Raw genomic sequence first — 72089 nt, forward strand, 5'->3', positions numbered from 1 at the left:
TCTGCGAGACCTTTTGAAAATCGTATTAGCCACGCGAAATATACTTGATGGGCTACAGCTCTTCGGTGAACCTACGCCGAATGGAGTATCCTTCTCCACTGGACTCGATCATGGGCCAATCGCTTCCAGTCGCCCTGCATATTGAGCGCCCTCAGGTCCTCTTCAACTGCAAAAAGCCATCATGAACGCGTTCTTCTACGAAGCCTGCGACCTCTGCGCGAAATATACCTTTGAATAAACATATTTTGCCCCAGCGAAATCCATGGACGAAAAACCGATGATAACGGGCAGATTCCGTTGGAAAAACGGCTTTCTCTGATGGTAATGGTACATCTGTAAGTTTTTATCCCTTTCAAATTAAACTCAATTTCCAATTCTGATCGTTTTCAGACGCATCTCCTCTATCATACTTATAAGTATATATCAAGTGAGACTGAATTTGGAAATAAATCCAGAATCCCAGAGCTGAATGATTCAATTCTTGCTGCATCCGTCCGGGTTTGTCTTTTGCCTCCAGAGTAAATCAAAGCCGACGAAGTGTTAATTTCTCGCATTCATAGAAACGGCGCAAAATGCAAAATGCCAGCCAGCTTTGGGGAATGTTTCATGACGCACACATCTCGGACGACCGATACTCGATAAGCAAATAATAATAAGGAAAAAAATAATAAGGAAATAATAAAATAAAGACATTTTGTTTTACTCCTATAATTAAAAAAAAATCTTATTCAAAATGTAAACAAAATGGAAGAAAAGGTTAACAGAATAAAAAAAGAAAAAGAAGAAGGAATGGGGGTATTCACATCTAGAAGATATCTAGAAGATTTGTGGTACTCGAGTCTAGGAGATATCGAGGTAACATCTACGAGACTAGACCTGTCAAATACAATCGGTTCTAACCGGTTTGATAATTTATTCATCGAGGTAGAAACGGTTGTTGCATTTGAGGCGGATTTGAGGTGTGACAGTTTCTAGACATCGAACAAAAATATCTAGGAGACTCACTTTTTTGTCTCAGAGATATCGCGGTAGATGTCTAGTACTCCTTTCCGAGTGGGACTTTAATGCCCTTGTTGAGTGGTTTTGCTTTTCATTTTATGACAACAAAGGGAAGAGGGAGGGAGATGCAAGAGAAAAAAAGTACCTAAAATTAGGTACTTTTTTCTAACCGTGTAAAAATTTGACTGACTTTTTAAAAAACGTGGAACCACTCAAATTTTTAGTTCCACTTTTGATAAAAAGTGAGTAAAATTTCTGTGCGGGAAAAATAGAGACGGCAATATAAAACTACTCACTTTTGAGTAGAAAAAAAATGAGCGTGCACCAGGCCATAGACATCCCTATCTAACTCCCTTAGCCTTAAAATAGCCACCATGTCCCGGGCACAGTGCACTCAGGAAAATCGACACATACTTTATGGCAAAAATCCATGTATTTTGAAATATGCATATCATGAGTCGGCACATACTTAATTGCATATAAATTCACTCATGGATACTATGACCCACATGGATAGTATGTGTGAACACTCATGCAATGCATGTGGGCGCATGGAATATATGTGTCGAAACTATGGAATCCATTTCGCTACCCCCATTGCAAAAATCCATGTGTGAACTCATGAATATGATGCGGAGTTTTTTGTGAGTGTGTGCAGATAGACCGCTGTCAGTTGCATGAGATGTCAACAATCGTCAACAACACCAATGATTGTAGCTTGATAATTAAAAATATCCACAACAATAAAAGAGCAGGATTTATTTTTAAATTCTGCTCAAGCTTTTCACGGTGAAATAAAAGACAAAATGTTGTTCTCCATGTAAAGGCCACCTTACACCTCGGGAATTTGGTCCGCGGATTTTTTCCCCATGTATTTTTACATATGCGATGTTTTCAGGATTTAGACACGGAAAATCAAAATCTCGGCCCCATTTAAAATGCAGGGGGACCAAAATCCGGCGGAAAATTTTCCCGAGGTGTAAGGTGGCCTTAAGTAAAATCAAAATTGATCATGTAGATAAGTTTTGAATCAATTAAACTGATTAGTCATATTTAATGAATATTCCCGATTAAAGGCTACCTTACACCTCGGGAAAATTTTCCGCCGGATTTTGATCCCCGTGCATTTCAAATGGGGCCGGGATTTTGATTTTCCGTGCTCAAAATCCGAAAACATCGCATATGCAAAAATACGTGGGGAAAAAATCCGTGGACCAAATTCCCGAGGTGTGAGGCTACCTTAGGGCCGATGTCCACGTAGCGGTTTTGAACTTGCGTGCACGCGGCGTCAACGCAATTGCGGTACGAAGTACCCAACATCAAATGGAATCATGCACACGCACTTGCGTTAACGCGGCGTCGACACGCGTCTCATTTGCGGCGAGAGCTACCGCAAAGTCACCGCAATTCCCCACAGGAACGCAGCGTGCACGCAAGTATTTTTTTGACATTTCTCTATTCTTTTTCTTTCCAACAAGATTTCTAATGGGAAAATCTGCAGAAGGAATCTGTCAGAGCGAAATCAAAACAAACAAAAATACTTCGCAAATCAGTTCATTTTGGTTTCGCAAATTAGTTTGCAAATAACAAAAGTTTCAAATCTAACTTTAAACTAAAACTAACTTTAAATAATAGTGCTAGTGATAGTTCGGAGCAGCAAGTGTTTCTTTCGTTCCTATGTTAATACCAGTCGTGATCAAAACACCTTTGGAAAGAACTGACAAGCAAACATCCCAGGGTGGCGAATAGAGTTCAAGTCAACGGAAATACATATGTGCGCGATAGTGTATAGTGACGTTGATTGTATTGTATTGTACCAACTTTATCAGATTAAATTAATTTCCGAACAAATGGCGATGTGACAGTTTTGGACTGAATGATGGAGCAGGCAAAATTCAACCAAAAAAGTGCATTTCGCGGAACGGAACTGTATACACCAAGGCAGGCGATAGCAGTTCCGCCATGGGAAAAGTTATAAAATGTAAGTTTGATACCGTATATCTTAGCTTTTCTATTGCTGATGGATGTACATGTTTTTAGGAATGTCAACGGAAGCATGTCGTCAAACAATGTGGATTGCAATTTGAAAAAGAAACGAGACCAGATGATGAGATAGTGGCGAGCCACAGTAAGACCCCTTGATCAGTGCGACTCTTCTAGTGTTGTGGGCAACGGAACTGCGATCGTTCGTGTTGCAATGGAGTAAACATTTATTTAGAGTACCAAATATGTAAGAGCGGCTGCAGTATCAGACCAAAATGTTTAATGACTTTTTTATTAGGGAATAAAATGATTCGTCCCTATTTATTTAGCCAATAAATGAAACTAATGAAAAATCGTACCCCGTATATCAAAAGACAAGACAACTAAATGCTTGGATCCACTATTTTTCAAGATTAATCTCCCCATATGAAGTAATAAATGTTGGAAATAAAGAACATTATGACATTTTAACAATATTTATTTATTATGATTGTAAAAAATATATTGGAATTAAGCAAAGCAATACCAAATTTCTGCTTCTCTGTCTGTATTGAGAACGTATTTTCAAACAATCGGATTGTGTGGCACGATTTCAATTTCACAGATCTACAATTAATTTCGAAAGTTCAAACTTTTCATTTTAGAAGTAATGGGAGACTTTTAAATCGACAGTGAATGATTTTTCTACTCTCTACTAAATAGCATCAATGGAACTTTTTATTTTGGGATAATACTGAGTTACTGTCTCTAGTCTGCCATCATATAGGTATGTTAAAACTCATCACATGTTTTTAATAGCATTACCCATTGATTCTTGTTCGGGGGCAATGAGCTTCATACAAATCAAAATCAAACTTTTATATTTGTAATAAGGGGAATGACGGCTTTGGCAGGTTTTGTTCTTTTATTGTCAGGGTTTTTTTTATGATTGATTATGCTCAAATTTGGCCTAAACATTCTTTGCATATAAAAGAATATTGTGGCCAAATTTCATAAAATTCGATCGACAAAAACCCCCCTGACAATAATAGAACAAAACCTGCCAAAGCCTCCTTTCCCCTACTTTAAATATTTCACGTTTGATGTCTTTATGTGAATCGATAACTCGATTCATATTGGGAGAGAATGGAAAATGACAGACTGACAACAGCTGGCAGACGAATGACATTTGGTGTGACAGATAGGTTTGACGGTAGAAGTTTTGCGGCAAATTACCGCTTGTCGTGTGCATTCCCAGCCTGATTCAACGCCGAGTAACGCTGCGTCAACGCAGCTTGAAAAACCGCTACGTGGACATCGGCCCTTAAGGCTGCCTCACACCTCGGGAAAATTTTCCAGCGGATTTTGAGCCCCGTGTATTTTAAATGGGGCCGGGATTTTGATTTTCCGTGTCCAAATTCCGAAAACATCGCATATGCAAAAATGCATGCACGCTCGTTCGGCTGAACTCAAATTTGGGTCAGTTTAACTCAAAATCGTAAAAACTGGCTCAAGACAAAATTGAGTTATGGCCATCGAACTCAATTTTGAGTAACGGAAGAAGATATTTTATTTTGAGTTGCTTTAACTCAAATTCATAAAATTTGATATATAGGAATTTGAGTTTGTCAAATCGAGAAAAACAATCTTGCCCAGTGGAAAAAGAATTAATTTGGAAAACCGAGCGCATTCATTTATTATCAAATAAATATAAATTGAAATACATTATAAATACAAATACATGCTCCGATTACTATAATAAAATAATAAAAACGTTCCTAAAATGGCTGCTGTGGGCTGCTGAAAGATCGTTAGTTAGGGTTCTAACCGTGGACCTCTTCCTAAACCTCCTTTGAGCCTTTATATCGGATTTGAACAGTATCTGGGTGTCTTAAGATAGCGATCACTGATGCTGATATCTAACGTAGTGTATGAGGGCGCCGCCAAAGTCCCAAAACTACAATCTATAAAATACCGAGAAACTACTTGATAATTTTATTCATATTGAAACAAGAAATGCGGGTTACCTTGTCTGAATAGTTGTACTTCAGTTACTTTGGATTGTTGCTTTATGATTTTAGTTCTGCAACGAAAAAGAGGCAAATATTCAATTTGGTTGAGACTTTAGGTAAACTTACCGAGAAACTTACATGAAGTATTATCAGCGACCGTTGGACTTCTTCAATTTTTCACTGTGAACTCATTTTCTAGTTCTGCTTCGATTTATACAGAATGAGTTAAACTAACTCAAAATAATAATTCTCAGTTACTCAGCGTTTGACGTCTCTGAAGAAGTTATTATTTTGAGTTAAAGCGACTCAAAATTGAGTTCAGCCGGACGAGCGTGTGGGGAAAAAATCCGCGAACCAAATTCCCGAGGTGTGAGGCTACCGCTGGAAAATTTTCCCGAGGTGTGAGGCAGCCTTTAAAGTTGAATATTGAAGAAAGCTGAATTTGGATGTTTTATGATGTTAAGCTTTTTTAGATTTGACGTACGTTGCTCGGCATTGGTATTGGTGTTGGCTACGCTAAACATGAGCTCTTAAGCTATCAGTACACTGTTTGTCATAATGACAAATATTTGTCAAGTCAGCCTGCAGGCATGATATCCATGTCGATTTCTGGTCAGTCTGATAGATATCCGGATAAACTTGACAAATATTTGTCATCATGACAAACAGTGTACTGAGGGCTTTAGCATACACGCTCGTTCGGCTGAACTCAAATTTGGGTCAGTTTAACTCAAAATCGTAAAAACTGGCTCAAGACAAAATTGAGTTATGGCCATCGAACTCAATTTTGAGTAACGGAAGAAGATATTTTATTTTGAGTTGCTTTAACTCAAATTCACAAAATTTGATATATAGGATTTTGAGTTTGTCAAATCGAGAAAAACAATCTTGCTCAGTGGAAAAAGAATTAATTTGGGAACAGATCGCATTCATTTATTATCAAATAAATAAATAAATTGAATACATTATAAATACAAATACATGCTCCGATTACTATAATAAAATAATAAAAACGTTCCTAAAATGGCTGCTGTGGGCTGCTGAAAGATCGTTAGTTAGGGTTCTAACCGTGGACCTCTTCCTAAACCTCCTTTGAGCCTTTATATCGGATTTGAACAGTATCTGGGTGTCTTAAGATAGCGATCACTGATGCTGATATCTAACGTAGTGTATGAGGGCGCCGCCAAAGTCCCAAAACTACAATCTATAAAATACCGAGAAACTACTTGATAATTTTATTCATATTGAAACAAGAAATGCGGGTTACCTTGTCTGAATAGTTGTACTTCAGTTACTTTGGATTGTTGCTTTATGATTTTAGTTCTGCAACGAAAAAGAGCCAAATATTCAATTTGGTTGAGACTTTAGGTAAACTTATCGAGAAACTTACGTGAAGTTTTATCAGCGACCGTTGGACTTCTTCAAATTTTCACTGTGAACTCATTTTCTAGTTCTGCTTCGATTTATACAGAATGAGTCAAACTAACTCAAAATAATAATTCTCAGTTACTCAGCGTTTGACGTCTCTGAAGAAGTTATTATTTTGAGTTAAAGCGACTCAAAATTGAGTTCAGCCGGACGAGCGTGTAGGGCTGGCGTGCACAATCAGCGATGATGACCTTGATGATGACAGACAGACAGCAAAACAAAAAAATATAAAATTTCAACTTTTCACGACCTCGTCACCACTTGCCACCGTTCAGCTTCAGTTTTATAAAAATAATTATTTTGGAAAAGTACTTATAATACCTAGTTTTATAATCGATTTAAGTGAAAATATAAAGTCCACAATCTATCAAATAAATTATGTTCATCAAACCATTTAAAATAAAAAGTAACATCCTGGTAACAGGATCGGAGCGGAAACGACTGAAGCAGCGGGCCGAAGCACAGTTTGCTGCATCGGAATGCTCTGCTCTGGCGGAACTGTTTGGTAACAAGTGCAAGGTGTGCGTCGTCAAAATTGTAACGTATGGCGAAAGCCAAGTTACGATCTACACCAGCGATAAGCGGCCGGTATTCTTCGAACTGGACAGCAAACTAATCCCAACCATTTATACCCTTTGGATGTGTCCGGATATCGTACCGCACTTTACAACCCACCCAGGTGTGCTTCCAAAACTGGCAAACGGCGCCGATCTGATGATTCCGGGAGTGGTACGCCATGGCAATGACATGAAATCCTGGGGAAACTACCGGAAGGACGATATCATGGCCGTCAATTTGACGTCGAACCGAGCGGCGGTGGGGGTTGGCCTGTTGGCCCACTCCAGTGACGATTTGTATATGTGCGGTGGACGTGGGATAGCCGTTCGAATGTTGCACGTGTTCGGTGATAAGATGTGGGGTATGGAACCGTCCGTCTGTCAGCAGGTTCCACTAATGGGAGCAATTCAAGCGGTGCCGAAAGATGACGATTTTCCTCCACTCGGGGCACCAGATCCGAAGCAAGAGAAGAAAGTAGAGCATCTAGCGGAAAAACTAGTGGAGGTGGACGTTAATCGGGAAGAGACCGAAGAGGTGATAACTTCTTGAACATCATTAATGGATGGTTGTTGTAATGTTGGTGTTTATGTTGATTTATATATTTTCAGAATGGCGAACAGGATGGAGAGCCTGAAGAAGAATCTCAGCCCAACCCTGACAAGCTAATAAAAGCTGCATTTCTTAACGCTATTAAATTACAGGGTAAAAAGATTACACTTCCTATTCTGACGAGTACATTCTACCCTCAGTATGTACAGCCAGAATTGCCCGAAGGCATAGAAATGAAACGTAGCTCGTACAAAAAAGTTGGCACATTTCTGAAGATAATGGCAAATGAAGGATTGATTCAAATCAAGGAGGAGAAAAAGGGCATCGAAAAGATTGTGTCGATCAATCTTGAACATCCCGACGTTATGTCGTTCTATCCTTATAAAATAAGCAAACCGGAAGATCCAGAGGCCAGCACGGTCGACCAGAACAATTCAACTCCACTGTTGTTGACAAAAATGGTTGAAATGTATGCAGTAAATGAAGCGACAGAGAAATTGTTCGGCAGTGTAGGAGTTGCATTAGGAAAGTCGCTGGATGCGACACAAGTTCGGAACTACCTCAAAGACTACGTAGGACGGAATAAGCTAATAGAGTCTCAAAGTAAAATGGTCACTCCAGATGAAACTCTGAGGGAAATTTGCGGAGGTGCGGAATCGACGCTCTATTCTCTACCGGAACTGTTTGAGCACGTTCTGCGGAACATGATCAGCACTTTTGAAATGCGCAGTCAGAAGGGGCCGGTCACCAAGGGAGGCAAAAGAGCTATAATCCACTTGACAACTGCCACGCGATCTGGTAATAAAAAGGTTACACTTGTTAGTAATCTAGAAGACTATGGCGTGAACGTTGCCGAGTTTGCCAAAGCCGTTAAGCTGGGTGCGGCTGCCAGTACCAGTATGACGGAAGTGCCTGGCACCAAGGGCGAACAACTACTGGTGCAGGGGAATCACATCAAGTTCGTTTACGATCTGCTGACCGGTACCTATCAAATACCAAAAGCGTGTATCTCCGGGCTGGAGTTTGCTAAGGAGCAGAAAAAGAAGAAGAAAAAGTAAGGTAAGTGCTTAATGGGGAGAATGTGAATGAAATATATTTATTAAAATATTAAATGAGTCAAAATGATGTGCTCAATTCGGATGACATCAAAAAAGTTCTGATCACTTCTGGAAGCGATTCGAACGTCTGAACATCGTAATAAAACTTAATTTGTCCTAATCAATTACCTATTCTAAACTCAGAAAGCCTCACATCTTGGAAATAAATCAAATGCAGCAAAGTTTAGCGGACCAACCAGATCTTTTTAGACCTTTAATTAGCCTTTTTATTTTCAAAATTCATCTGAGTTGCCAGAGTATGATAAATTCGGATGACTTAGTTCAATCTAATGTAAAAAGAAGGTACGCCAATTTTATTGTCAAAATCATTGATTGATATGGAATATAAATTTAGATCATTACTTTCGAGATTTTATAAATGCACGAAAGATTTATTCAAACCCCCTTTTTCAAGCAGACTGTTGGACCAATCCGCGGAGCATAGACTCAAGTTTGCGTCCATCGGCCGCGAACTTTCGAATTCCGTCCGACAATTTATCGGTCGACATCTGATCCTCATTGAGCATCCAGCGGAAAGTGGCTTCATTCATTGTGATCTTCTCCAGATCACTACTCTGAGCGGCCTCCGGATCCAGATAACGCTTGATAGGTTCTTCGCTCTTCTCCAGATCACCAAGCAGTTTTGGGCTGATAGTCAAAAGATCGCAGCCCGCCAAGGCGCGAATCTCTCCCGTGTTACGGAACGACGCTCCCATAACCACCGTTTTGTATCCAAACTTTTTGTAGTAGTTGTAAATTTTAGTAACCGAAACCACGCCTGGGTCCTGTTCCGGTTCGAACGATTTCTTATCGGTGTTGGACACATACCAGTCCAAAATGCGCCCCACGAAAGGAGAAATGAGCGTCACTCCAGCCTCGGCACAGGCGACTGCTTGTGCGAACGAAAACAGCAACGTGAGATTGCAATGAATTCCGTGTTCCTGTTCGAGCTCTCGAGCCGCCTGGATGCCCTCCCAGGTGGAAGCCAACTTGATCAGTACACGGTCTCGCTTGATTCCCTGCTCCTCATACAGTTGAATCAGCTTGAGGGCTTTGGCCACCGAGGCCTTCTTGTTGAACGATATCCGAGCGTCCACCTCAGTGGACACGCGTCCTGGAACCAGCTTCAAAATTTCGCAACCAAACAGGACAAACAGCATATCAGCGGCTTCCGACACCTGTTCGTCTTCGGTGCTGTGGATAGAAAGATCACAATTTGATTAGTTATTGTGACAATACGATAATAGTATCTATGCAACTTACGATCCGTGCTTTAAACCGTACTTGACTGCTTTGTCGATCAAGTGCTGGTACTGTTCCATACCGGCAGCGGATAGGATCAATGATGGGTTGGTCGTGGCATCAGTGGGCTTATAGATTTTCATCGCTGAAGGTTAAAAAGAAGAAGAAAAAACTTGATTAATCAAACTGCATAAAAGGTAATCGCAAAATTTTCATCCAATTATAATTATAATCCAATTATAATACCCTAATTAGGGTAATTCGCCAAATGTTGAACGGCTAATTCTCGCTTAACTTTTCAAAAGGACCTAAGTAACATTTTTTTCATGATTTAATTTGAATACTGCAATCGATAGCTTTCATGTTGTTCTGTTGATTGCACTGTTTAAATTAAATCATGAAAAAAATGTTACTTAGGTCCTCTTGAAAAGTTAAGCGAGAATTTCTTCGCCTATTGTTGAACGCACGTGCATTTCTTATGGGAGTTCAACAATAGGCGACAAAATTAGCCGTTCAACATTTGGCGGTTTCCCCTACATTCTTATATATTTATCGGGGTAGTTAGGATCGAGTTTGGATAACTAATAACAGGGTTGTTACGGAGATTCTGAAATATTTTCCGCGCCGAATCCACGCCATTTCCGCACGACATGAAATCCATTCCGCGCCAAATAAGCGCGATCCAGATCTAAATTCTAAGCAAATACACGTTAAATGTCAATTTTTGTATAACAATTTATTGAACGTCTTGTTCTTTTTTTACAATATTACTGATTCCAAATATGATTTTAAACTGCAACATATGTTTGTATCAAAATGCTAATAGGACTAACAAAACCGCAGTAAGTATTACATCCCTTCTAAATGGCCTTATTCGCTACTAGATATACTGAATCTAAGGGAACAAGAACTAAACAGTCAAAACTATTTGCATAAGCACCGCTTTTTGGACTAGATGATGGCTTTGGCATGTTTTTAAAGGAGGTTCTATTATGGATTGACAAAGAATGGAACCGATTCCTTCGATTGATTCATTTTTTCACCCCCTCTCGATCGTGGATTCCGATCATTTGACATAGATTCCAAAAACGTCCGATCTCTAGTGCTTTGGTGAAAATATCAGCAAGTTGGAGCTCCGTCCCGATTGGTTTCACCTCGATATTTCCTGCAGCTACATGGTCTCGTATAAAGTGATGCTTTATGTCTATATACTTTGCTCGTTTGCTTTCCAGGTTCTTGGCCATCCCAATGCAACCGCGGTTATCTTCAAATATTGTTACAGGTTTAGTGTCTTGAATTCCTAGATCTCTGAGAAGTCCAGATAGCCACAGCGTCTCTGCTACTCCAGAACCGAGTGCCACATACTCAGCCTTACTAGATGATGTTGCTACGGTCGTCTGCTTCTTCTTCTTGCTTGACCAGGAAACAACATTGACAAATACCTGGAATAGGTAATCACTCACATATTTTCGATCTTGTTGATCAGTTGCCCAATCAGCATCGGCATATCCTTTTATTGCTTCCATTTGAGTATTGCGAGTAAACATCAGAAAAGTCTTTTCAGTTCCTTTCAGGTAACGTACCACCTTCCTCAGGGTGGTCCAGTATGAAGAAGATGGCTGCTGCTGAAAAACGTCCTAGGTATCCAACTGAAAAACAGATGTCCGGTCGAGTAGCCATCATAACGTACATCAAATTGACCAGTAATTCACGGTACGGTGCTTCAATTTTTTCCGTCGTCCCTTGGTAAAACTGCAACCCCTTTTCCATTAGAGTTTTAGCCGGGTTAGAATCTTCCATTCAAAATGTCTTCAGAATTTTTCTAATACTTGAGCCTTGTGATAATTCCAAACTTCCTTGTTTTCGGTCATATAGAATTTTCATTCCAAGGAAATATTTAGCTTCACCGCAATCAGTCATTTTGAAATATGTTGATAGCTTGTGTTTGACATCCTCGATTGTCTTGATGTTCTCTCCAATGATTAACAGATCATCAACGTAGAGAATTAAATAGATCACATCATTCCCCCTTTCGTTGATTCAGGTGTACACACAATAATCATGAAAAGATCTCTTGAAACCAAGCTTCAGTAGTACTTAATTGAGCCTCTCATTCCAGCATCGCGGGCTCTGCTTCAATCCGTAGAGTGATTTTTCAAGTTTGCATACCATTCCAGGAGCTGCTTTTACACCATCAGGAATCGCCATAAAGATGTCTTCCTTGAGTTCTCCGTGTAGAAAAGCCGTTTTGACATCCATTTGGTGAATAATGTATCCCTTCTGCAAAGCCACAGCCAGTACGACCCGGATTATCGTTAGTTTAGCTACCGGCGCGTACGTCTCATGGTAGTCAATACCTGGTTTTCTGTAGAAATCCCTTCACGACCAGTCTTGCCTTATGCCGAAGAGCATTACCACCGGCATCTTCTTTTATGCAAAAAATCCACTTTGATTGCAATAGTTTCACACCAGTCGGACACGGAACGATTTTCCATAGCTTGTTAACTTCCTTAGACTGTAGTTCGTCACCAATAGCTACCATCCAAGCATCTCTGTCGTCAAGTTGATGAATCTCGTGGTACGTAGATGGCGAATCTGTAGGTTTGGAATAATCAGCAGCAGCGGATGCATTGTATCCAGTGAAAAAATCTAATAGCTTATCTGGGAGCTTGCGCTCCCGTTCGCTGCGCCTCGTGGTTGACTCTAAACAGTCTTCACGTCTTTCATGCGAAGGGAGCGCGCCAGGGTTTGGTTCATCAAGTATTTCTTCATAAATTTCATCATCAATATTTGAATCTTGTCTGGTTGTATTTTCTATATTTTGGGGTTCAGCTATGGTACTTAATTGTTCCCCCTCTGGCTCATAGACTAAGGAAATTATTAACGGTTGTCTATCAACATCATCACTAGCATATGGAAAATTTTGTTCATCAAATTTCACATCTCTTGCTACGACAATCTTCTTTGACGATCTATCTCACAAGCGATAGTCATTGGGTGCGTACCCAATCATAACGGTTTCACGGCTCTTTGGATCCAATTTCTTCCGTAGTTGATTAGGGATCCAAGCCATGGCCTTGCATCCGAAAATTCTAAGTTTGCTGAGGTCTGGCTTAGTATTTGTCCACTGCTCTACTGGGGTAATGTTTCGGTCTAGTGCACTTGTAGGAGACCGATTGAGGATATACGTCGCCGCCAAGGCCGCTTCTGACCACATTCGCTTTGGCATCTTGGAATCAATAAGCATTGATCTAACTTTTTCAACCAGGGTTCTGTTGAATCGCTCAACAACGCCATTCTGCTGCGGAGAGTATGCCACGGTCGATTGAACTTGAATGCCTCTGTCTTGATAATACCGTTTTTGATCATTAGAGAAATACTCCCGGCCTTGATGGGGGCTTGGTGGCCTTGTGTCACTGCTTCTGCCTCATAAGCAGGAGATTAAGGGTTTGATCCCTGGCCCTTTCCAATTTCCTATTAGATAATTTCGTTAATCATATAACTCAATCTCTTTGCAAATCAAATTCTCATTGCTAGCAAGTATGATTCTAAATATAGAATTGCTATAAAAAGCTGCCTGTTACTTAGTAGCAGCAAATAAAATGTAAAAATAGATTGGTGTTCATTTGTACCCACATACGAATGCTATATACGGTCGCTCTGCTCGTGTAGGCCTCATACAAGTAAGAATGTGTGAGGTTGATGTGCGGGTAGCGATGGTGTGGTAGACGTGTGCGTGGTATTAGAATCCAATAGCATTCAAATTCTAATTGCAAAAAAAGAATCCCATTAGAATTCACTTTAATACTTTCTCATTACTCTAGTACTTCTAATTCTCATTCATATATTCCTATCCCATAGATCGCATCACTTACCAAAGTGAATCCAGATAATATATCCCTTCATACTAACACAATATCCTATCCTAAGACTATCGTGGAGATGCAGAGGTATACTCGGTCTCTAGTAGCAACGAGAGTTGAACTAATAATCCTTCCTTCCCTTGATGACCGTAAGGACGTGGCCGGCGCCGTAATTGACTTAGTAAAATGCATTGAATTTCCGAAATTTGCACATTGAGAATGATAGCTAAACCCAAGCTCCATTCAATTGGTTCCCTGTGCAATTTCGCAAGTTCTAATCAATCACGGAGTAGCAACTACGAATTGTACGGTTATCCTGCTCATGCTCATGCTCATTAGAGAAATACTCCCGGCCTTGATCAACTGTCAGTTTACTAATCTTCGTTTGCCATATTGTTTGAAACAATGAAAGACTTCACACTTACGCTTGATAGGATAGATAATTGCAAAATGCGTCCAATCATCAATGAACGAAACGAAAAATCTGGATCCGTCCCAGGCCAGTGGATCAATCGGCCCACACAAGTCAGAATGATGTACGCTCTAATGGACGCGTGGCTTTCTCTCGGGTGCCATCAAACGGTTCACGACACTGCTTCCCCATCACACACGTATCACAGAATCCAATACGACATACTGTATCTATGAAACCGGTAACCATTTCATGCTTGACAATATTTTCCATCGCTCGTTGACTTGCATGTCCCAAGCGACGATGCCACAACCAGCTTACATCCATCGTGCTGATGTTAGCTTGACCAACATAGGCTACTTCCAGATCTAATTGATACAAGTTACCTTTTAAGTTTAAGTTTAAGTTACCACACCAATGACTTCATCATTAAGCTTAAATTCCGCTCGCTCGATTCCTCCTCGGCCAGTGAACAGGATATTAATTCCAGCTTGAGAAAGTTTCTTGACCGAAAGCAAATTTTCCCTCAGCTCCGGAATGAATATTACGTCCTTCATACGGAATTCAACATTCTTGTTTGACAATCCTGTCAGCTCTCCGACTGATTTGCCGATCAAAGATACACCTTCTTTTGCGACTTCGACCACGAACGGATTCTTCATGTTAAGGCCAGATCTGATCATAATTGATTAAAGATAAACGTGACAAATATTAAAAAATCTGCCAAAATCGCAATTTCTTTTGAAGTAATTAATTATGAAGCTTTGTTGTAGTTATTGATCACAAGACAAACTTGCGTAGATATAAAGGAATTAAACAACGAAGCTCCGTTTTTAAACAAAACTTCTGTAATACAAATAGGGGGAAAGACGGCTTTGGCAGGTTTTGTTCTATTATTGGCAGGGGGGTTTTTGTCGACCAAATTTTATGAAATTTTGCCACAATATTCTTTGATATGCAAAGAATGTTTAGGCCAAATTTGAGCCTAGTCAGTCATAAAAAAAAACCCTGCCAATAATAGAACAAAACCTGCCAAAGCCGTCATTCCGCCTATTTGAATTCATATTAAGAAACAAATATTACAAAATCTAACATAGTTGCTCAAGCTCCGTTGATTTTTAAGTCAGAATCAAGCGTAAATTCCTTCTAAAAATTCCAGAGGAATATTTTTAGAAATTTCAGAAGAAATTTCTTTGAAAATACGGCAGAATAACTTGCGTGAACTCCAACAGAAATTAGTCCTTTATTTCTCCTTCAATTCTTGTAACAAGCTTTTCTAAAAGTTCATGCAGAAATTTTTTGACCATTCTTACTGGAATTTCATTTGAAAACTCATCTTTCGTGCGCAGATTCATCCCAGAAATTTCTGCGGATCATCCTCCGGAAATTCTCCCGGAAATTTTCATGGAAATGTTTGCAGAAATCCAACTGCCCTTGAATCTGCTGAAGTGCAGAAGTCGCTCCAAATCATCTGTGGGAATTCCTCCGAGTATTCTTACAAAAATTCCCCAGGGAAATTATTTTGTAATTCATTTGGGAATTTTGTCGTGAGTTCAAGTAAATTTTCCACAAATAAACTGCGGAAAATCTTCAGAGCTTACTTGCAGAAATCCCTTCATGATTTTATTTTTTTATTTGTTACCAGACTAAGGCCGGAGTGGCCTGTGCAATACATAAAAGTCTTTTCCATTCAGCTCAGTCCATGACTGCACTTCTCCAAACACGCAGTCTTCGGATTGTCCGCAAATCGTCCTTCACCTGATCGATCCACCTTGCCCGCTGTGCACCTCGCCTTCTTTTTCCCGTCGGATCGCTTTCGAGAACCATTTTCACCGGTTTATTGTCCGACATTCTGACATGCTATGCTCGGACCACCGCAGTCTTCCGATTTTCGCAAATTGAACGATGGATGGTTCTCCCAACAGCTGATGCAACTCGTGGTTCATACGCCTCCTCCATGTACCGTCCACCGTCTGCACGCCACCATAGATGGTACGTAGCACTTTCCTTTCGAAAACTCTCTTGTAAAACCGTCTTGTATCCGCCCAATGTTTAGCCGCGGGAAACGACTCGACGCGTGTTGTACACCGTCGAGAGTTTTGAGCGCAGACATACTGCAACGAGGTAGTGGTCGGATTTAATATTCGCACTGCGGTAAGTGCGTACGTTCGTGATATCGGAGAAGAATTTACCGTCGATTAGAACGTGGTCGATTTGGTTTTCCGTTACTTGATTAGATGTTTTCCATGTGGCCTTGTGGATATTCTTGCGGGGGAAGAAAGTGCTTCGGACTACCATTCCGCGGGAGACTGCAAAGTTTATGCATCGTTGGCCGTTGTCGTTCGATACGGTATGCAGACTATCCGGTCCGATGACCAGTCTATACATTTCCTCCCTTCCTACCTGAGCGTTCATGTCACCGATGACGATTTAGACATCCCGCAGCGGGCATCCATCGCATGTCTGCTCCAGCTATGCACAGAACGCTTCTTTCTCGTCGTCGGGTCTCCCTTCGTGTGGACTGTGCACGTTGATGATGCTATAGTTGAAGAATCGGCCTTTTATCCTCAGCTTGCACATCCTTGTGTTGATCGGCTGCCACCCAATCACGCGTTGGCGCATCTTTCCCAGCACTATGAAGCCGGTTCCCAGCTCGTTGGTGGTGCCACAGCTTTGGTAGAATGTAGCCGCTCGATGCCCGCTTTTCCACATTTTCTGTCCTATTCAGCAGATTTCCTGCAGCCCTACGACGTCGAAGTTGCGGGGATGTAATTCATCGTAGATTAACCTGTCGCAACCTGCAAAGCCTAGCGAAACCTCCTGTTTCGTCGGGGGGCCTTCGTGTCAGGTTTGTTTAGCGTCCCACGTCACACCAGGACTTGGGTTTCATTTGTATGGGAGCCCCCTTTCCAGAAGGGGGGTGGGTTTCGAACCACCACAGAAACATACCTTTCCTTCCAAAACCTCCACATGTCAGATTTGATTCCATTTGCTTAATTATTTCTCGAGTTATGAGGAAATTATTGTTTTCCTTTTCCAAAGTGGGGAGGGGTCTTGAACCATCTTAAGAACCTTCCCCGGCCCCAAAAACCTCTGCACACAAATTTTTACGCCGATCGGTTTAGTGATTTCCGAGTCTTTAAGGTTCAGACAGACAGAAATTCATTTTTATGTATATATTATGTACAGGGGTTAGACAAAAAGGTTGAGATACGCAAAATTTTGTCGAAGTTCAAGTCAGCATAACTTTGCGTAGAATGATCCGATTTTGATAAAATTGGGACCATCGGACGCGAAAACTCTTCTAGTATACTATCAAAACTTGAGGTTGGTCCTTGGCCACCGGAGATGTTCCGGGTTTTCCGAGGGTAGGTTCAAGATGCATTTTTTCCACTGCTTGTCATTTTATGTGACGTTTACTTTCATCATATTTTAAGCTTTGTCCAAAAACTAGAACTAATATGCCAAGCAGTGGTGGCTGTCCATCGGGAATCCATCAAAACTATGCAGAGATATAGACATTTCCGTAAAAACGGTCCCGGGAACATGATGAAATGATAACAGACCGAAATAATGCAAATATGAGTATCTTACTTCATGGCTTTGTGAGACGATGAATGCAGAAACATTTCCAAAATGATAGTGTCCACTGCCACCCTTATAGCAGGTTCCAAGGGCCTTCCAGGAGGAGCTGGTTTTGGCACCATCTGGAACCATGCATATATAGGTGTCAAAATTCATGTTTTCCCAAGACGATGAATATAGGATCTTTATTAAAGATACATTTAGAGGACTGTAAGACTCCCTGGCCAATTTGTAACAGGTTCCGGATGTTCTGCGAAGGTGACATTTATTCAGGGTGTATGGCCAATTCCGTACCGTTTTCACGAAAATGACCATATCTCTGCGTATACATAATGGATTTTGGATCTGCAGCTAGCATTGGTCAGCATATAAGTTCTAGTTTCTGGGGAAAATATAAAACATAATGGCAGTGAACGTCATATTTTTAACATGCCCTCGGAAAACCCGGAACATCGCCGTTGGCCAAGGACCTATCTTAGGTTTCGCATAAGGATAGTATACTAGAAGAGTTTCCGCGTCCGATGATCCCAATTTCATCAAAATCTGATTTTTTTACGCAAAGTTATGCTGATTTGAACATCGACAAAATGTTGCCTATCTCAACCTTTTTGTCTAACCCCTGTATATACTAGCAGACCTGAGGGGCTGTCCACAAATCACGTAGACCGAAATTTCACATTTTCAACCCCCCACCCCGTCCCCCCTAGTAGACTTTCGTAGACTTTTCCGAAACCCCTCCCACCCTCTTTTCTAAATTTTACAAAATATCATATGCGATTTTAAAAATACGGAGATCAACCATGTTTTAAGCAAATATTCAAATCAATTTCAATATGTAAATATTACAATAAAATTCGAATTTCAAACATAACAAAATTTAACTGAACAAAATCCAACAAAACAAAAATCAATTTAAAATGTAATCAAATTTAATCCTTTGTCCAAAACCAAATCTCAAAGCCAATTTAATATCTGTTCAACTCGATTCCGCATAGAGATGTGCTCCACCGCCTCCGACACTTTTGCATAACCTTTCAAATAAAGACAAAAAAAAACTTTTGCCTCAAATGTGTAAAGCATCTGAACTATAATTCTCCACGCCGGTTCAAAGTTGTAGAAAACCGAAAAATTTCGAGTGAAATTCCAAGAATGCGAAGTAAATATTCCAATAAGTTTTTCGTAGAAATATCGTCGAATTTCCTGATTGATAACCTTTAAAGTTTCCCGATAATACCCCAAAGAACTTTTCGTTAAAATTTTGATGCTTTACTTATAAATTTCAAGCAATATCTATACTGCCGTGTCAAGCATATCTGTCCCATGTCGAAAAATATGCAACTGAGAAAAATGCGATTGAAGTTGGAAACATATTTTTCAGTTTGTAGCTAAATTGCCCCATGAAACTCAAAAATGATAAAAATCGACATGGGACAGATATGCTTGGGACGGCAGTATAATCATCCGTTGAAATACCAAGAATACCTAAGGTGGCAGCCCCATCATCGCGATGTAGGTAACGCGACCCCGGTAAGGTAGCTTACTGAAGCCTCTCAAATACCACGAAAAATGGAGATAGAAGAAAAAGAGAACGTTATTTTTGGCAACCGACCCGGCAACGAAATAAGGACTATGATCGGAAACTCGGTACCTGGAATGTCAGGACCCTAAATGAACCTGGACGAGTGAGCCTTCTGGCTCGTGAACTGCAGAAGGTTGGAGTGAACGTGGATTCTATTCAAGAAGTCTGATGGCCTAGATCCGGAGAACGTGAATTTCGAGCCGTGGACCCCACGACCAATACTGCATTCAAGTATAACATCTATCACAGCGGCGGTGAAAAGGCAGAGCATGGAGTTGGTTTCGTAGTGATGGACAAGCAGATGAAGCGAGTGATGCGGTGGAAATCCATTAGCGAACGAATCTGTGTGTTGAGGATACGGGGCAAATTCTTCAATTACAGCTTAATCAACGTTTACGCACCGACAAACGATAAATCCGACGACGTGAAGGATACGTTTTATGAATGTCTTGATAAAGCCTATGGAGAGTGCCCAAAGCATGACGTGAAAATTGTTATCGGAGACGCTAACGCTCAGGTCGGTAGAGAGGACTTTTTCCGTCCCATAATCGGTAGGGAGAGCCTTCACTCCACTACCAATGACAACGGCCTACGGCTAGTAAATTTTGCTGCTGCCAGAGGGATGGCCATCAGTAGCACCTACTTTGCACGAAAGAACATCCGAAAGCACACCTGGAGACACCCAAATGGTGAAACTTGCAACCAGATAGACCATGTTCTGGTGGATGGGCGCCATTTCTCGGATGTTATCGATGTGCGGACATTCAGAGGTCCGAACATTGACTCTGATCACTACCTCGTTGTCAGTAAAATTCGATCACGGTTGTCAACTGTATCGAACGAAAGATCACAGCGAACGATGCGTTACAATATCCAGCGATTGTCGGCGGAAGGAGTATCGGCTGGCTGAGTACCGCCAGAAGCTCGACGAACGGATAAGTGCAATCAACGTTAGCGACAACATCAACGATCTATGGGAGTCGATCCATGGAGCGGTGAGCACAACAGCACGAGAAGTGGTAGGCACTGCACAGAGGCGACCCAGGACAGGTTGGTTCGATGTGGAGTGTCAGAGAGTGACAGACGAGAAGAACGTTGCCAGAAGCCAGATGTTGGTGTCGGGTACCCGATCGAATAGAGATCGGTACAAGGAAGCAAGAGCAGCCGAAAAACGAACCCACCGCAGGAAGAAAAACAAGTTATTAGTGAGGCGCAGGAAAAAATGGAGCAGAACGATATGCGGAGGTTTTATGAGTCTGTCAATGGCGTGCGGAGAAAGACAGCGCCATCTCCCGTCATGTGCAACGACTAACAAAGGAAATTGGCTGACAGATAAAACTGAAGTGGCTGCCAGGTGGAAGTAACACTTCGAGACTTTGTTGAATAGTGGAAGTGACGGTGCATCGGTGAACAGAATGAATATTAGCGACGATGGACAAGCTGTGAAGTCGCCTACACTAGATGAGGTTAAAGAGCTGAAAAACAATAAGGCTGCGGGGAAGGACCAGCTCCCGGCTGAACTTCTCAAACATGGCAGTGAGCAGCTTTATGAAGTTCTGCACCATATTATGTCGAAAATATGGGAAGACGAGGAAATTCCTGCTAGCTGGTTGGACGGCCTCATTTGCCCTCTCTTTAAGAAAGGGCACAGACTGGAGTGCGCCAATTACCGAGGAATAACCCTCCTTAATTCGGCGTACAAAATTATGTCCCGTATTCTGTTCAACAGATTCAGACCGCTTGAAGAGTCCTTCGTTAGCGAATACCGGTTTTCGTGAGGGCCGATCAACGACGGATCAAATGTTTACCCTGAGACAAATCCTTGATAAATTCCGGGAGTACAACTTGCAGACACATCATCTGTTTATTGATTTCAAGGCGGCGTACGATTCAGTGAAACGAAATGAATTATGGCAAATTATGCTTGAACATGGTTTTCCGGCGAAACTGATACGGCTGATTCGTATAACGTTGGACGGATCGAAGTCAAGTGTAAGGGTTGCGGATGAAATATCGACGTCATTTGTTACCTTAGATGGATTAAAGCAGGGTGATGCACTCTCGAACCTACTGTTCAATATAGCGCTCGAGGGAGCGATTAGGAGAGCTGGTGTGCAAAGAAGCGGTACCATTATCACAAAATCGCATATGCTCCTGGGATTTGCGGACGATATCGATATTATCGGAATTGATCGCCGTGCCGTGGAAGAGGCTTTTGCGCCTTTTAAGAGAGAGACAGCGAGGATTGGACTCAATACCAGCAAAACGAAGTACATGGTCGCTGGCAATCAACGTGGGTTCATTAGTGGCGGTGGTAGCGAAATAGTGCTGGATGGTGAAAAATTTGAAGTGGTAGAAGAATTTGTGTATCTTGGAACATTAGTGACGTGCGATAATGATGTTACCCGCGAGGTGAAAAGGCGTATTGCAGCTGCAAATAGGGCTTATTTCGGACTTCGTAACCAGCTTAAGTCCCGTAGTCTGCAAACGAAAACAAAACTCGCGCTGTATACAACTCTGATTCTTCCGGTGGCTTTATACGGCCATGAGACATGGACGTTAAAGGAGGCTGATCGGAGAGCTTTCGGAGTGTTTGAGCGTAAGGTGCTGCGGACAATACTCGGCGGTAAACAGGAGAACGGTATCTGGCGGCGTCGCATGAATCACGAATTGTACCAGGTGTATAAAGGGCTGGATATTATTAAGCTTATACAACACGGCAGACTACGGTGGGCTGGTCACGTTGTTCGTATGCCGGAAGAACGTCAAGCGAAGATAATATTTAGTAGAGAACCCGGAAGAGGCCGCAGGCTTCGTGGAAGGCCGCGTACACGATGGCTTTTTGCAGTTGAAGAGGGCCTGAGGGCGCTCAATGTTCAGGGCGGAAGCGATTGGCCCAGGATCGAGTCCAGTGGAGAAGGATACTCCATTCGGCGTAGGTTCATCGAAGAGCTGTAGCCCATCAAGTATCAAGTAAGTAATTCCAAAGAATTTGCATTAGAACTCCCGAATAAATTGCCGTTTCTAATAATTTCCCATGGACATAGTTTTCCAGGGACTTCCTAGACTTCCTTCTTCAGTAGAAATTCTGAAGGGTTTCTCGCGGAAACTTCGGAGAATTCCAAGTTTTAAAGAATGTCTTTTGGAAATTCAAATGACTTTTTTTCATATTCCAAAATGCTTCCTTTGTAAATTCCAAAGAATTTTCCGTTGAAGTCCGATATAATTTCCCGTGAAAATTCTTAAGAATCACTTGTCGTTTCCATAAAATTTCCTGCCGAAAATCAAAAGGTATTCAAGTAGAATCTGCATTAAAATCCAAGTGGAAATAAAAAAAAAAGTCGAAAGTTTTTATAGAACACTTCGGAGAATTTTCCTACTCAACACAGAAGAATTTCCAGGTACATATTTCCAGTTCCATGATAGTTTTAAGCCGTAGTTCAGCAAAAAACCATAAAAATTAAACAAGTGAACTTCCCACAAAGCTGCTGCATAAATCGTTCTCAAAAAAAAATCTACCTGGACTTTCGGTATACCCCCCCGTTCCCCTTCGTAAACTATCGTAGACTTTTTCGACCCCCCCCCCCCCTCAAGAGTCTACGTGGTTTATGGACAGCCCCTTTACAAGTTTCAAAGAATATCTTTTAGGCATTCCAAATACTTTGGAATGGATATTCCAAAATGCTTCCTTTGTAAATTCCAAAACAAAAAAAATCCGTTGAAGTACGACATAATTTCCATAGTTTGCAAATAAGTTCCTGCCGAAAATCAAACGAAATTCTAGTAGAATCAGCAGTAAAATCCAAGTGAAGATTTTAATAAAAAAATGGAAAGTTTTTATAGAATATTTTGGAGAATTTTCCTACTCAACACAGAAGAATTTCCTGGTGAAATCCATGATAGTTTTAAGCCGTAGCTCAGACTTTTACTTAAGTGAAATTCATAAAAATTTTAAGGAGAAATGCAAGAGATTATTTCGGTAAAGTCTTGCAAAAAAACCGGAAAATTCTAAAAAAAAACAAACAAGTGATCTTCGCACGAAGCTGCTGTATAAATCGCTTTTAAAAAACATTAAATTAAAAAGTCTACGTAGACTTTCGGTATACCCCCCTAACTAAGGACTTTGGTTTTGGATTAACTTGCGCTCTCATCGCCCCACCAAACGCTGCAAAATGAAAATGAAAAATATTTAGGCATATTTCTCTGAACTCTTTCTCCGAAATTTTTTCAGTAAAATTCATCATCAAAATATATCATCGAAAAACGTGTTTAAATGATCAAATATAGAATAGTTTATATGAATCATCAATGATCATATTTTGTATATATTGTATACAAGTTAACATTATCCGGATAATAAGTTTTTCGTTAAATGGGTTATCGAGGCGCAATTATCGCAAAATACTTTTATAAGCAGTCAGCAGATAGTCAGCAGTAGGTATATCATAGACTATACATCAAAGGCTATTAATGCTGCATTGCATATCCACTGATTGCGTAGGTTGGATTAAATCAATTTTAGGGCAGCATGCAATGTACGACAAAAATCTCGATACAAATCCTTTCACTTTCGATTTGTGGGACGCACACGTGAGTTTCATTCTGCGTGATCAATATTTACCCAAGCTTAGGTAGGTATTGGGGTATGTATAACCCATTTGATCTTCGAATACCAACTCGAACATGCTTCGAAGTTATCATACTAGAGCCCCCCCTGGTGTATGGTATAGTAAAACTGTAACCTCTAATCTAAAATATGGAATAATAAGCTGCAAAATGAATCATAAATCTAGAGCAACTGGCATCGGGTAAGTTCACGTGAATAAAGTTTGCTGTTGATGTTGTTCTACAATCAATCGTTCTAACGCCTCAAACAAGAGATAACCAATCAAAAATTACTAAATCTTCTACTAAACCTAAGGCAAAGACTCGTGCTTCGGAAGGTGAACATGTATGGAGAAAGACGTAAAAGAGGTAGCTAACACCGCACCGGCTTCACATTACAAACACTCCACTTTCTCTACAACGATGCCCTCACGATGGCAGTTCAAATAAAGGTTCTTATTGCTGTATTGGTTTTCCTTAGGTGAAGGGGAGCCTTCAGCCTATTCGCGATAGAAGTGAACATTATCAACAACGAGGCAAGCGACAACTGCGTTTACACTACAGCATACCAGGTCGGTCACCTTCACGGAACTCATGAATCGAACTACATAATTGTTAAATTTCCGCGAAGGTGCTCTTATTCGAATAATGAATAATGCACCATTGGTATCTAACACCGCAATCACCAAAGCTTACCTTCGAAATCTCCCGTATCAGCCACGATGGTGGTCAATTTCTTCAGCTGTTCCAAACTCGAGACCATCTTGGTTTTCTTGCTCTGCGGTTCAATACTGCTCATGATCGACTGAGGAACCAGACTACTTCCGATGGGGGCTTTCGCGTATAGAACTGAGACAAGTAAATAGTAAATAACTAAACCGCACAAGGATATCTCACTTGTATCGCCGTAACCGGTAGGAGCAGCCAAGCGTAAGTTTTAGCGACCGAACTAAAAGCCGTGCAAAGTCGTAGTGAGAGTGCTGTATCATTGCGGAGAAGGGTCATCGCAAAGAGTGCACATGTATTGCCTTGCCTTTTACTACAGAGGCTATGGAAAATGTGGTATATACGCACAGCCTCGGTTGCATCGGTATTTGCGCTCTCCAGCAAACATCAAAACGTTTAAATTTCCACAATATTTATTCGCTCTTATTAAAACATTTCGGTGGATCGGTGGAACTATAAATATGACTATGGGCGGTTTGGCTTTGAGGAAACAGAAATAGAATTTAAATGAAAGTGCACAGGAAGGATTCGAACACATTTTTGAAGGATTCTCGAGTCATAACTTTTTGGAATTCTTTTTAGACGTAACGGTATCGCCTAGCCCTCACTCGCATATCAGTCCCATACCGTTTTTTCGCATATGAAACTTCAAAAAAATCTAATAAATTGAATCATCATCGTATCTTGCTAAAATTTTGTGGAGTTGTTCATCATTCGATAGATTATCGTGAAGCGATTTAGTTTGATCGAAACATTGTTTAGTTTTGTGCAATCAGCTCATGTAAATTCTTAGTGGGACTGTTATGCGGGTACTTTCAATATGGGACGCACATGACTTGGTATTTTTCAAATGGGACTGTTATGCGAGTGCGGGCAGGTCGTGTAACAAACATGTGCACATAGATTTATTGTGCCTTGCAACAAATGACTACTTTCGTGATCATTTTCCATGGCTCTCATAGATGTGTAAAATTTATTTATCCGCAGTACAAATAGCACGTGCTATCAAAACATTCACCGCTGGAAGCCACCACGTGGCGGCCGAATTATTAAAAATATCAAAGTAGCTTTTTTAGGAGGCAACTATTTGGCACTTATTTTGTCGTAAACTAAATATATTTTAAACTTTTGGCTATATTTTGCGTGTTTTTCTACGTAGCTTCCTTTTAGTAAATAGGAATCATGTGTCTCTTTAACCTCTTTCATTATCACATTTCTGACCATATTTTCGTATTAACACGTACGTCCCCAACCCCCATTTTATGACAAAACTGTAAATTCAAATATTCCGGGGAGTACTGGGGTTACCTCCCAACCAGAAAAAATGGTCACTTGCAGATCGGCTTCGAAATCCATCTTGCGACATGTCAAACTTCATGATTTTGCAAAACAAGTACGCTGGAGTACATTTCGGCGATTTTCGTTCAAATTGTCCACCCCCCGGATACCTCCATGGCCTGGTTCCCTTGGGGAAGTGGCCAATTTTCGTTCAATCTTGGAATCCATCTTGCGACATGTCAAACTTCATGATTTTGCAAAACAAGTACATTGGATTAAATTTAAGCGATTTTAGATCGAACTTACGAATCTCCGGAAAATTCCAGGATCGGGTTCCCTGGGGGAAGTGGCCAATTTTCGTTCAATCCTGGAATCCATCTTGCGACATGTCAAACTTCATGATTTTGCAAAACAAGTTTACTGGAGTAAATTTCGGCGATTTTAGATCGAATTGATCACTCTCCGGGTACTTCCAGGGCCTGGCTCCCTTGGGGAAGTGGCCAATTTTCGTTCAATCTTGGAACCTATCTTGCGACATGTCCATGATTTGGCAAAACAAGTACACTGGAGTACATTTCGGCGATTTTCGATCGAATTGGCCACCCTCCGGATACTTCCAGGGCTTGGTTCCCTTGGGGAAGTGGCTGATATCCGGTAAATCTTGGAATCCATCTTACGACATGTCAAACTTCATGATTTTGCAAAACAAGTACACCGGAGTACATTTGGAAGATTTTCGATCCAATTGGCCACCCTCCGGATACTTCCTGATTCCCTTGGGGAAGTAGTCAATTTTCGTTCAATCTTGGGATGCATCTTGCGACATAACCCGTAACGCTGGGTAGATACCTTTACGTGGTGTGTTACAGGGTATTTGTATTTGTATTTGTATTTATTGATTACATTCAACTGACCGTAGAGGTCTTATTGAACTACTTAAAACTAGACATGACACAACAGAAGGTAAACAAAACACATTATCATAATTGCACATTTAAGGAAGATTTCATTCTAAAGCAAGCTAATTACAAAATAAATAGGTACACACATTATTCCTCTTAATTTCAACAAATAGCAATTTAAATTCGACAAATAACCTTGAACTATGAACTAACAAACAATCAATTTCAATTATACAACATTAAGGTTTCCACGTTGCATTTAAGTCACATATGAATTCCCTAAATTTTATTTCGTTTGGCCAAATCGAGTCTTTTAAAGCTAACGGTTTTAATTTTACGTCTAATTCAATTTTGAATGAAATGTATTCCATTTTTTCAATATCCTTCCATTTCGGTATTAGCATTTTAAACCGTCTAAGACGAATTAAGTACTGTCCATTTAATTCCACCAGTTAATTTTCGTTATCTTTGCAGATACGTATTTCGACCACAACTGTGTGGTCGTCTTCAGTGTCTTGTACTTGACTCGACTTTTATTAATTCGTCTTAGACGGTTTAATACATTCCACTAAACGAGCTTAATATCTTTTTCTGATTAGCATTTTAATTTTATCACATGCCAATAGTGGAATTCCTAGCGAGCGTGATACCAATACTCTCACATCATTTTCGGTCGCACTTCTGTCGATGTTCGATAGAAAAAGTGAGAATTCCTCACTTCTTTTCTCAACTTGATGCGATGGGCTGCTATCAATTTCATCGGAGTTGTCACGGAGATTCGATAAACTAACAGGCGTGGAATGTAGATACGGAGCAAGCGGTTCGGGTTGTTTAACGACGCTTGCAAGTTTTTTTTTTTTTTTTTTTTTTTAACTAATTTTATTTGCTAATTATCTAATACATGCATTCATCTCTTAGACTAGGTGTTCCGTGTTTTCTTAACACTATCATCCTTATTTGCTATGTTACTTTTTAGTTATTATTAATACATTTCAATTGCCTCTGGCAGTTAGAATTTTTCCTCTGGTTGAATTGAACCATGTAGGAATTACAATGTTTTCAACTTAAACTAATCTTAACCTATTTTATACTAAGGGTACAAGGAGTTAATCGTTGCAATAGAAGATTCCAACGATTTTTGTCTAAAATTGGAAATTATTTTGTTGGACATTTGTTGCCATGTCTCAATATTAGAAATTCTATGAAGTTCATTGGTACTATACCACGGAGGCAACTTCAGAATCATTTTCAAAATTTTATTTTGAATCCTCTGAAGTGCCTTCTTTCTGGTATTGCAGCAACTAGTCCATATTGGCACAGCATACAACATGGCAGGTCTAAAAATTTGTTTGTAAATCAAAAGTTCCCAACTAACATTTAATGTCAATGTAAATGTTATTTCAACTCGTTTATACGGCTTCAAGCTGAATATGTGTGCTATACATATGATCAATAACTTCTATTCAATTCCTTTACCAGCAAATCTGGCGAATCTATTCAGCTATTTTTGACGTGCCGGCACAACTACTTTACAGCATGTTACACAATTTTTTCTCAATCTTTACTAAACCATTTAGTAATATAATTCGCTTCTGTTGCGCTTATTCAGATTTTTTGAATCTGTTAAATAAGTTTTATACAGCCACTGAATTCAATTTGATTAAATATTATTTGAGAGGAGAGTAAATTTCGGAGTCTATTTAATGTTTTTTTTTTGTGAAAACTGCAATATCAATTTTGTTGCTACCTAGATTCGAACTCCTGATCTCCTGATTCAATGGCCGCTGCTCTGTCATCACCGTCACTTTGACATATGTAAATAACAAAGAAAATTATGGATGTGCTTCTTCGCATACCCTATAGGTTATTTTGCTAACTCTTTTTTTGGATTCATGCTGTATAAACGTTAGAAAGAGGTCTACATGTGCTTTTAGCACATAAGCTTAAAAATTATGCTTTCATTATTTCAACCATTATTCAAACATTTATCAGCATGTTCTTTTGGGTAACTTTAATGCATCATCAATCGTTGAAATTGTTTTTAGGCAACATTTTCTCGATCTGTATAGATGCTACTCTGCTGCTAATCGTTTAACAGCAGCCGTCAACAGAAATATCGCTTCTAAATGGCTTGTTTTCTTACACTATCTGTTAGCATTAATGACAGCGCTTTGTCAGTTGCTATAAAAGCAGGTGAAAACCTTTGTAGCTGCATTACAAAAATCAATAGCTCATACATGCTGTGCACAGCTTCGGCAACAAAAATCAAATGTAAACATTGCGGTTTTGACGTTCCATACTGATAAGCTATTAAAAGAAGCAGTATAAGGTTTACTTAAACGTTGTGTAATCTTCAAAGATACAGAAGTTGCCTAAAAGCTTCGTTAGTTCATTTATAGCGCCATTACGCTATATTGTTAGTGCTATAACAACAGCGAAAATGTTTTCATTGTGAATGCTACTCACCGTAATATGGGAAGTTGCTAACAAGCAACTCAATTACATACATGAGCTCTTAACCGATGAGCTTTGTTGCTAATTCAGACAGAGCTGTTTTATTGATTACTAGCGAAAGAAACCCAGCTTTGCCCGGGTGTTGAAAATGTCACAATGAACTATTTGCAGCACCGCACTCTAGATCAATTTCCGTGCGTTTGTTTTGTTTTCCTCAACAGCTGACCCAAAATAGTATTCTAATGATTTTTTACATTTCCCCGTTATATTCACCAACTTTTTGTATATACAAACCTTGCGGTTCCCAAAACGAATCGATTAGGGAAAAAATCTTGCAAATCGGTCAACCCGTTCGCGAGTTAAATCGTCAGGAAGGAAATCTCAACTCATTTTTATTATATAGATGAAAGTTGCATAAACGATAAAAGATGAAATATATTCGGTACAAACTGACTAGCTGATAGATATTTGGGTAATAGTCGAGTTGAAGTTTAATGGATTATTTGCGGAGGCTTTTCTTTTATTCAGCATTGGCTGCTTTTATTCAAATATTATACAGCCAAAGGCTAGAAGTTGAAGCTTTTAGCACCAAAATTGTTAGTTGGGTTTGTTCTTAAGACAAAGTTTTGATTTTCTGTTTATAAGTGGATATAGACACTTAATATATTTGTTACATTTGGCTTGAAGGCCTTCAATGTGATTTTTAATTAATTTTTGATCTAGCAGAAGTCCTAAATATTTAGCTTCGCTAGACCAATTAATTGGAACCCCATTCATAGTGACAATATGTCTGCTAGAAGGTTTCAAATAAGAAGCTCTCGGCTTATGTGGGAAAATTATAAGCTGAGTTTTGGAGGCATTCGGGGAAATTTTCCATTTTTGCAAGTAAGTGGAGAAAATATCCAAACTTTTTTGCAATCTACTACAAATGACACGAAGGCTTCGCCCTTTGGCTGAGAGTCCCGTGTCATCTGAAGCAGAGTTTTTTGACACCCTGATGGTAAATCAGGTAAGTCAGAAGTAAAAATGTTATACAATAAGGGCCCCTGTATGTTGCCTTGGGGAACACCAGCTCTTACAGGTAATCTATCAGATTTAGAATTCTGATAGTTTACCTGCAGTGAGCGATCTGATAAATAATTTTGGATCAGTTTAATAATGTACAGAGGAAAATTAAAATTCATCAATTTTACAATCAAACCTTCATGCCAAACACTGTCAAATGCTTTCTCTATATCAAGAAGAGCAACTCCAGTCGAATATCCTTCAGATTTGTTGAGCCGAATTAAGTTCGTAACTCTTAATAACTGATGAGTGGTTGAATGCCCATGGCGAAAACCAAATTGCTCATCAGCAAAAATAGAATTGTCATTAATATGAACCATCATTCTATTTAAAATAATCTTTTCAAACAGTTTGCTTATAGAAGAAAGCAAACTGATTGGGCGATAACTAGAAGCCTCAGCTGGATTTTTGTCCGGCTTCAAAATTGGAACAACTTTGGCGTTTTTCCATTTATCTGGGAAGTATGCCAATTGAAAACATTTGTTGAATAAATTAACCAAAAAGGATAAAGAGCTCTCAGGAAGTTTTTTGATAAGTATGTAAAAAATACCATCATCACCCGGGGCTTTCATATTTTTAAATTTTCTAGTAATAGATCTCACTTCATCCAAATTAGTTCCCAACGAAGGGTCAAAAACATTATCTTGGCTGAGAATGTCTTCGAAGCTTCGTGTAACCTGATCCTCAATTGGACTAGTGAGACCTAGACTAAAATTATGGGCACTCTCGAACTGCTGAGCAAGTTTTTGAGCCTTTTCGCCATTTGTTAATAAAATTTTATTTCCCTCTTTAAGCGCTGGAATTGGCTTTTGAGGTTTTTTAAGAATTTTCGTTAATTTCCAAAAGGGTTTCGAACTGGGATCGAACTTCGAGACATTATTCTCAAAGTTGGTATTTCTCAGAATAGCGAAACGTTTTTTAATTTCATTTTGCAAATCTCGCCAAATAACTTTCAACGCGGGATCGCGAGTTCTTTGGTATTGCCCTCGCATCACATTTTTAAGACGGATCAGTAGCTGAAGATCGTCGTCAATAATAATGGAGTTGAATTTAATTTCACATTTAGGAATTGCAATGCCTCTGGCTTCGACAATTAAATTTGTCAAAGATACGAGAGCATTATCAATATCACTTTTGGTATCGAGAGGAATATCAACATCAAAATTCCTATCGATATACGTTTTATATAAATCCCAATCAGCCCTATGATAATTGAAAGTAGAGCTAATTGGATTATAAATGGCTTCTTGTGAGATTTCAAATGTCACAGGAAGATGATCAGAGTCAAAGTCAGCATGAGTTACCAATTGGCCACACAGCTGACTTGAATCCGTTAAAACCAAATCAATTGTCGAAGGATTTCGAGTGGATGAAAAACAAGTTGGGCCATTGGGATATTGAATAGTATAATATCCCGCAGAACAATCTTCAAATAAAATGTTGCCGTTGGAATTGCTTTGAGCATTATTCCATGAACGGTGTTTGGCATTGAAGTCACCAATTACGAAGAATTTTGATTTGTTGCGAGTCAGAATTTGAAGATCAGCTTTCAACAAATTCTTTTGCTGCCCATTGCATTGAAAAGGCAAATAGGCTGCAATGAAGGAAAATTGACCAAAATTTGTTTCAACAGAAACTCCCAAGGTTTCAAAAACTTTGGTTTCAAACGAAGAAAATAATTTATGTTTGATACGTCTATTAATGACAATGGCGACCCCACCACAGGCGCTGTCAAGACGATCATTTCTGTAGATAAAATAATTTGGATCTCTTTTAATAGAGAGTCCTGGTTTTAAATACGTTTCAGTTATAATGGCAATATGCACATTATGAACTGTTAGGAAGTTGAATAATTCATCTTCCTTACCCTTTAGAGAGCGGGCATTCCAATTTAGAACTTTCACACAATTATTTAGATCCATTAAAACGGAGTCCGATAACAATTTTTTGTGTGTACTTTATACCAACCTGAACAGCTTCAGGAATGGTATTTGCTTTGAACATTGCATCAATCATGTGATGCAATTGTTCAGTTAAAAAATCAAAATCGGAAGCAGTCATGCTACCTGAATCGGCAACATGACTGTTATTTTCCGTTGGGACATGGGTATAAACCTCATTTTGAGAAGAGAAATTTTGTCTACCAGCAGCGATGTTTGCATACGTAGGTACATTGGAAAAATTGGAATTTACTGAAGTGCTTGCTACCCGTTGACGAGCGGCAAAATTTGTTTGTGAATTGTGGTGGGTATGAATTGCTCGACCGGTAACTGGTTTCGAAATTTGAGCGTTTGAAAAATTTCTACCCGTCGAATCTGGGATCCGATTGGAATTTCCCGTCATCAATTTTGCACGGAATTCAAAACTTTTTTGCGTGAAGGGCATTCCCAGAAATTGGATTTATGATTGCCCCCACAATTTGCGCACTTAAATTTATTGGAATCTTCTCTCACAGGACATGCGCCCTTGGCGTGAGAGGTTCCACCACAAATCGTGCATATAGTATCCATGTGACAATGTTTGGTTCCATTACCCCATTTTTGGCACTTACGGCACTGGGTGGGGTTTTGAAATTTCCCCAGGCCTGCGGAAATGTTCCCACGTAACACGGACATGGGACATAATACAGGCCTTTTCTAAACTTTTCATATTATTTAGTTCACTTTTGTTAAAATGAACTAAATAAAATTCTTGAGAAATGCCCTCTGGGAAGTACCAGAGTGGGATTTCTTTTTCATCTTAATTACTTGGACTGGTGAAAATCCAAGTAATTGAGAAATTTCAATTTTAATCTCATCCAGTGATTTATCATCACTGGGGAGACCTTTCAAGACGACTTTGAACAATCGCTCAGTTTTGTCGTCGTATGTGAAGAATTTATGGCGCTTTTCAGTTAAATACTGAAGAAGACGTTTGCGATCGTCAAAGGATCCCGGCAAAACGCGGCAGTCACCCTTCTTAGCAATCTGAAATGAAACCTTGATCCCCTGAAGGTTACTCAAAATCTCATTCCGGAAGCCAGAAAACTCGGCAATAGATACCACAATTGGCGGAATCCTTTGCTTTTTCGCATGAATCGAATCACCTGGGCTAGAGGTATATTCGATTTGCTCAATTTCATCATTTATCAAATCGAACTGATTGCTCAGTTCGATAGGAGAAGAATTATTTCCCATATTAGAAGTAGAAGGAATATCTGAAGTCTCCAGCTTCCTTCTATTTTTTCCGCGTTTTGGCAGGACGGTCTTGAAACCTTGTTTTTTTAGAAGGAAGTGGAGAATTCAGAGATTCCCCCTTCCTCTTGTTTTTATTAATGCTCATTGCTGAGCGTGGAGACGTGACCTTCTAAGAGGCTTTTTCCCAGAACGGTGTCCCTGCAGGATTACCACCGCTTGTCGGAATTTTACTTCCGCAAACGGGTCCAACGTAAAACGAAGGCACGGGTCCTTGCAAAGATCGTAACGGGATCAGTGGGTACAAATAGCGCTGAGAAGCACTGTTGAAATTAAAATAGCTTCGGGTAGTATTAAAAACTTCCTTCTGTTGGTTATGGTGCAGAGTTCTCACTTGGCACTACTGAACACTCGCGTACCGACTTCGTCAGCGGACATTCACGGACAGAATGGACGATTTATTTAACTAACATAGCTGAACGTATTTACACATAATGTTGATGGTCAAGTAAATAAAAACAAAGTACATGAAATAAACATAAACATCAACCGTGTTGCCAGAAGGGCCAAATTACATTTAGGGGTAGGAATCTATATTATAGAACTAGCGGAACTAGGGTCAAACATTGTAATTTCCATCACTCCTCCTCAATGGTTAGTCACCTCACCTTGCTATGGTCGCTTACCGACCAACCCCAACTGTTCAGCAAATTGTCGATGCTTAACGAATCCCAACGGCTTCCCCAACTAACATTTAATGTCAATGTAAATGTTATTTCAACTCGTCTATACGGCTTCAAGCTGAATATGTGTGCTATACATGTGATCAAGAACTTCTATTCAATGCTTTTACCAGCAAATCTGGCGAATCTATTCAGCTGTTTTTGACGTGCCTGCACAACTACTTTACAGCATGTTACACAATTTTTTCTCAATCTTTACTAAACCATTTAGTAATATAATTCGCTTCAATGGCGCTTATTCAGATTTTTTGAATCTGTTAAATAAGTTTTATACAGCCACTGAATTCAATTTGATTAAATATTATTTGAGAGGAGAGAAAATTTCGGAGTTTATTCAATGTTTTTTTTTTTGGTGAAAACTCAAATATCAATTTTGTTGCTACCTAGATTCGAACTCCTGATCTCCTGATTCAATGGCCGCTGCTCTGTCATCACCGTCACTTTGACATATGTAAATAACAAAGAAAATTATGGATGTGCTTCTTCGCACACCCTATAGGTTGTTTTACTAACGCTATTTTCAGATTCATGCTGTATAAACGTTAGAAAGAGGCCTACATGCTGCTTTCAGCACATAAGCTTAAAAATTAAGCTTTCAGCATTATTTCAACCATTATTCAAACATCTATCAGCATGTTCTGTTGGCTAACTTTTATGCATCATCAATCGCTGAAATTGTTTTTAGGCAATATTTTCTCGATCTGTATAGATGCTACTCTGCTGCTAATCGTTTAACAGTAGCCGTCAACAGAAATATTGCTTCTAAATGGCTTGTTTTCTTACACTATTTGCTAGCATTAATGACAGCGCTTTGTCAGTTGCTATAAGAGCAGGTGAATACCTTTGTAGCTGCATTACTGAAATCAATAGCTCATACACAGCTCCGGCAACAAAAATCAAATGTAAACATTGCGGTTTTGACGTTCCATACTGATAAGCTAGTAAAAGAAGCAGTATAAGGTTTACTTAAACGTTGTGTAATCTTCAAAGATACAGAAGTTGCCTAATAGCTTCGTTAGTTCATTTATAGCGCCATTACGCTATTTTGTTAGTGCTATAACAACAGCGAAAACGTTTTCATTGTGACTGCTATTCACCGTAATATGGGAAGTTGCTAACAAGCAACTCAGTTACATACATTAGCTCTTAACCGATAAGCTTTGTTGCTAATTCAGACAGAGCTGTTTTATGACTATATGAAAGCTGCATAAACGATAAAAGATGAAATATATTCGGCACAATCTGACTAGCTGATAGATATTTGGGTAATGGTCGAGTTGAAGTTTAAGGGATTATTTTCGGAGGCTTTTCTTTTATTCAGCATTGGCTGCTTTTATTCAAATAGTATACAGCCAAAGGCTAGAAGTTGAAGCTTTTAGCACCAAAATTGTTAGTTGGGTCGTCAGTACATCAGCTGGCATCTGATCCGTTGGACAGTACTGCAGCACCACCTCGCCGTTGTCGCAAAGATCTCGAACAAAATGGTGCTTGGTTTCGATATGCTTCGAGCGCTTGCTTGACCTCTCCGAACGGGCGAAGCTCAGGCATCCCTGATTATCTTCGTTTACCACTGTTGCTTCCACTTGTTCTTCACCAAAGTCTTTTAAAAGTCGCCTAAGCCACACTACTTCCTGGCACGCTTCGGCCAGGGCGACGTACTCCGCTTCCATCGTCGAAAGGGTCACACAACTTTGCCGACGACTGACCCAGCAAACTGCTCCTCCTGCGTAGAACACCACGTAACCGGTTGTCGACTTCCGTGTGCTCGCATCTCCTGCCCAATCAGAATCCGAAAATGCCACCAACTCTTCTGTTTTCTTGATTCCAAGCCTCAACTTCCATTCTTTGGTACCTTTAAGGTACCGTACCACACGCTTTGCAGCTGTCCAGTCCGCTTCCATGGGGGCACTAAACTTCCGGCCAAGGATTCCCACACTGGTAGCTATATCCGGCCGCGCACACACCGCTACATAGAGAAGAGCACCAACCACGCTTCGATACTTCGTACCATCTTCGAACGGTTTGCTCTCAACCTCGTTCCTCAGATAGCCCTGATCCATGGGCGTTTTTGCCTCCTTCGCTTCGCTTAGGCCTACTCGTGCAACCAGCTTATCGATGTAGTTGGCCAGACTGACACAGAACGTGTCATCCTCCTTCTGTACTTCCAGACCTAGGAAGTGCTTCACATCGCCAAGATCGACAATCTCGAAATGCCGACTCAGCTGCTTCTGAACGCGAATAATCTCCCCCTCGCTCTCTGATCCGATGAGGAAATCATCGACATAAACGATCAGGTATACTCTGAGGCCATCCCTGGTTGCCACGGATAAGCACGGATCCGCCGAACTTGCTTGGAATCCCATTTCCGTCAGAACACCGGTTAGCTTCCGGTTCCAACATCGAGCGGACTGTTTCAGTCCGTAAATACTTCTACGAAGCCGGCAAACGATCTCCTCCTTGCCGCAAACTTCGTAGCCGGGTGGTTGGCGCATATAGAGCTCTTCCTCTATGTCTCCGTAGAGATACGCGGTGCGCACATCTAAATGCTTCAGCACCATCCTCTTCTTCGCCGCCATAGACAGCAGTACCCGTAGTGTGGCATGCTTGGTCACAGGGGCAAACACTTCGTCGTAATCGACTCCGTAGCATTGCGTGAACCCCTGGGCAACGATCCGCGCCTTGTAACGGACCACTTCGTTGGATTCGTTCCTTTTGATTTTATACACCCAACGGCTGCCTACCACTTTCTTGCCCTTCGGAAGCGGCACTAACTCCCACGTCCCGTTTTTCTTGTGCGACTGAATTTCGCTGTCCATCGCCGCCTTCCACGAATCTCGCTCTTGACTGGATACTGCTTGATGAAATGTCGTTGGTTCCTCCTGCTGCTGCCTGACGACGCCTACCACATAATCCGACATTCGGCTGGGTAGCATTCCACGGGTGCGACGCCCTAATCTCCGTGCACCGTTCACAACTTCTTCGTCATCTTCCTCCTGCTTCACAGCGAGGGGATCTTCGTCCGACTCAGCATCTTCTACATCAAAATAGTCCTCTTTTTCGCTTTCTTCACTCACTGTTTCTTCGCCGCAGGGGGCTGTTTCTTCTTCTGCATTTTCTTCTTCTCTTGTTTGCTGCTTCGATTGCACTACCGGAAGAGGCCACTCCTTGTCACTAATCGACGAACTTCCGACGGCAGCTGGATTCAACTCGTGAGACGACCCGTTGTCCAGCTCCAAAAACCTTGCGTCGCGGCTGATCGTGACCTTGTCCGTAGACGTATCAACGAATCGGTAACCTTTATGGGCGTCAGAGTACCCGATGAACCGCAGCTTCCTCGCCTTGCTCTCAAACTTCCCGCGCTTAACGGCAGGAATATGTACAAAGGCCGGACAACCGTATACTTTTAAATGGCAAAGTACTGGTTGCCGCCCGTACCACTTTTCGTATGGAGTCTTGTCCACCGATCGCGACGGAAGACGGTTCTGCAAATAAGCGGCCGTTGACACGGCCTCGCCCCAGTACCGTTTGTGGAGACCGGCATCCAGGAGCATCGTCGTCGCCATTTCCTGTAGCGACCGATTCTTCCGCTCAGCTACACCGTTTTGCTGTGGTGTGTATGCTGTTGTATACTGCGCCTTGATTCCCTCCTTGACAAAGAAGTCGCCCAACTCCTCATTCACGTATTCGCCTCCGCCATCCGAGCGGATTATACGCGGCCTTCTGTTGAAAAGGTTCTCCACATACCGAACGTACTCCTCTCCGGCGCTTTCGATAAACGCCAGAAGATAAACGACGGTGAAGCGGCTGTAGTCGTCGATCATCGTCATGAGGAACCGCTTACCACCGGGTGTCGTCGTCCGCATTGGCCCGCACAGATCCGTGTGGACCAGATCTAACACTTGCGTCGACTTCCTCTCGGCTGATTTGGGAATTGGACTCCTCGCCAACTTTCCCTCCAGGCACGGCTCGCAGCATTCACGGATGCCACAGTCGGTAACGATCATACCGGTGCCTAACTTCTCCTCGCGAATTCTTCTAATCACATCCGGATGCCTATGTCCTAAACGTCGGTGCCATTGATGCTGACAATTAGTAGTGTGTCTTACCTTGAGCTTTCTTTGATGATTCCGCTAGCTTCAGCCGGTACAGACAGCCAGAGCGCTCTCCTACTACCGTCAATGAGCCGGTAGCATCACGGATCTCACATCCGTTAGCACTAAAAACGGCCGTGAAACCATTTGCGGTCAGCTTGTCCACCGAAATGAGCCCACTCGTCAACGAAGGAACATACAAAACGTCAACAAGCTTCACATCGACCGCATCACCGTTACCGTTAACACCGAGCACTGTCCCTTCACCATGGCCGGCTGTCTTCGCTATTTTCCCGTCAGCCAGGAAAACTTTCGGGCCGTTCTTCTTCTCCAGCGTCGAGAAAAAACTTTCATCACACGTCATGTGACAACTAGCCCCACTGTCTATGAACCACGACCCGCGTGGAGCACTTCCGGCCATAAAGCACACACCACTACTGTTTTTCTTCGCTTGCTTGGCACTTTGTTTTTCTTCGGACCTCTTCCGTTCTTCGTCACTTTTCTTCTGCCGCGCTAGCAAACGGCAATCTCGCTGCATGTGACCCGGCTTTCCACAATGGAAACACTTCCGCTCGTGTGCAACACCACTTTTCTTCCCCCGCATCGTCGAACTCTTCATCGCATTCACTGAACCGCCATTCTTCTCATGTCTTCGCTCATATTCGTCAAGCAGCTTCGACTTCACTAGCTGCATTGTTAGGTCCGTGTCCGGCCGACCCTCTAAGGCCGTCACTAACCCGCCATAAGAGTCCGGCAAACTCCGGAGAATCATGGCGATTCGCAGCGGCTCTTCCAAATTTTGTCCGGCTGCCGACAACCGGTCGTACAGCTCTTCAAGCTCTAAAAGGTGCTTCTCCACATCACCACCCTCACTCAAGTTCAACGAACACAATTTCTTCAGCAAAGAAACGCGGGAAGTCAGCGTTGACTTTTCGTGGTACGCACGCAACTGATCCCAAAAATCTTTCGCGGTTTTAGCACTTTTTACCAGGCTAAACTGGTTGTCTTCCACACACAAACCGATTGTAGCCCGGGCTTTCTGCTCATCTTTGTTCCACCGCGCAGTCACCGGCTCTGGTTTCGGATCGGATATCACATACCAGAGTTCTTCTCGCATGAGCAACATTTCCATGCGGAATTTCCAGCTCGCCCAATTATTGTTGTTGAGCTTTGCAAACGAAAGTTTGCCCAAATCCGCCATCTTCTCACAACACAAGATGCGCACTCGCGATGGAAAATCGAAGTTAACCGCGGGATCACTTTTTCTCGCAATTTTCACCTTCCAATCTTCGTTCTGGGCCAATAACCTGTTGGTTGTTGTGCAGAGTTCTCACTTGGCACTAGTGGACACTCGCGTACCGACTTGGTCAATTTTCCTTCATTGCAGCCTATTTGCCTTTTCAATGCAATGGGCAGCAAAAGAATTTGTTGAAAGCTGATCTTCAAATTCTGACTCGCAACAAATCAAAATTCTTCGTAATTGGTGACTTCAATGCCAAACACCGTTCATGGAATAATGCTCAAAGCAATTCCAACGGCAACATTTTATTTGAAGATTGTTCTGCGGGATATTATACTATTCAATATCCCAATGGCCCAACTTGTTTTTCATCCACTCGAAATCCTTCGACAATTGATTTGGTTTTAACGGATTCAAGTCAGCTGTGTGGCCAATTGGTAACTCATGCTGACTTTGACTCTGATCATCTTCCTGTGACATTTGAAATCTCACAAGAAGCCATTTATAATCCAATTAGCTCTACTTTCAATTATCATAGGGCTGATTGGGATTTATATAAAACGTATATCGATAGGAATTTTGATGTTGATATTCCTCTCGATACCAAAAGTGATATTGATAGTTCTTCGTCACTTTTCTTCTGCCGTGCAAGCAAACGGCAATCTCGCTGCATGTGACCCGGCTTTCCACAATGGAAACACTTCCGCTCGTGTGCAACACCACTTTTCTTCCCCCGCATCGTCGAACTCTTCATCGCATTCACTGAACCGCCATTCTTCTCATGTCTTCGCTCATATTCGTCAAGCAGCTTCGACTTCACTAGCTGCATTGTTAGGTCCGTGTCCGGCCGACCCTCTAAGGCCGTCACTAACCCGCCATAAGAGTCCGGCAAACTCCGGAGAATCATGGCGATTCGCAGCGGCTCTTCCAAATTTTGTCCGGCTGCCGACAACCGGTCGTACAGCTCTTCAAGCTCTAAAAGGTGCTTCTCCACATCACCACCCTCACTCAAGTTCAACGAACACAATTTCTTCAGCAAAGAAACGCGGGAAGTCAGCGTTGACTTTTCGTGGTACGCACGCAACTGATCCCAAAAATCTTTCACAGTTCTAGCACTTTTTACCAGGCTAAACTGGTTGTCTTCGGCACACAAACCGATTGTAGCCCGGGCTTTCTGCTCATCTTTGTTCCACCGCGCAGTCACCGGCTCTGGTTTCGGATCGGATATCACATACCAGAGTTCTTCTCGCATGAGCAACATTTCCATGCGGAATTTCCAGCTCGCCCAATTATTGTTGTTGAGCTTTGCAAACGAAAGTTTGCCCAAATCCGCCATCTTCTCACAACACAAGATGCGCACTCGCGATGGAAAATCGAAGTTAACCGCGGGATCACTTTTTCTCGCAATTTTCACCTTCCAATCTTCGTTCTGGGCCAATAACCTGTTGGTTGTTGTGCAGAGTTCTCACTTGGCACTAGTGGACACTCGCGTACCGACTTCGGAAGCTGAAAATTATCGCGGAACACAGCGGACATTCACGGACAGAATGGACGATTTATTGAACTAACATAGCTGAACGTATTTACACATAATGTTGATGGTCAAGTAAATAAAAACAAAGTACATGAAATAAACATAAACATCAACCGTGTTGCCAGAAGGGCCAAATTACATTTAGGGGTAGGAATCCATATTGTAAAACTAGCGGAACTTATAGTGAGGGTCAAACATTGTAATTTCCATCACCTTCCGCAAAGAGAGAAAGAACCGCACAGCACGAAAGCACGATGCGGTCTGACGCTTGCAAGTGTTTTTACAATGTTCGCAACGGATCGCTTCAAATCGTCTATCTCGTCCTCCATTGATCGCGAAGGTTCGGTGCTGTTGGCTTCATCAATTTGCGTCCTATCTCGTTCCTTGCAAAATACATCCATGCATAAGTCGCACATCCAGATGATATTGCGGGATATCACACACAGAGCAGCTTCAGTAACTCCAACACAGCTTGCGTGAAACACTTTGGCGCACTTTCCTTCACAAACCGTACGGTCATCGTTATTGTTGATGACCAGTTTGCATTTCTCACAATGGTTTGGCATTATAATTAAACGAATTACCAAAGAGGCTGAGCTACAGCGATCGATTTTTATGCACCGTGGGGGAATGCTATAAATCACTTTCGAGTGTACACCCGTTTTACACTTTTAGAACAGCTATATCACGTACAAATCAGCAATCAGAAACGGAGCGGTTAACAGCAAGGCGAATTCGACGAACGAACAACAACAAGTAAGATCTACCACGGTTACATTGCCAGCTACAGGCAAATCCTGACCCAACGAATACCTTCTTCATTATCCAACTCCGTGGTATTTATGAGGGTGTCGCTAAGTCGGTGGCCTCTCGTTAAGTAAGTATCACATCAACACTTCCTTCCTCTCCCTAGTTACGGTGAAGATGGGCGTGGCCAGGAGTAGTAATCAAGGATGGAATCAAGGATCACTCCCCTTCTTGATATCTGATAGCATTCTATTTAAGGATCTCAAAAGTAAAACATGAGTATTCGTGAAGTCGAAGCAAATTCTGCTCTTCCCTCCTATGGGAAACCCCATTGCTATCTGTCAGAGCTTGAGTGAAACATGGCCGCCACCTCCTCCTCTCTGTTGCTCTACTGTAAAAACCCATAAACAACTGTCATTGTTTGTGTGAAGAATTTTGCTTCGACTTCGCGAATCACTAGTGTCCAATCTACGAATTACACCGTAACAATGCTAATGCTAAAATCTTGGAATGCATCTTGCGACATGTCAAACTTCATGATTTTGCAAAACAAGTACACTGCACCCAACCAGGGGATGGCAGATTTTAATACAGTTCTGCATAAGAACCTTACAGAAATTGTATAATAATTGGGCATATACAATTCTGTAAGCTTTTTATACAAATATTGTATTAAAATAATACAGATTTGTATTATTTTAATACAATATTTGTAAAAGCTTACAGAATAGTATTTGCCCAGGTTTTATACAATAATTGTCAGATTTGTTTTTTTTTGGGTGTGGAGTCCATTTTGATGATTTTACCGGCGGCGGTGCGTGGCGTGGCATTTTCAGTTAGCGGCGGCGGCGTGGCGTCGTCACACCGTTGGTGATCGGCGGCGGCGTGGATCGGCGTGAACCAGTTTCAAGCGCCAAAATTTCTCCAAAAGTTCCTCCACGAGTTTTTAAAAAGATCGTCAAGAAATTCCTGGAGGAAATTACTGGAGCAACTCCCGGAGGAATTACTGGAGATACTTCCGGAGGAATTACTGGAGGAACTTCTGGAGGAATTACTGGAGAAACTTCTGGAGGAACTTCCGGAAGAATTCCTCGAGGAACTTCTAGAGGAATTACTGGAGGAACTTCTAGAGTAATAACTGGAGGAACTTCCAGAGGAATTACTGGAGAAACTTCCGGAGGAATTACTGAAGGAATTACTGGAGAAACTTCTGGAGGAATTCCTAGAGGAACTTCCAGAGTAATTCCTGGAGGAACTTCCAGAGGAACTTCCGGAGGAATTCCCGTAGGAAATTCCGGAGGAATTCCTGTAGGAACTTCCGGAGGAAATCCGGAAGGAACTTCCGGAGGAAATCCTGGAGGCACTTTCAGAGGAAATCCTAGAGGAACTTCCGGAGGAAATCGTAGAGGAACTTCCGGAGGAAATCCTGGAGGCACTTCCGGAGGAAATCCTAGAGGAACTTCCGGAGGAACTTCCGGATTAATTCCTGGAGCAACTTCAGGAGAAATTCCTGGAGGAACTGGAGGAAATCCGGAAGGAACTTCCGGAGGAAATCCAGGAGGAACTTCCGGAGGAAATCCTGGAGGCACTTCCGGAGGAAATCCTAGAGGAACTTCCGGAGGAAATCCTGAAGGCACTTCCGGAGGAAATCCTAGAGGAACTTCCGGAGGAACTTCAGGAGGAATTCCTGGAAGAACTTCCGGAGGAATTCCTGGAGGAACTTCCGGAGGAATTCGTGGAGGAACTTCCGGGAGGAATTCCTGGAGGAACTTCAGGAGGAATTCCTGGAAGAACTTCCGGAGGAATTCCTGGAGGAACTTCCAGAGGAATTCATGGAGGAACTTCCGAGAGGAACTTCCGGAAGGAATTCCTGGAGAAACTTCCGGGAGGAATTCCTGGAGGAACTTCCGGGAGGAATTCCTGGAGAAACTTCCGGAAGGAATTCCTGGAGGAACTTCCGGAGGAATTCCTGGAGGAACTTCCGGAGGAATTCCTGGAGGAACTTCCGGAGGAATTCCTGGAGGAACTTCCGGAGGAATTCCTGGAGGAACTTCCGGAGGAATTCCTGGAGGAACTTCCGGAGGAATTCCTGGAGGAACTTCCGGAGGAATTATTTATTTATTTATTTATTTATTTATATTTCATCTGACTGTATGGTCTACATGAAAACTTAATTACTATTTGGAACATTGTCAGTCATTAAAATATCTTGTAAAACAATACCGAAATCTAGATGCGTTGATGTTGAAGTCGAAATAAATGGCTCCTTCGTTGAAGCGACGAATCATAGCGACGAAGCAGCTGTTGGCGGCATAGTTCGTGCTTTGAACTGCTTCATACAATAAATCTCTAGGCCGGAGTGTACGAGAGGGTGCGTAAAGTTGTATCTTTGTCAACAAATGTCAACAAATTGTATTCAGAGAGCAATAATTTAGCGATAAAAACTGCTAGAGCCACATTCCTCCGCTTGCCAAGAGTATCCAGTCCTAGTAAGCGACAACGATCAGCGTATGGTGGAAGATTGAGCGAGTCCCTCCAAGGGAGATGGCGTAGTGCGTAGCGGACGAACTTATGCTGGACAGCTTCCAAACGAGCCGTCCATACGGCCAGGTCCGCCAGGTTTCGAACAACGAGGTAAATTTTAAGATCGTCCGCAAACAACAGCAGTCCTCCACGCTGCAGGATGAAGGTAACATCATTCACGAAGAGCGAAAACAGCAATGAACCAAGCGTGCTTCCTGTTGGGCAGAGGTGGACACAGCGCAACGGGTAAACACAAACGGAACCGGCCGCGGGAGAAAGAAAAACACAATACGGGAACTTTCACGGGGACAACGAAATAAAAACAACTACGCGGTACGAGTCATGGTGGCATAATAAAAATATGTTTATTTACATCTATTTAGTTGTCTTGTCATCTCAAAAACACACACATTCACACTTAGTACCCATGTGGTCAATCTGCGAACCGACAACTTTTGGGTACAATGTTGCCAGACCGCCAGTTTGTACGAGGAACAAACATTGTTTATCCCAACACTCCTTCTCAATGGTTGGCCTCGTATTCACCTTTCTTCACCAGAATTATTCTCCTCCTTCATCGTTATGCATTCTTGTCGTCACTGCTCACCATTATTCGTCACTGCTCCAATGCTCCAATCATGTTTACTTCACCGTCCTCTGCAACTTAGGCCAACTTCAGCTTATAAAAACACTCGTGCTTCTCTCCTGCCACAACTCCTTTGCCGGTCGCATCACGAATCATACAGCTGTTCTTCTTGAAGTTCACTGTGAATCCCTTGGACGTCAATCTGTCAACAGATATTAGTCCACTCGTCAGCGAAGGGACGTACAGCACATTACTCAGATTCACTTGGATCACGTTGCCGTTTTCATCAAAACCTTGCAAAGAGCCTTCACCACATCCCGCAGTGGCAGCAATCTTCCCGTTGGCCAAAATCACATCGGGACCATCCACGCTCTTCAGCGACTTGAAAAAGTTTTTATCACTTGTCATGTGATAACTGGCACCACTGTCCACAAACCACGACTCTCGTTGTTGTTCACATCCAGCCATAAAACATACACCGGCACCATTGTTGTTGTTTTTCACTCGCTTGGCATTTTGCTTCTCACTGAATCTGTTTTCTTCTCCTTCTTTCTTCTTCGCCAAATACTGCCGGCAGTTTCTGATATAATGCCCCGGCTTTCCACAGAAGAAACACACCCGCTCCGATGTTGCCGCACGTTGCACTGCCACACTTTTCATTACTTTCGTTTCATTATAGTCCACGTTCGATTCACTTTCACGTTCTTTTCTCCTCTCGAATTCGTCGAGGAGCTTCGACTTCACCAGTTGCATGGTGATGTCGGCATCGGCACGACTTTCCAAAGCCGTCACTAGCCCACTGTAGGAATCCGGCAAGCTCCGGAGAATCATTGCGATTCGAAGGGATTCTTGCAGTTCCAATCCCGCGTTCAATAATCGATCGAACAGATCGTCCAACACCATGAGATGATTCTCGAGATCACTTCCTTCTTGCAGATTCAGTCCGCAAAGCTTCTTCAATAGAGACACTCGCGAGGTAACCGTGTTCTTCTCGTGGTATTCTCGCAAGTTGTCCCAGAACTTTTTCGCACTGTCCGCGTTTTTCACCAAACCGAACTGATTGTCATCAATAAACAATCCGATAGTGGCACGAGCTTTCTTGTCGTCTCGCGTCCACTGTTTCGACACCGTTTCTGGCTTTTCGTCTTCGATGACGTACCACAATTCTTCTCGCGTTAACATCATTTCCATTCGAAACTTCCATATTTGCCAGTTTTGATTATTCAATCTGGCAAACGAAATCTTGTTCACGTCCGCCATTTCGTTTTACGGCACGGAACACTAGTCTTTTACACTTGAACGAACACGCAATTTCTCAAAACTTTTTCTCCGCTATCCGGAACTTCCCTGGGCACCATAACCTGTTGGGCAGAGGTGGACACAGCGCAACGGGTAAACACAAACGGAACCGGCCGCGGGAGAAAGAAAAACACAACACGGGAACTTTCACGGGGACAACGAAATAAAACAACTACGCGGTACGAGTCATGGTGGCATAATAAAAAATAAGTTTATTTACATCTATTTAGTCGTCTTGTCATCTCAAAAACACACATTCACACTTAATACCCATGTGGTCAATCTGCGAACCGACAACTTTTGGGTACAATGTTGCCAGACCGCCAGTTTGTACGAGGAACAAACATTGTTTATCCCAACACTTCCTTGGGGACTCCGGAGCCATTCGAAAAACAACGAGATGAGTGGTTTCCTATGTTCACGGTTACTTGGCGTTGCACTAGGTAGGAACGTAGCCAGTTGCAGAATGTTGCAGAGCATCCAAGTTTTTCTAATTTTGCTAGCAGTATGTCGTGATTGACTTTATCAAACGCTGATTTGAGATCTGTATACACGGCATCAACTTGAAACTTTTTGCACATGTTGTCCATGCAAAACGAAGTTAAGCTTACAAGATTCGTTTCCACAGATCGACCAGGAAAGAAGCCGTGTTGGCATGGGCTGATATAATTCTTGCATGCAGCGAATAATCTCTCATAGATCAGCGACTCAAACACTTTCGATTCAACTCCGAGTGATGTAATGTAATGCCCCGATAGTTTCTTACGTCACTTTTGTCTCCTTTTTTAAATACGGGAAAAATGGTAGAGCATTTCCATTGAGTAGGAAATTTTTCCTGACGAAGTGATAGGTTGAATAGTATGCGCAGAGGGGTGGCCAAAATATCGGAGCATTTTTTTAACACTGCCGAAGGAATTATGCTAGGACCAGCAGAGAATGATGATTTGATTCTATCAATAGCCGAAACAACCATATGAGTCTCAACGTAAAAAAGGTCGATGCCGAAAGCGCCGTCAGGTACATCACTTAATGCACCCAAAATGTCAGCTTGAGACGGCGAAGCTACTGAGAAGACGGACGAGAAGTGCTTAGCAAAAAAGTTGCATTTGTCCTCAGCATTCAATGTTGTCGTCAAGGAATAATCTTGATGGTAGACCGATTTCCTTCCTCTTAGTATTAACAAGCGACCAAAACCCCTTGGGATTGCGCCGAAGATTCTGCTGCATACGACACACACTGCTTGTAAAGCGGCGATAACAATTGCTGGCAATTGAGAAGTTCCTTTTAGTTATAGTACAATGACGATTAGCAAGAGCGCGAAGAGCTCTAGCGCGTCCCCGTTTTAGATTGCGTAGAGTAGCGTTCGTCCATGGTGGTTTTCTTGGAGGTTCGCGCTTCAGTACGGATGCAGATACACAGTCCCGTAGAAAACAGTTGAAACGGTTAACTGCTGAGTCGATGTCCAAGTCTTTCAATGCGCTCCAGTCGAATCGGGACAAACTGCGTCGGAGTGATTGGAAATCAGTCTTGCGGAAATTCAAGCCATCGATATCTGAGCTATCGTCAAAGCTAACATGACAGCTATTTGCAATAGTAATGTCTAGAGCAGGATGATGATTATCAAGAGGAACGATGGGATCCGATGCCTCGATGACCGTACAGTCAGGACACAAACACCAAATAAAGGAAGTGTGATTGGAAATTTGGTATCAAATTAATCTGGCTTAATCCAAGAAAAGCGGTTCCATCGATGAGAAGGCGGCTGGCAGGAGTAGTCGTCGAATTTTCTGAATCAAGAAATGCAAACCGGTGACCAAATAATACCAGGTTGATTGAAATCTCTAAGTAGAAGAAGTACATCCATCAGGTCAGTCAAAGAAGGTGCGTATTCAAGCTCCTAAGTGCTGTTGCATTATGTTACAATCGTGACGTCTGTCAGGAGGTGCACCAAAGAAAACGTTTTGTGTAGTAAGACTCACTTTCACCCAAACAGCTTCTACTGAGGTGAATTGCCCAATAGCAATTTGACAGGTAGCAAGTACATTTGAAACAGTAATTAAGACACCGCCGCCGCGTGAGCGATTACTGTTGGCAGAGCTTCGGTCGACTCGGTACACGTTGAAGGAATCACCAAACAGTTGAGCTGAATAAATCCTCTCGTCGAGCCAGGTCTCGGTAAGCACATAAACATCATATTCACCATCGAGTACGGCGAGGAAAACATCGTCAAGTTTGGTCAAAAGTCCTCGGGTGTTTTGGTAAAAATACGCGCAGTCCTCGTGATGGTGAGTTGAGCGATGTACTGTGAACGGAGGATGGGTGAGGGGGAGACTTGCTTGTTGCGGATATATACTTGCCTGCATTCGGATTTTGGAAGACCCCTCTACCACACCCATACACAGGTCCGGGATGGCTGTCGGCCGCTGGCAGGGAATACGCGACTGTGAGGGGAGGGGCTTTGGGGCTTCCTTTTGACTGGCTGGCGTGCATTGCCTGGAGGAACTTCCGGTGGAATTCCTGGAGGAACTTTGTGTTGAATTGTAACGATATTTTTTGCACTTGCATCCTTTTGCTGGCATTTTGGCCCACGCTCCCCTCACCATAGATGCATAAAGTGAAACAAAGAAATCATAAATGTATTCAGTTGACACCCAATAAGCCATTTTATAGAAAGCTCAAATGACAGCCCGAATAGAAAATACAATAGAACAAGGGCGTAGCCAGAGGGGGCAAGGGGAGCCGTCGCTCCCCCCCTAAATGGTGGAAAGATTGAACGGGTACTGAAATGAATTCGCTTAAACATGTGCACTTTACGATCCAATCATATTCAGAAATAGGTTTTCAAAAGATTCCCAAAAACTTATAAGTGTATCCAGGATCCATACTATATGAAATTTCAAAACAACTCGAAACATTTCGGGCTCAAGAATTCTCCTAGAAATCCTTCTAAAAGCTCCCCTGGGAACTTTAAATTCCGGAAAATTATCCAGAAATTCCTCTGAAAATCGTTTGAAAATCCTTCTCCTATAATTGTAATTTCTCCTTATCTAGAAACCCCCAACTAATTTTGTTTTAGGAAATTCATGTGGAAGTTTCTTGAAGATTTCGTTTCTTCCCTTCAAGTTTTACTTCTAGACATTTCTTCGGTTACTCTTCCAGGAAAATCTGCGACATTTCCTCCAGGAATGCATTCAAGAGTTCCTCCAAGAATACATACGGAATTTCCTCCCAAAATTCCACAAGAAGTTTCTTCAGTAATTTATGACGGAAATCCTCCGATTTCGCACCATAATTTCATCTGCTAATCTATAAGAAACTGCTCCGAGCATTCCTACAGGAACTCTTCCTTAAATTCCTCCGGGATAACTTCCAGGACTTTTTTCAGGAATACCTCTATAAATTCAATAGCGAAATCCTCTAGAATTACATTTTGGAATTCTTTCCGCAATTATTTCAGAATATCCTTCAAGAATTCCTCTAGAAATTTCTTTAGGAATTTCTCCAAGAATTCGTCCAAGTATTTCCCCGGAAATTTTTCTCTTCCTTCAGGAATTTCTCCAGATTTTTTTCCGCGGAATTGTTCTAGAATTCTTTCCGGACTTCACTCGGAATTTACTCCAGAATTTCATTCGGAAATTAATGTTAGAGTTCCTCCAAGATATCTTCCAAGAGTTCTTCCAGGAATTTCTTCAGAACAAACAAAGAACAGCAATTCATCTGGGAATACTTTCTGGATTTCATCTGGTAATTTCTGCATTAATTCCTCCTGGTATTTTTTCGGGAATTCCTTCTGATATTTCTCCAGGAATTCCTTCATGAACTTCTCCAATAATTATTTCAGTACTACCTTGTGAGAATTCCTCTGGAAGTGCTTGTGGGAGTTCCTCCGGGAGCTCCCCAGGAGTTTTTCCAAAAGTTCCTCTAGTAATCTCTCCAGGAACTTTACAGGGGATTCTTTGAGGATATTTGGCAGGAATTTCAAGGGAAATGGGATTTCGGAAGTTCCTCTAGAAATTCAAATCCGGGTATTCCATCGGCTGATCCTCTGAAAATTTCTCCGGGAGTTCCACTAGTAGTTCCTCCGAAAATTCATTCAGACCTTCTTTCAGGAGTTCATTAAGGCTTTCTTTGGGAATTTATCTACAAATTCCTTCAAGAATTTCTCTGGAAGCTCCTCCGGGAGGTCCTTTAAGAATTCTTCCAGGAGTTTGTCCTGGAATTCATCCAGAAGATCTTACGAGAGTTCCTCCTGGATTTCCTCCGGAAATTCTTCCTGTAGTTCTTCAATAAATTCATCCAGAAGTTCCTATGGCAGTTCTTCCGAAAATTCCTCTGATACTTTCTCCGGGAAATCCTACAGAAATTCCTCTGGGAGTTCTTCCGGAAATTACTCCGGGAGTTCCTTCTCAAAGGAACTGCCGGTGAAACTCCCGGAGAAATGTTCATAAAAACTGCTGGTGGATCTCCCAGAGGAATTCACGTAGGAACTGCCGGAGAAGCTCCCGTAAGAACTCCCGGAGGAACTTCAGGAGAAACTCCTAGAAGAATTCCTAGAGGACCTCCCGGAGGAGCTCCCAGAAAAACTATCGGAAGAACTTCGGGAGGAATTTCCAGCTAATTTTCTGAAGAAAGCCTAAATGATTTCCTGATAAAAGCCTGAATGATCTCCTGGTGGAGCTACTGGTGGAACACCGGGAGGAATTTCTAAAGAAACTTCCGGGAGATTTTTATAGACAAATCTTATCTAGCTGAAACCTTTGAAGGGGTATGTAGCAGGACCATCATCATCATCAGGACCTCCCGGAGAACGCCTTGAAGAGCTCCCAGAGAAATTCTCGGAGGAGCTTCTGGAGGGATTTCTGTATAATTCCCGGAGAAAATTCTGGAGAAATCCCCGGAAGAATTTTCAGAGAAACTGCCGATAGAACTACCGGAATAATTCTCGGAGGAAATCCTGGAGGAACTCTTGGAGGATCTGCAAGTTGAACTCCTGGAAGAATTTCCGGAGGAATTTTCGAAGGAACCCCTGCAGGATGTCCAGTGGAAATCTTGAAGTTTCCACCGAAATTTTTTGGGAAATAATTTAGAAATTCCTCCAAAAATTCCATTGTTGATTTCATTTTCGGTATAATTTCTGTATAAATTTTCGGTGGAATTCCTGGAGAAATTCTTTGATATTTTCACAAGAAATTATTCGAAACTTTCACGGAAAAAAATATGAAATTTACACAGGGAGTTCGAAGATTTTTCGCGGAATTCTCAGGAATGTTTATTGGCAATTCTGCGGAATTTTTACGGATTATTCTTAGGAATTCCACTGTGTAATTTTTCAGATTTTTTTTTTATGAGAAACAGTACGAAATAATTATCTGAATAATTCCCTGCAGAACTTATAAAGAAGTTCGTGGAGAATTTCTTGGAGTAAATGATGGTGGAATTTTCGGTTCAATTCCCGGCAAAATTGATGATGGAATTCCTGAAGACATTGCCGAAGAAGTTGCTGGAGGCATTCCTGAAGAATCGGGGCGTGAATGCGTCACGTTTATTGGCATTACGTTTTAGTACAAAACGCTGACGCGCAACGCGCTGTTGAGATTCAGTCTTTACTGTTGGTTGTGGATTTGGTTTCAAAGTGTTTGGAGCTTAGAAGGAAAAAGCACCAAGCACTAATATTCATGTGTTTTTATGAAACTACTATAAAACAACGATTCAGAAGACCTAAAAAATTTGGCCCCCCCCTAATCGAAATCCTGGCTACGCCCATGCAATAGAATTACATTAAAATATCATAAAATTACAATACATTTTATTGATGAACAATCAATTCTATTGTTCTTCTATTGTACCAATTAAATTGCCTTATAAGCCATTTTATGAGACAGATTCGAACAGCTGGTCGAAATTTTGAGTGGACGGCTCAGTCTTTGTTTTGGTAAATTTGTATGTAAACCATCATCATTTCGTCATCATCATCATCATTTCATTTCATTTTCGCTGTTCCTTGTAAAATGTAAATATTAGTGTTTGGTCTCCTGTCATTTGAGCTTTCTATAAAATGGCTTATTGTTGTTCCAATAAAAGAACAATAAAATCTATTGACAAAAAAAATGTTGACAATATTATTACAAGAAATTATATTGTAATGGCAAACATTTGTTCGAGAAAATTTCGAATTTTTTATATTGTTACGATAACTAACAACCCTATTTTCTATTGTAAAACTGCCAATAGGATTTATGGTGGTAAACAATATTCTTAATTGTTATTCTATTGTGAGCAACAATAGAGTTTATTATAATTACAATTAAATCTATCGTATTGTTACAATAATTTCTATTGTAATTCTATTGGACTTTTTTATTCGGGAGGAGACCAAATACTAATATTTACATTTTACAAGGAACATTTGCGAAAATGAAATGAAATAATGATGATGATGACGATATGATGATGGTTTACATGCAAATTTACTAAAACAAAGACCGAGCCATCCACTCAAAATTCCGATCGGCTGTTCGAATCTGTCTCATAAAATGGCTTATCGGTTACCAATAAACATCGGTTTTATTGACGGGAATTAATATCTTTTTCTTTCTGCAACTCCGTTTCGGTTATCCCCTGGTCTCGTTGGACATTCCACTGTGCCTGTTCTGTCGTAATTATATCGACAAGATTCCAACACTTTGTTCAGTGCACAGGTCTACCTGGAGGTATCCGGAAGGTGGCCAATGCCGCAAGGTGGATTCCAAGATTGAACGAAAATTGGCCACTTCCCCAAGGGAACCAGGCCCTGGAAGTATCTGGAGGGTGGCCAATTCGATCGAAAATCGCCGAAATGTACCCCAGTGTGCTTGTTTTGCAAAATCATGGATTTTGACATGTCGCAAGATGGGTTTCTAGATTGAACGAAAATTAACCACTTCCCCAAGGGAACCAGGCCCTGGAAGTATCCAGAAGGTGGCCAATTCGATCGAAAATCGTCGAAATGTACTCCAGTGTACTTGGTTTGCAAAATCATGAAGTTTGACATGTCGCAAGATGGATTTCGAAGCCGATCTGCAAGTGACTATTTTTTTCCGGGAGGGAGGTAACCCCAGTACTCCCTGGAATATATCCGAAACCATGGTCATTGCACGAAAATTGACATCGGTTCCTAAAACTATAGGAATTTTGTGATCGATTCCAGAATATTGCTTGAAAATCCGTTCGAAATTGGCTGAGCTACGTGGTTTTGAATTTTGAGTTTTGTCGTAAAATGGGGGTTGGGGACGTACGTGTTGTGTGTTCATTTTACCACCTATTCCCCATGCACTGCCTACTAGTGACCTCTAGTAGAAAAAATATTCTAGCTAGCTAGCTTGAGAACCCTCTGGAGATGCGAACCTATGCGAACAAAACAAAACATAATCCATCGAGTATTTTGACGTAACATAAAAACGCATAACTTTTTGTCCCATCACTCAAATCCCAATCTTATCACTGAGAGCATCCAAAATCCAAATAATTTGGATGGGTGTTTACTTGTCTCTGTAAGTTAAATTTTGATAAGAAAACTCAAGAAATTTTTTTGGACCGATCCTAGTGTGAGTTTGTGCATTATCTTCGTTTACATTTCCATTCATTTCTTATAAGGTGAGAAAGAACAAAAATGGGAATGTGCTAATCTTCTTGAATCGGCGGACGGAAAGAGTATAGTGATTGATCATTCAAAGCTATAAAACTAGTGAATCAGCAATAGCTTGAAAGGTTTCCTCATATAATCAAAAATACTGGTGCATCATTATGGATGAGATCGACAATATTATTCTACATTCACTACGCCAAATTGAATGGTAACTTTTTTTGTGCAGTAATTTTGCAGAGTATGTAGTCCACCATAAATATATCGTTTTAGTAACCTCGACGAAGAAGTAACCAGTTTAGGCCACATCAGTCCGTCGATGTTGGTACAGATTGTGTCGAAATGTATATCGCTGATTGATCCTAGCTTAGAACTTCCTCAAACGTTACCTCCCGGGATGGCACAACGCTTTACCGCCACGGCCAGTCTTGCCGAAGCTTGTCGGGTAAGTTGGTCCTAACTGGCGATACTCAACATAGAACAAGATATAGTTCAAGACAGTGATCTATATCAGTTACACGCAACGCTAACCGATCGAAAGATGTTAATGCGTGTGTTGTATGTTTACAGACCATCGGTTACCGGCGAGACATTGGCTATCAGACATTCCTGTATTCCAACGTTGCTGAGGTACGTCGTGTTTTGATGTTCTTGGTGGAAAAGCTTCCGAAAGATTCTGCGGACAAGGGATCGGCAAGCGGTCAACCATTGGACAGTGCAACCGAGTTGGAGAATAGGATTTTGAGCAGTTTACAAAATCAATTGCAAGCCCCGTGGATGCCGGAATTTTGTCAAATGGGACCACAGGCTGCTGGCAGCAGTGGGGAGTCTCAAGCTCAAATAGCATTTCGTCGGTTCGTGCCCAAGAAGATCAATGTTCCGTTCGTGACGCAAAGTGATGTTGCTGCAGGTTTAATCTAAAAAGAATGAGATCAAGTCGAAGGTACTGAATATTTGTTTCTATTTTTTTGCAGAAGTTAGAGAATTTTGGTCCAGCAGAAATTTGAGTGGGTTGGATGCAGATAGTCTGGTACCATCATTGATAGTCGCAAACGATGGCGGAATCAAATCAAATTTATCAGGTGCCATTGATGAAGTGGATCGGCAACTTAAACTGCCGACAGTGAATGATAAATTATTAGAATATTATTCCAAATCTAAACATCGGAAGGTGGTACCTAGCGAAGCATCAGGTGGGACGATTGAGAACGTAGCATTGGGTACTGTGATCGCAGAAGCAACACCTGGTAGAAGTCCATTGGAATCGCTTCAGCGAGACATCGAAGCGTTGCAACAGGAAATCGAACAGAACTCCGAGGATGGTAAGCGATTAGAGAAAAGTCGTAAGGAAGTAGATGCGTCAGCGGAGACATACAGAAAAGCAATTATCAAATTGAAAGAAGAGAAAAAGATCAAAGAACGGACCCATATTCTACTGGAAGATCCGGAGGTTAACGTAAAGAAACTAGAAACAATTATCGCAGCTGGAGATGAACGTATGAAAAAACTTCAGAACCAATGGGATACTCATCGGGTTCCATTGGTTGATACTCTGGATGCATATCGACTGAAGAATTCGGATAAATTGGTGAGTTTTTTTGTTTCCTTTGTTAATTAACATAAGGAGTGATCTTATAGTCTATTCGTGAAAAACTTTTCTTATGTTTACATATTTATATTTTTTAGTATTTGGGAGTTCTGTACTAGAAATAGCTGCATATGATTATGTGTTTGAATGCGGTACTATTATGCTGTATTTATTACACGTTAGTCTTAGTACCACGCCTCCTGCATGGCACAATTTATTATTTTGAACTTAAAAACCTTCAACCTATCGCATGTATATAACCGAGTGGAGTAGTTTCCATGAATCATCATTATAATACATTTTTCTCCAAAAAAAAATCTACTTTCTCGGATTGTCACTTCCATCCCTTTGCTTTTTACCGCCTTATTTATATATTGCTGCAAACCGTATGTTAGCCTTATTGGGATAAATTAAACTCAAACGCATAGCAGCTTTGGCTTTGAATGATTTTCAATTTTTAGTCAAAATCACAACAAGTGTTGGAGCAAATAGAATCAACCCGACAAAAATGCGAAGAAGTAGTCGTCGATCTTCAAACGAAGGGTGCAATGTATGCCCGTCTCCAGAAAGAATTCGAAAAGCTAAACAAAACCATCAACCGGACGGCCTACACCAGCCGAATCCTGGAGATCATTGGAAACATTCGCAAGCAGAAAAATGGTATCGACCAGATCCTGCAGGACACGCGCTCCCTGCAAAAAGAAATCAACACAATTACTGGTCAGCTGGATCGACAGTTCACCGTGACGGATGATTTGATTTTCCGCAACGCGAAAAAGGATGAACACTCAAAACGCGCCTACAAACTGCTGGTCACGCTGCACTCCGACTGCGAAGAGCTGATAAAACTAGTACAGGAAACGGGTGCGATCAAACGCGAAGTGCGCGATTTAGAGGATCAAATTGAAAACGAGAAGGGTCGGAATACGGCTGCCAATCTAGCGCAAATCACGCACGATCTCACCGAAATGCAGAGCGAGAGTCAACGATTAGAAGATAACATACGCCGGATGGAGGTGGCGAGCAGACAGTAATCCAAACGTAAATGTTTTAGAAGGAAAACATACACAATAAATATATGTAATCGAAAGCATATTTTAGGACTCTCAACAAAAAAAAGTACGATACTCAACATACACTAAAGTGCCCATTAAAAGCTTTATTGAATGCCTTCCATTGCTGTTGAAAGAACCTTTCTAACTCTGATAGAACTACTGGCCCTGTCGTTGGCGAACTTCTGGCGGAACGTATCCCTCGTCGATGACACGTGGCTTCTTCTTTTTGCCGAACCAGCGCTTGGGATAGATCACTTTTTTGCTATCGATCTGCAAATCAATCTTATCTTCGTTTTCAAAGAACCACAGCTTCTGCTCCTCCTGTTCCATTTGATGGGCCAATCGCTCAACATCTTGGATGCGCTTGGCACGCTGCAATCGGGCCAACTCATCGTCAAGCCTCTGATGCCGAATGTTGCACCATTCGCTGTAGATCTGCAAAGAAAAAGCACAATAGGGTATTAAGACGTCCTTGCGAAAAAAAAGGTTTTTAAAACTTAAGGAGAAAGTTTCAAATTTGACTGAAAAGGGAAGCTACTTTCTTACTTGATAGAATTGATAGAAAGTAGCTCAAGCCAAAAAATCAAGAGTTGTAATTTTATTGAATACCATAACCAGTTATGACAAGTCAAGGAAGAAAATAGCAGCAAAGTAATTACATTTAGATGTCAATTGATTCTTATACTTGGATAACATTTTTATTGGTGATAATGAAATCAAATTGGACAATGCATTCAAGTACTTGGGCAGTTCCGAGACGCATCGCGGTATCAAATCGTTCTTACTTTAGTGTTCCCAAGGTACATTGATCGAATAGAATTCGTAGTAGCTTGAAATTGACCCTATTTCAAAATGTTTACCACTCAAGAGGCCTGAACATATTTGGTCTTTGGTCTACAAGTCTACTTACTTTCGCCTGTTCCTTGATCTGGCTTTGTTCGTTCTCAGCAACACTCTTGTTGATATCATCCAGCAGCAACTTCTCAAAACTTTCGCTGCTCAATTTAGCATTGGATTCGAGCACACTGAGCGCTTCCAACAACTTATTGTATTGCTCATCCTCCTTGTTATCTACTTTCTCAGCAAAAGTTCTGACTAGCTTGGCCACATCCGCGTTAATTTCTAACCCTTGGCCAAGCAGCGCAACAGCTTTTTCCCACTTTCCGTACAACACTAAACCCAGAAGTCGACAGCTGTCCCCCAGCACACCAGCCCCATGACTCAACCCTAATGTGAAGAAAGTCTTCCCTAGCAGCAGCTTTGAATCTCGCAAGTCGAAGTGATCGTCAAAGAACTCGTTCCGCAGAAACTTCACTCGAACCTTAATCTCTTCCTTCTTTTTCTTCTTGGTTTCAGCAGGATCCACCGGCGGTGGCGGAACCAAATCGTCAAAGTGATCTATCTCACCATCTTTGATATATCTATAGCTCCCGTAAGTTGCAAGCGCTCTGGTTATTGGATTACCGAAATCTTCCTGCAATCCAAGCAGCGTTGCAAACCTTGCCGCCCATTTGAATTCGTTGGTCGTAACCAGCTGGTTAAGCGCCAAATTCGCCGTGAAATCGTCCAAAAACACGCCATAACCGATCCTGTTGTCCAGCATCTCGATCAGTTCTGCATAGCGACTGTGCTGAATGTAGTTCCGAACAATTGCGTGCTGAGTAGACGGCAAAACGTTCGATGCTTCCTCCGTTAGACGGAACTTGTACAACAAATCTGCCACTTCGTCGATGTGGGAGTCATCCAGCAACTTGTTGGCGTATATGTCGATATCAATAGCGGATACTTTGTTCTTTCGCTGGAATTTGTGCTCCAGTTCGTAATATAGAGCATCGTGGTTCACTTTGGCTAACACCGGTGTGGTAAGACGTGCTTGCCATTCTTCTCGACATAAGTACGCTTCTGACAGGAAATTCCTTTGAGTAACCCGAAAAGGTTTTAACCCATAACCAGTTTTCAGTACTTGTTTCAACATTTTCCTATAAAAAATGTAACAAAATTCACATAAACTAAGATTTTTCCTGAAAATTGAATTTTTCGAACTATAATGTATTATGAAAGCACTGAGACAGTGAGACGGTGCAAAAATTTTAGTAAACAAACTCGAAATGTCATTATGTACACGCTCATCCTCACACTGGCATCACTGGCAAAACGCATATCCATGCAAAGCGACCTCTTTTAGGAAAATGATAACAGAACTTTGCGTTTCTATCGGTTTTCGACCTGGACACAAAAGGCCCCGCACACTGAGCTAATTGACCTTTCCCGTCAAATTTTTTTTTCGCTCAATCAATTAATTCATCATTATTATTGCGATTCTCTTCTAAAATTAGCATACTGGCTCAACGGTTACGCGCCGGGTCCCACGCGCTGAGTTGAGCGCCATGCAAAAAGTAAATAAACCAATGTCAAACAGATGTGAGCTTCCGGCGAGCTTTTCCACATTCGCTTCTAAAGTATGCAGCATATTGTTGTCCCTTTACAAAAAGATATTCTTTAGTGAAATTGATCGATTTTTAGTAGTTTTTTGCTTTTCTCTCGCCTGCGTTGCGTTTGGTATATTGTTTGAGTGGATCTTATTAGTGAAATTGTGTTTAATTTGTGATGTAATATCCTTCACTTAAAGTGAGTGAGTACCACAATATGATAAAGTACCTTAGCGGCGCACAACTAAGCGAGGTAGAGGTGAATGAGCAAAATGCTATAATATCTTGAGAATCACAATAATCAAGAATTCTTTGGCTTATTTAAATAAGGTCAACTTTCTCAAAAAACTCATATTTTTTTAAGCCTCTATCTATTTTTAAAATCGAAAACAAAAACCAAAAAAGGGCTGCACGTGTGAACCGGCCTGAAATATTGCTACGCCACCAAGTTAGAATTCGGAAGTCGAACTAAATAATGCGTTGTTTAGCGCATCTTTAGGCGATGCCAGCGCACCACTTCCGAAGTTAGGAAAGTTGCCTGTATCTGGAGAAAAATCTTCGTTTTTAATTCGGAAAAAACTTAGGTATAAAAAGCGGTATAAATTTATTCCGGATAGACAATATTCACCCGATTTACTTTTAAAATCAGGCCAATCTTTAAAGAACAGCACTTTTTCGATTTTAAAAATACTAAGAGGCTTAAAAAATATGGGTTCTTTGGGAAAGTTGACCTTAAATAAGCCAAAGAATCGACTGAGACAATAAAACGAGACACAGTTTTTGACGGGAAAGGTCAATTTATTCGATTATAGGATCTCAGATTATAGGGCACTGCACGGACTACTTTGTCTCTTTCTCGCTGCAAGAAATAACAATCATATAGATTGTATGTTGGACGAAAGATGCTGAGTAAAAGTTAGGCCCGATGCCCACGTAGCGTATTTTCAACGCTGCGTCCACAAGGCGTTAAAAGTACGCATGTGTGCATCGGGAAAAAGCATTGGCGTAACTACCTCCGATGCCTAGGGGGGGCTATAGCCCCTTTATATTTTTTCTCGAAATTGACCCTCTTTTTGAAAATTCTCGAACATTTTAACATTTCATCAAGTTATCAGCGGTAATGTGACAAATGCAGTCCAATCACCTAAGGCAATTGCGGATCCATCACCCTCATTCATATTATTCTCTTTTCTCAAGCACGTGCACGTGTGCACGTGTGAGCAACAACTCACAGTCTATGTTTAATTGCGCTCGACTAGCGTCAGGCAGTGGATATATTTGCATACTTCATAAATATTCTATCTATCTCGAATAAAAAAAATAGTGCAACTTTCCATGGATTCCGCCGAGAATATTCCATGAATTCTGATGAGAATCCTTTAGTGATCTTGACTGGAATGTTCCAGGGACTCCGACGGGAATCTCTATAGATATTTCGACATAAATCCTTAAAGAATACCGATGGGAGCCTCCAGGGAATCCTGAAGGGAATCCACCAGAGATTTCGAAGGGAATGTTTCAGGAATTCCAAACGAAAAATTTCAAGGATTCCGACGAGAATGTACCAGGAATCCTTCACCCTCCAGGAATTTCGACGGGAATATTTCAGGAATTTGAAGGGGAATATTCCAGGGATTTCGTCGAAAACCCTCCAGGAATTCCAGTATGATGGTTCCAGGTATTTCATGAACAATGATTGTTGAACAATCCGAAACGAAACGTCGAATGATTCTGAAGCAATTCTTCGCGAAATTCCGAAGCTAATCGTCAGCCGGATTCCTTATCGTCTAGAGATCCCAACGCAGATCATTTGCAAAACGTCGAGAGACTCCAAATTAAATCTTCAAAGTATTATGAAGCAAATCGCCGAAGGATTCTGATTTGTCAAGGAATTCCTAAACCAATCTTAAAACGAATCTGGATATATTCCGGAGCAAATCAACGAGAGATTCTAAAGCAAATCTTCCATGGATTTTAAAGGGTATTTTTCACAGATTCCCAAGGGTATTGCTTAACCATACTGGAAATAATCCAGTAGGAATTCTTCTGGATTACGATTGAAATACTTCGATGAATCCGAAAAGAATTCTTTAGAGATTGAAGTGAGAATTCTTCTCAAATTCTGATGAGAATCCTTCTCGGATGCTGATGGGAATCTTTCTCGTATGATAGAGTGATTATGAGAGATAACTCTTTAGTCTTCAAACTTTTTCGGTAATTCATTATGCTATATGTTGAAAACTGATATCACTGCTAAGGCTGTGAACCATTCCACCGATTCGTTTAACTTTTAGTTAAAATTTGACACTTCGATGGTTATTTTCCCATCGTGGTTAAAATTTTACTCCGAAGCCGACCCATTTGAGTTTTGACAGATTGATAGTTATTCGGAACGAAATGGATTTGGCGCCAATTTTCTCGCGAACAAAGTTTAACTACCGAAATGTCAAATCTAACCATGCTCCGGAGCGGGGTTATTTTTAACCACGGCGAAATAACCATCGAACTGTCAAATTTTAACTAAAAGTTAAACGAATCGGTTGAATGGTTCACAGCCTAACTAACTTATCAAATCCTAGGGGGGGCTAATTTTTTTAGGGAGGGCTAAGCCCCCCTTAGTCCCCATTTATTTACGCCAATGGGAAAAAGTGGTAACGCAGCGTCGCCGCACCGATGCACATCTGCACCACGTGCACGCAGCGTTGAAAAAACGCTCATGTTCTTGTTATGTGTAATTAATATAGGTTTTACAATCATTAACCATGTATGAATATGATTAGTCCGCGAGTTAGTCCGTTAAATATTCTATATTCAATTTCGATTAGTAGGAGAAATTATATGCAAAACATTTTCAACTTAAATGTTGTTCATGGGTGCTTCATATTTCTAAAAAGTGCAGTTTCAGCAAGCACTTCAGAGCCATCATTTTATACAAAAGAAGGTCAATCCGAGATAAACTTTCTTCAAAGTGCAAAACTTGTTGAAAATGTTACCAGCGCCTCCATGATGCTGTGTCCGCTCCGCTGCGATCGCTTTGATGCGTCCGCTCTGCGTGAAATCTTGTTCAAATTGTGATTGATTGTGATTGATTTTTGATGTCTGTGCTAGTGATGCATGTACGTGATTGGTTAGTTTACCTATTTCTAAACTTTTTATCAACTATCGATAATAAATAGTTAAAAAATAGTAAATATTTTCATATGAATACAAAGCTGCGTTGACTCATCCTTGATCGAATGGTCCAAAAAAATTGAATATCCATCGAGAAACGGCTGAAACATTAATGTCCCGGTTCCCGATTTTCGCAATCGTAAAGTGTACCCCAATATTGTCGCGCTCTTCTTAAACGCTCAACTCTTCGCGGCGATAACGCGCAAGCAAAGATTGTGCAGCAGCGCGCCCATAATACTATCGACAGACATATGATTTCTGCACAATGGTTTTCGTATCACGCTGTACGCGTACAGTGACATAATGACACACATCTTTTCTTTCCACCGTTCCCAAGTAACACGGTTTGTTGTATGAGTGTAAAAAATACATCTTTCGAACATATAGTATGTTACGTTTTGGTATGAAAAACTGCTTTGATTACTTTCACATGACCCAAACAGCGCAAAAATTATCGATATTCTCAACATCAACAAGGCTCTGTCAAATTGATACCAAAACAAAAATGCTGACCGTGTTGGTGTTGGTCAAAGAAATAAATTTTATACAAAAAACGAATGAAAACAAGCATGCATGAAATGATGAACACCATTTTAATAATATTAATAAACATAAATATACAACTGAATAAATAAATCAAATTTGTTCCGAAGCCTCGGTCGAAGCATTATATGCGGCTCATGTTTCATTGGCTAACTTTTCATTTTACTTCTCCTTAATTCATGCGCCATTGATTGAAATTGATATGCAAACAAATTCTCGAAACTGCAAAAGAAAAACAATATGGCGAGTTGTCGATAAACAACATGGTCGATGAAGAACGTTCATAACATTGATCTGAAGATGTTGAATTTACGTTAAACTTCTATCATTGGGGTATATATTCTGACGAAACAAATGTCAAAAAAATGAACATGTTATGACCTTGTTCGTAAAATCTTCATGTAGACATGTTTTATGTTGTGAGAATGTATAACGAAACATCTCAAAAAACCAAACAAATGCCAAAAATCGACATGTTATCAGCAAGTTATGAGAATGTAGTATGAAACTTCTCTGATCAAATTGCTGTATGTTTTGCAAAAACCTTATCATAGCTTTCCTTGAACATAACATGTTTTGTATTTCATTTTCCCGACCTTTACTCAACATTATTATTAGATCTTCGTTAATAATGATGTTTTCGGTGTTACTTGGGTTGTATCTATTTGACAGCTTGTTTTGAAAAATGTATAGAAATCATATACTGTTACTATAATTTTGATGAGTATTACACAATATTTGTGAATTCGCGTCCGCAGCTCATTCATCGATATGAAAACGTCATAGTTTTCCAATTCTTCGTATAGGTATTTTAGCAGAAATATGCGAGTTCTTGCAAATATTCCGCAGGGCAATTATTTCTGCGGACGTTAATCACTTTATTCTATGGTTTGTGGTGATTTCAGTGCAAACCGCACTGATCGTTTAATTCATTTGGACATTTTGAAAGATAAAGCCAGCACCGTTCAATTGGGTCATAGATCCTGTAACAGGTTTATTCGGACACGGAACTCTGGGTTTTTCAAACACTTATTTACTTCGCACTGACTACCGTTTATTTCTGCACTCCACTTTTACCTCCACGAGATCCTCCTCTCCTCTCCTCCCTCCCTCTCCAAACACTACAGATCCAATTTTGAATTTGTCCAAAACAACGGTACAAAACATTCTTCCCATCTAAAAAAGTAGATGCGGACTAATGGCAAATCAAAGAGCCCGCATCCTTCCCAATCCCCAGACCTCATTTCAATTAAAATCCATGGGATCCTTGCACAAAATGTTCGAAATCACGCGATACAGAACTCAAACCATTGTATATCATGCAAAAGTGACGATAGATTCCCGGAAACAACCCAAGAACTGGCAAAATCAATAGTAAGACATCTTCAGAGCGTAATTGTAGCAAATAATAGGCTTACGAGTAATTATTTTACCAACGTTGTGAAAAATATCATCCGGAATTGCAAAAAAACGAATTTTACTCAGTCAGCTTGCAAATGTTTGTTTTTATTTCATATGTCAAACGGCGTATTTGACATTTCAAAACAACAAATCTAGATTGCTTTGAGAATAGGTCGTATGTGCAAAAGAGAGGCTCTCTTTGTTCACGCTCTCTTTCGCTTGTACATAAGCTAATTTTGCATATTTTGCCACATTTTCACTTCAGGACGCTAGACAAAGCTATAATCTTTAGATATCTGCCAAGAAATCTGAAGTAAACTTTATTATAGATCTGTAATAATCGAAAGAGAATGGAGGCAAAGAGAGACTCTCTTTTGCACATACGACCTATTCTCAAAGCACTCTAGAAATTATGTTCTGTTTCGTACAATACAACGGTCGCAGGGCAGGGTACGGAAATCATCGTGCTATCGTGATACCAGCGTGATTCTGGGTGACAGACATATGATTTTATGCTGTACAGTGATATTGGTATCATATATGTGTCACAAGTATAAGCTTTTACACAGGGTGTGAGTCTGTGCTGTTTAATTTAATAAGCCGCCGAATGGGGTTGCCATAGTTGAATAGCCGCCGTGTGTAAAGTAAATGGGCGCGCTCCAGCGCAATTCAACGGAGGCTGATTGAGATGATCACGATCTGAGTGTTTATCTTGGGATGCATAATATAGAAAAGACAGACGTAGTCCTACGTTTCGATGACTATGATACGCCTTCTTATTAGGAAGTGAGTGCTACTAGTGGACCCCTTAACGACTAAAATTTACTTCAGTCGCTCCGCTAAAGCAAGCCTCTTGAGAAATTGTATTTCTATTGCACCAGATGCCAAGCTACTGGTATCAGAATTGTGTTTCTTATCAAAAACTAGCCAAAACATTAATTTTTGCTACTAAAGTAAGCGTTTCAAAATGATGTAGCTAGCATATAATTGTTACATGAAGGAACTCCACTTGACGGAAGTTTGCAGAAAATAGTCGATTCCACCAGTTGATTCAAAAGTATAAGATTGCTAATGTCGTTACTGTTCGCGTGACTAACATGTAGGTTACTTCGACCAGAGACGTTGTTAATAGATAGAGACCCGCAAACAGTGAAGCCGAAGTACCAAATGAACCGTCAAACGCGGTACCAAACGAGCAAAGTAAATAAACATTACCAATCGGTTCTAAATGCAAGATAGGTATTGTAATCAACAATATAGAAAATATGAAAAAGTTTGAAAAGTTCAATAAATGAAGATGTTTTCAGAGTAATTTTATATATGGTATTCAATCATATTTATTGTTGTTCTAGTTGATCTTGATAAAATGTGTGCTTCAGGTTTGGATGTTAGAACACTAATGATTATATATTGAAAATAACAAACTTAGGTTACTAAGCACAACTAGGTAACTAGGGGTAATTGCGACGCGTTGCTAAAGGATGTTGCGAATTAGTATACAACACTCCTCCCTAATCTGCCACGCCTATAAATCGGCAAAACTTCTGCTGGTTCAGTGTCGCCAGTGGTTTGGTGAATCCATCTGCCGGTTGGCTTGAAGTAGGCGTATAGCCAAGTTTGACCACACCGTTCTCCAAGTTCTCGTGAACGAAATGATACCGGATGCTAACATGTTTCGTCCTGGGATTATAGGATCCGTTACCTGCGATGCTGATTGCTGATTGGTTGTCGCAGTACATCGGGATTGGTCCAACGATGGCGAATTCAGACCGAAGATTGTTCCACCACATGGCCTCTTGTATACTTCGAGAAACTGCCATGTACTCCGCCTCGCATGTCGATAGAGCTACTGTCGGCTGTTTCTTCACATTCCAGGCTATAGCGGCTCCCTGCATCGTAAAAACATAGCCAGTTGTCGATCTGCGGCTATCGGGATCTCCTCCCCAATCAGCATCGCTATATCCGGCCAGTTCTCCATTCTGGTTCTTCGTGTATCGTAATTTCTTCATCGCCGTGCCCTTCAAGTATCGGATGATACGCTTAACAGCTTCCCAGTGTGGTCTACCAGGGTTCGACGAAAATTGGCTTACCGCATTTACAGCAAACGCAATATCGGGTCGAGTTGTCTGGGCCACAAACGATAAACATCCTACTGCTTCCTTGTACGGCACATCTCTCATTGCTGTTTTCTCTTTTTCAGTCTTCGGGGCCATCGACTTCTCCAGTCTACAGCTCGGATCTGCTGGAGCTGCTACCGGATTCGCATTTGTCATACCAAAACGTCGAACGATTTCCTCAATGTATGCCTGTTGATCCAATGAAAGCTTGCCACCACGTCGATCCCGTTGGATCCGAATGCCGAGGCAGTGTGTGGCCTCGCCCAAGTCCTTCATTTTGAACCTCTGCATCAAGAAGTCCTTCAGCTTCCTCTTCAATCGTTGATCGTTAGTGAAAATCAGCAGGTCATCCACGTATATCGTCACGAAGAGGATCTTCTCCCCATCCAGCATCCAGTACAAGCAGGTGTCCACCCGCGATCTCTGCAGGCCAAATTCTCGTAGCACCTCATCTAGCTTCGCATTCCATACTCGGCTTGATTGCTTCAGGCCATACAATGCCTTGTTCAGCTTGCGGACCTTGCCATTTGAATACATGAATCCTTAAGGCTGAACCATAAAGATTTGTTCATCACCCAGTTCGCCTTGCAAGAATGCGGTAACCACGTCCATCTGATCCACAACCAAGTCGAGTTTCATTGCCATCGCCATCAGGTGCCGAATAGTTGAATATCGCACTAAGTGACTTTCTCGTAGTCTACGCCAGGCTTCTGTGAACACTCCTTCACGACAAGCTGCGCCTTATATCGCCCCGGAATTCCATCAGGTCCTCACTTGACGGCAAAAATCCACTTATTCCGGATTTGGGTAGGCGTCCCTTGAGTAGGTTTGTTAACGTCCAGGTCTGGTTTTCGCTTAGTGACGCCATCTCTTGCTCGATCGCTGCGATCCAACAATCACGGTCAGGTCGCCGCATGACTTCGTCTTAGCTTTGTGGAATATCCTCCAAAACTGTCAATGGAGTAGATTGCTGGGGGGGAATTGCATCACCAGTAAATGTACCGAAAGTTATAAATTCATCATACTTGCCTGGACAGATGCTGTTACCGACGCCAATCCCAACCGAAGGAATTGAGGGAGCGGGGGTAACTTTGTTGGAAATGAACGTAGGTAGGAGCCTTGGTGGGTATGATGTTTGAAACAAGCTAACGTCTAATGACGGTAGCTGGTTTCAAACTTGTTCTGGTTCTTGCTTCCAGCTCAAGAATGCCCAAGTGCTACATGCCCGACTATGGAGGGGCAGTATGTCAATCTTGGAGAGAAACTTGAAGTGGTTGGCAAGTATTAGAACTTGACCCTGGTGAATAACTCAGGATTCAGGCTAAGAATGCCCAGGTGCTACTTGCCCGACTATGGAGGGGCAGTATGTCAATCCTGGAGAGAGACTTGTCCTGAATAGCTGAGCTATTCAATTGAGTTCCTTGAAGATGAATTTTCGGAAGGAATAATCATCCACGACTTGATCGTTTTCCAATCAAGAAACGAACTGATTTATTCTGGTCACATTTTTCTTATTTATAGTCAAAATCGAGATGGGTGCTCAGTATGTAAGTACAGTCTAAACTACCCACGCATAGGTCCTAAGCTCACCTTTCTCTTTTACACTTATAGCTTATTCTTGTCCTTTCATAAATTGGTGAGATGAAACCTAACGTGTCCTGATTTCTAATGTGTGGGTCTGAGCACCTCATGTTATCTTATTTACACATATTTCCTAATTCTGAGCTGAGCCTTTCTAATACATTTCTTATCTCTATTTGCTCACATCCTAAGGATCAATGTAAATGCATAGGGCCTGTATAACTATTTCGAATAGCCATCTTCTAATCACGATTCTGGTTGGTATTTAACACTTTTATTACTTCCGTTAAAAAATGCCTACAAGCAACGTTCCCATCGAAGTGCATGTCCAATAAAAACTAGCTTATCTCGAGACGCCATAAAACGTCATATTGGTGTCTTACAATACGTTCCCAAGAACGACTGCACCATGCATCCGACCGAGCGCAAGCGTGAATTACTATATTGCACCTTTGGTGCGTGCGCGGGTGCTTTAGACCTGGTCCTTACGTTCTCCACGTTAGGACCATCACGCTGCTGCTGTGGAGATAAGGAATAGGCGATAGGACTCGTCTGTGGTACGGTGCATATTCTGAGCTAGAGTTGCGTGGCGAGGGCCAGCAATAAAAAGGAATTGGAAAATGACCCGAATCTGGGTGCTGCTTGATAGGCGCACGCTATGGTGCGGACTGCTCGTGGTGCGTAGAGCCTTTAATTTTAATTCAATGCTATACGAGCCTATGTTGCTTTTGTTTCAATTAGCATGTCTTTTTCGGAGAATTTAATTTTGCATAGAAAGGGCAATGACCTACGAGACCCGTTATAGAATTGTAAATAATTTGCAATGTTGCGTTCGTAACAGATGCGCTCCCGACCTCGCTCCCGACCGCTGCGCCTCAACCCTTGTTGACTTTGTTCAACTGGTCTTGATTGTTGCGGTGGGAGCGCGTGATTGGTATAGGCATCTTCATATTCATCGCTAGACGTCTCCAGTGTGTTGTTGCTTGCTTCTTCTTTATCGTCATCATCATTATTGGTGGTGTTCGCATTTGGACATTTAACAGGCACTATGATCTCTTCAGTAAACATCTCCAAGAATTCCACCGGTTGAACCTCTTGAGGACACTTGGTACTGACACCCTGCTCGTCCTCGTTAACCACCTCCGCGTCACGGCTGACCTCAAACTTGTGACTCTCCGGGAGGTAAACCCGGAATCCCTTTGTGTCCTCGCAATAGCCTACGAAAATTCTCTTTACCGCTTTCGGATCGAACTTCCTGCGCTTGACCTTTGGAACATGGACCATCACACTCGTACCGAAAACTTTCAGGTGCCGCAGATCAGGCCTTATGCCGGTCCACATTTCTTCAGGTGTCTTGTTTCCAATGGTTCTAGTTGGTGATCGATTTACTAGATACGCTGCAGTCCTTCCTTACCAGAAACGACCAGCTCACCAGCCTCGTTCAGCACCACACATTTGTTCGCAGTAAACTTCATGGTATAACCTCTCTTGCAGATCGCACTTACCGACAATAAATTAGCGGCCAAATTGGGAATTTTTAGCACTTCGTGGACATCGATCGTACCATCTGGAACCTGCACTGCAACCGTACCTTTCGCCATAGTCTCCATGCTGCCATTGTTCGCGGTCCCCACGGCGTGCTGCAATGCCGTTTCGTGAACGAAATTCTGGTTCGGTCTGGCCATGTGACTCGTCTCTCCTGAATCAAAATACCAGCCTTCCGCTTGAACATCGCCGATCGCAAAAATACTGCAGAGGCCATTCGACTTCGATTTCGTCTTGATCAGCAACTTATCCGGACACTTGGACGCCAAATGGCCTGGCTTGCCACAGTTGAAGCACGTCTTCTCGGGTTTCTTCTTACCATGTGATTTGAATTTGTTCGAATTTGTGCTTTTCGTGTATAGCCATCGTTGCTGTTTAGTGGTCCCCTCTCGAGCTTCACATCTTGAAGGATCTTAGCTTTCACCGCATCCGACGTCAGATTCGCTCCTGAGGCCTCCAATCCCATGATCATAGGTTCGTAGTGTTCTGGTAGCCCCATCAGCAGCAACGCCACCAACCACGAGACATTTACCTTGAACCAAATCGAAGCAAGCTTGTGGCTGGTACTCATTAAATCGTTGACGTATTCCTCTACGCTTGAACAGCCAACCAGACGAATAGAGGTCAACTTCCTCAGTAGCCCAATCTTCCTCCGGAGTCTTGAAAAGCTGTTGCTAACTTGTTCCACGCTTCTGCTGCATCCGCCGCATCCTGGACGAGACTGTAGTTATAACTCTCCAGGCTCAGGCAGATTGTTGCCAACGCACGCAACTTCACATCTTCGGGAACCTCTTCTCCAGCCGCAGGACTCACAGCGCACCAGCTTCACGGATTAGGATCATTCGCATAGCGAATGCCCAAGTGGAGTAATTCTCGCGTCCCTTCAACTTCTCTATGGCCGGCATCGCAACGGACCCCGTCGCAACTCGAACGCTTCCTGTTTCAGGTCGACTGCCGTTTCCGCCGCCAGATTGAGAACCGGAACTTCTTATTGGAGATGTCATTTTCAATTTTCAATTTTTTTTCGGGTTACTGGCTTGTTAACACTGGCAGCACTGCTGGTCACGCTAATGTGACGGCCGATACGGCAGGTTGACCCGTTGACAGACCTGTCAGGATGACGGAGGATGACATGTAGATGAAGGTAACCTGTCTACTATTGATTCGGCTTCTTGCTGTTTATTGAAACGAAAACGTGCAGCGAACGGTATCATTTCAGAAAGGTGAACTAATTAAATATTGTTGTTCAGGAAACTTTTATAAAAATTGAATTCATCCTACAGCTAAATACGAGCTAAATATCCTTAACTAAAATTAGTGGTTTGTTCTCTATAAAATCGTGTGAATTCCATGCAATTAGTAAGTGTACTATAGCTATTGTTAAAACTTAACCTAACCTAAAATAATCATGCAGGACACACACGGAACACATATAGTACGGTAGAACTGTCCTTAAAGCTATACGTGCAAACAGATTTATGTAAGTAGAAGAAGTTAAATATTGAAATTACCCTATAACTAACATGCAAAAATAAAATTATAGCTAAAGCTACGTTACAACCAACTCTATCAAGTGTTGTAATTTGCTGAACGAAAATCTACTTGTGGCGGACGTTCTTAACCCTACAAACATCGAGAACAAAACTTTAGATAAATCTTCAGCAGTTACGAATAATTCGTCGGTCATGGAAACAAGTAAATCGGTTCCGGACATGCATGAAGATCTTGCTTTGCAACACGCACACACGCTCGACGAACTACGGTCAGATTGCGTAAAGTGCGATCGCCTAAACGGCGAGGAAAGTATGGTACAGTGTGCTATTTGCCAAACCTGGTGGCACTTCACGTGTGCTGGGGTTTCCGATTCGATCGACAACCGTGCCTGGTCATGTGGAAACTGTCAGGTGGACGAAATAGCTAGCATAGCGTCTAAATCACATGCGTCTCACAACTCCGTAAAATCGGGAAACTCAGCCAGATTGAATCTACAGCTTGAGAAGCTGGAAGAGCTCCAAGCAATGCAGAAGAAATTCATCGAAGACAAATATAAGCTACTTGAATCTCAGTTGGAGTTGGAAGAAGAAAACAAAAGTGTTCGTAGTAAAGGCAGCCGATTGAGTAAGCGGTCTAAAATCGATAAGGTTGTTCAATGGGTGAACAGCTGTGCAGAGCAAACAGGAGCCCCGCACGCTCCAACAATCGCGGATGTACATCCCACCTTCTTGCCACCAGCATCCTCCCATCAGATCGGTCCATCTATCGCTACGTCAACTATCGTCGGAGTCCAAACTTCAGTTCAGTGTTCAGGCGTCAACCTGCATAGTCCTCTGAAACATTCTGCTCTGCCCACCCAAAAATTGACTACAGTCAAAACGATGGCAGCAGATTCTAAAACAGGTTCGAAACAAAATGTTGTCGAATCCGTGGTTTTTAATAAGATCACCGGTACGGTGCCATTAGCTCAATCCACTCCAACTCAAACACAGTCTGCTTCATTGGTAGGCGGTTCTGAAGTAGTACTTCCACCGCAATCATCATCATTACCTCAACCACCAGAAGTATGGGCTGCTTCATCGCAACATCATCCAGCATCAATGACAGCCTCCGCGCCGGCAAAGAGAACTTCATCGGTAGCCAGGGAATCAATATTTTTGGAATGCGCTTGCGAAACAAGCGACAAAAGAGAAACAACGACAAAGCTTTGTTTTTGTCGGAGATAATAATGACAAAGATCCGATTTTTTTTGTCAGCAACAAAAAAGAAGACAATCTTGTTGCTAACTTTTC

At 41.5% G+C, this 72089-nt stretch overlaps 4 protein-coding genes and 1 long non-coding RNA gene across 5 annotated transcripts; 2 read left to right on the top strand and 3 right to left on the bottom strand.

Annotated features, from left to right (window-relative positions):
• Window positions 1–6001: 6001 nt before the first annotated feature.
• LOC134227119 (uncharacterized) lies at window positions 6002–6573 on the bottom strand. Its single transcript, XR_009983614.1, has 3 exons — window positions 6364–6573; window positions 6241–6296; window positions 6002–6177 (listed from the first exon to the last, which is right to left on the bottom strand). It is a non-coding gene; the product is annotated as an uncharacterized LOC134227119 (long non-coding RNA).
• Window positions 6574–6635: 62 nt separating this feature from the next.
• On the top strand, window positions 6636–8623 carry LOC134227117 (eukaryotic translation initiation factor 2D). The gene is made up of 2 exons (XM_062708394.1): window positions 6636–7493; window positions 7568–8623. The coding sequence occupies exons 1-2, from the start codon at window positions 6780–6782 to the stop codon at window positions 8564–8566; spliced, it is 1713 nt and encodes a 570-aa protein (XP_062564378.1). The 5' UTR covers window positions 6636–6779; the 3' UTR covers window positions 8567–8623.
• A 275-nt stretch (window positions 8624–8898) lies between these two features.
• Window positions 8899–24877, bottom strand: LOC134227118 (transaldolase). Its single transcript, XM_062708395.1, has 3 exons — window positions 24588–24877; window positions 9869–9992; window positions 8899–9799 (listed from the first exon to the last, which is right to left on the bottom strand). Exons 1-3 carry the CDS (start codon window positions 24688–24690, stop codon window positions 9016–9018), a joined length of 1011 nt encoding a protein of 336 aa, XP_062564379.1. The 5' UTR covers window positions 24691–24877; the 3' UTR covers window positions 8899–9015.
• A 28773-nt stretch (window positions 24878–53650) lies between these two features.
• On the top strand, window positions 53651–56623 carry LOC134227120 (coiled-coil domain-containing protein 22 homolog). The gene is made up of 6 exons (XM_062708396.1): window positions 53651–53781; window positions 53885–54084; window positions 54147–54318; window positions 54444–54783; window positions 54848–55461; window positions 55923–56623. The coding sequence occupies exons 2-6, from the start codon at window positions 54035–54037 to the stop codon at window positions 56493–56495; spliced, it is 1749 nt and encodes a 582-aa protein (XP_062564380.1). The 5' UTR covers window positions 53651–53781; window positions 53885–54034; the 3' UTR covers window positions 56496–56623.
• LOC134227121 (uncharacterized) lies at window positions 56596–58616 on the bottom strand. Its single transcript, XM_062708397.1, has 2 exons — window positions 57427–58616; window positions 56596–56951 (listed from the first exon to the last, which is right to left on the bottom strand). The coding sequence occupies exons 1-2, from the start codon at window positions 58489–58491 to the stop codon at window positions 56673–56675; spliced, it is 1344 nt and encodes a 447-aa protein (XP_062564381.1). The 5' UTR covers window positions 58492–58616; the 3' UTR covers window positions 56596–56672.
• Window positions 58617–72089: the final 13473 nt, after the last annotated feature.

Source organism: Armigeres subalbatus, chromosome 3 (genome assembly GCF_024139115.2).
Source record: "Armigeres subalbatus isolate Guangzhou_Male chromosome 3, GZ_Asu_2, whole genome shotgun sequence".
Classification (NCBI taxonomy): domain Eukaryota; kingdom Metazoa; phylum Arthropoda; class Insecta; order Diptera; family Culicidae; genus Armigeres; species Armigeres subalbatus.

Bases quoted from the DNA above. Each gene is read 5' to 3' on its own strand.
- LOC134227118 (XM_062708395.1), bottom strand. From the start codon at position 24,690: ATGAGCAGTATTGAACCGCAGAGCAAGAAAACCAAGATGGTCTCGAGT. The intron at 9,993-24,587 runs GTAAGCTTTGGT...TTTAACCTTCAG, and splicing joins TGATACGGGAGATTTCGAAG to CGATGAAAATCTATAAGCCC. The intron at 9,800-9,868 runs GTAAGTTGCATA...TTCTATCCACAG, and splicing joins TACGGTTTAAAGCACGGATC to CACCGAAGACGAACAGGTGT.
- LOC134227121 (XM_062708397.1), bottom strand. From the start codon at position 58,491: ATGTTGAAACAAGTACTGAAAACTGGTTATGGGTTAAAACCTTTTCGG. The intron at 56,952-57,426 runs GTAAGTAGACTT...TTTTCTTTGCAG, and splicing joins AGATCAAGGAACAGGCGAAA to ATCTACAGCGAATGGTGCAA.
- LOC134227120 (XM_062708396.1), top strand. From the start codon at position 54,035: ATGGATGAGATCGACAATATTATTCTACATTCACTACGCCAAATTGAA. The intron at 54,319-54,443 runs GTAAGTTGGTCC...GTATGTTTACAG, and splicing joins GTCTTGCCGAAGCTTGTCGG to ACCATCGGTTACCGGCGAGA. The intron at 55,462-55,922 runs GTGAGTTTTTTT...TTCAATTTTTAG, and splicing joins TGAAGAATTCGGATAAATTG to TCAAAATCACAACAAGTGTT.
- LOC134227117 (XM_062708394.1), top strand. From the start codon at position 6,780: ATGTTCATCAAACCATTTAAAATAAAAAGTAACATCCTGGTAACAGGA. The intron at 7,494-7,567 runs GTGATAACTTCT...ATATATTTTCAG, and splicing joins ATCGGGAAGAGACCGAAGAG to AATGGCGAACAGGATGGAGA.